General features: G+C 47.6%; 2 protein-coding genes across 4 annotated transcripts; one reads left to right on the top strand and one right to left on the bottom strand.

The window, feature by feature from the left end:
* Positions 1-7,312: 7,312 nt before the first annotated feature.
* Positions 7,313-10,631, top strand: LOC133342876 (ferritin, heavy subunit-like). The gene is made up of 4 exons (XM_061552239.1): positions 7,313-7,618; positions 9,379-9,525; positions 9,990-10,115; positions 10,264-10,631. Exons 1-4 carry the CDS (start codon positions 7,517-7,519, stop codon positions 10,414-10,416), a joined length of 528 nt encoding a protein of 175 aa, XP_061408223.1. The 5' UTR covers positions 7,313-7,516; the 3' UTR covers positions 10,417-10,631.
* A 1,408-nt stretch (positions 10,632-12,039) lies between these two features.
* On the bottom strand, positions 12,040-49,283 carry LOC133342303 (tubby-related protein 3-like). Of its 3 annotated transcripts, XR_009755117.1 has the most exons (12): positions 48,837-49,283; positions 36,401-36,455; positions 33,561-33,732; positions 30,088-30,261; positions 27,799-27,935; positions 27,352-27,567; positions 26,458-26,570; positions 24,953-25,067; positions 21,916-22,014; positions 20,200-20,371; positions 19,888-20,101; positions 17,962-18,099 (listed from the first exon to the last, which is right to left on the bottom strand). XR_009755117.1 is itself a non-coding variant. In XM_061551388.1 (11 exons), exons 1-11 carry the CDS (start codon positions 48,890-48,892, stop codon positions 17,966-17,968), a joined length of 1,443 nt encoding a protein of 480 aa, XP_061407372.1. In that variant the 5' UTR covers positions 48,893-49,283; the 3' UTR covers positions 12,040-17,965. The 3 variants fall into 3 exon arrangements, 2 of the variants coding, with proteins under 2 accessions (XP_061407372.1, XP_061407383.1); XM_061551388.1 differs by lacking the exon at positions 19,888-20,101 and having other exon boundaries at positions 12,040-18,099; XM_061551399.1 differs by lacking the exon at positions 19,888-20,101 and having other exon boundaries at positions 12,040-18,099; positions 30,088-30,258.
* Between the last annotated feature and the right edge of the window lie 2,803 nt (positions 49,284-52,086).

The following is a 52,086-nucleotide window of genomic DNA, read 5'->3' as shown; positions in this document are numbered from 1 at the left end:
TATATTTAAATTTTTTATCATTTTCCTTCTACGTGACTTTACCGAAAGAACCAAGAATATGAATCCCTGCAGTCACGAAAGCTTTAAATCGAAAAATTATTGAAAGCTGTCGAAAACTTCGCGGTTATGATCTTCTTGGACGAAGCTAACAACGCTTGAAAGCAAACGCAGAGAGACATTGGACAAATTGTTATTTTATTTCCAATCATGAATTGCAGCTGCTCATTCTCATACCTCACTTAAAAAAGGTACAGCCGAGTACACTTACTGGCAGTCAGTCACGTTGACATTGTTGGTTGTTTGACTTGCATCCCACTGGGATTTTTGCACACAGCGTTGGTGTACGGTGTTTTTTCTGCAATATGTTGCTGTCTTTAATCGGATTTTCTGTTTGCACTCAGTCACATATTCACTTTAAGATTTTTTTTGTTCATGTTTTTGTTTTTTGTTTGTTGCGGTTGCACCCGATTCAAGAGCCGAATGGCTCACAGGGCTATACCTAATAGATGAACTTGAACTTGAATAGAGAAAAAACAACAAAACTCCAAAAGCCCTTCTCGTGGCGAGCAGACCTCGACAATTGAGCATTTATCTCCTTAACACATTGGCATCATACGCAATCATAGAACCGTGAACAATGACGCTTTAATGTCTAATGATGTAGACGCTCACCTCGAGCCCTCATTACTTTGATAGTGGCATTGTCTTTGAGCTGTACGCCTTTTGGCGTCCTCTGGTCGAGCACCAATTGGGTCGAGGCTCAAAAGAAAGCTGTCTCTGGGGTGGACCAATCAGTTTCAAGCATAATGCATATATTATCATAGTGTGTTTATTGTTTGCATTCTGACTGCAAGTATTGTGGTTAATGCAGACGTGAATCCTTGTTAAAAGGTTTCAGTTTTGTTGCCAAAAGAAAAGGGAGAAAACCATATTATATTTTGGTACTGGCAAAGGAGGTCTAATGATGATGATGAAATGACGCTTTCGTTATGAATATCAAGTGTCCGAGCTACGGTGCAGACGTGTCAAGAGTCCACCAGACGGCGTGAGCTCGAGCGAAATAAAGAAAAGTGTGGCCCCTCTCTGACTTCGTCTGGTGGACTCTCTACTGTAGTTTTTTTTCTTTAGATGGCATTAATTCATCAATCGCTCATAGTTCAGCGAATGGACCGCTGCGCCCAACGTGTGACTTCCCGCGACAGCATTCGCATAAACTGCTCTTGCTGCCATACCAATGTCTCCAGTACGTCTCAGAAAGAGAGAAATTCAAGTCCCGAGTAAACAACGGTAAATAAATAAACATCAAACACAACGCTGGGCGCGGTCCATGGCAAGGCTTGTACCCCGTGGCAAAGTCCCCTGAGCGTGTTCTGATCTCCGGTGTTTGTACAAAACAAAGATTAATTATTGAGGGAACCTGCTCGAGCCGGTACAAGGCAGTTCTCGAGACGTTCCCGGAAGCTTTAGTGCACGTGGCAACCCAGCTATTTCTCGAAACTTCCAGAAGGCTGAGCCAGAATATGTATGACTGCATGACACATAAATAAATACATATTTCCAATCCCTCTGCTTCCTCATAAAATGCACAATTCTATTTTTCATAGACAACTTTGAAAAAAAAATCTCGAGTCTTCTCTTGAATTGATCCAACCTCATCAATGCAGTTAACAAATTGTCATGAAGGTCGTTTTATAACTTCAGTGCCATTTTGTCGCCAAGGCATACTCTCACTACACAATTCTGATGTTGGGGGTAATGAACTTAAACATTCCATACGCGTATGTAACGTGAACATCCCATTGATGACAACACTCCTCACAATGGCGTTCTTTTTCTTTGGGTCTTTCGGTGAAGTCACGTAGATAGGTTAAAAGAAAAGAACAAAAAATAACAAAAAACTTTGACGTTTCGATTGCAACACAAGCGTTCGTCTTCACGAATAAGTGGTTAGCTTCTCAAGGTAAACTGTTTATAAAAGTTTGACTTTACCGAACGACCCAAAGAATATGAATTCCTGCAGTCACGAAAGCTTTAAGTCAAGACTTAATGGCGTTCTTTCTTGATGCAAGATTTCACAACCGTTACCGTCATCACATGGCCTCTAACATCTGTTCTTAGCAGTTATCCCGACGTCTGACCTTTTGGTCTTTGGCATTGTGAGCATCCAGCAGTAGATTGACCAAGGCTTGGTTTACACACTGTACTTATAGTTCGAAGATCAAAGTACGCTCTGGTAATTATTTCAGTGCCGACTGAAGCTCTGAGACAAATAAAAAATGTGCCCACGGAATGCTGAATATCCTGCCATCCAAAAACAGGGCAATACAGTATTTTAATTATTAAAAGTGCATGATTAAGGCCAAAAATGTCAGTGGCAAAAAAACACACGTACTTAAGTGTAACATTCCACTAACTCCTATTTTATTCGGTATCAGTTAACAGAAATACGTTACTCAAGGTGTGTTTATGTAACTGGCCACGAGATAACGACATCGCTTTTGTCGGGTTTGGTTTCCTACGCCATTTCAGACACTAAATTATAGAGAGCCTTGTTGGTCGTGGCTTTTGATATTAAATGCAGTCAAATCGCTAGTACGTACAGAGGTAAAAGCAAATTGCAAGTTTAATTTCCCCTCTAGCAACAGTTACTTCTGCCAATTTATACTGGTAGGAACCACCTGGTTCCACCAGCCCACAGGGAATTATTGTGTCCGTCCGTCGTGCATCCAAAAATGGGAGGGGTGGGGCTGGGTGGAGAGGGGAGGGTGGGGAGGGGCTGGGTGGGGAGGGGAGGGTGGGGAGGGGCTGGGTGGGGTGGGGCTGGGTGGGGAGGGGAGGGTGGGGAGGGGCTGGGTGGGGAGGGGAGGGTGGGGGGTGGGAGGGGTGGGGCTGGGTGGGGAGGGGCTGGTCACCCCGTGGTGCCCTTATAAAACTCAACGTTTAACCTACTCACTCCGGCTTGTGCTCGCACTCACAGTCGGGGCATATTTGCGGAATACACCACGCCGCCGTTGACCCTGGCCATTGACCGAGCAACCCAAGGTTCCTACCAGCTCCCTCCGCAAGAATGTGTTTTTCTCTGGAACATTTATTTCAACGAGGACGTTATACAATTATTATTGAATGCTTCCTCCTGGGGGAGATACTACTTTACTTGTGGAGCTGCTGCCACATCGGTAGGCCACAATACGCCAAGTCACGGTTGTGACACATCAGCTCGCTAAACGTAACAGGGTGGTGCTTTTACGGTCTGTTGCAATGTTACATGACCATGGGTGTTTCTTGTCACATTTACAGATGTCGTTCGCGTTGCATTGACATTCTCGTCGTGTGCATTACTCGGCATATTAGATCAATATTAGGTTGTTTTGTTCAGATTCTTTATTTAGACTGGAGAGAATCCGATTAAGCTACGGGGGGCCCTGCCCCCCAAACCCCCCACAGACGGTCCAGTCGATGCAATAACGCCACCTCCAATTACGTACGGCGCGAAAGAAGTTCACGCGTTTTTACACAAAGGGGCCGTCCATAAATGACGTCACGCTGATTTTGGACGACTTTTGACCCCCCCCCCCTCGTCACACGGCGTCACAAAAAGTCAGACCCCCCCCCTCAAATATGACGTCACAAAGCTCTGCCCTCCCCCCCAACCATATTTCGATTTTGAAAATAAAACATGCTTCAAATCGCTTTAATCTATTTAATGTGGCGCTGCACTCTGATGTTGTAGGATAAAACATTTATAGAAAAGTCTATTTAATCAAGTAGAACGTGTTGTCTATATTTATTTAAATTTGCGCATTTTATGTGACGTCACATTTATCACCCCCCCCCCCCCACCTCGTGACACATCGTCACAAATGTCTGACCCCCCCCCTAGGTGCGTGACGTCATTTATGGACGGCCCCAAACTCCCTCGCCCTGTTGTTGTGACCTCACGCCGGATGCACGTGCACGTGCGGAAAAGTGCCGAGTCACCGTGAGGTTGCTGCTGGCAGGAGAGAGAGAAACACACGAGGGCACCACCTCCTTTGATTGGGGCGTGTGCCACAAAGACAAAGTCCCACACACCCCGTATAGCCTCAACAGACTGTTGGGGAAAGTGCTGTTAGCGAGTAGCACCTATGAAGGCAGGCACGGTACACGAGGGGGTGGGGTGGCCAGCATCACACGCCCGGACCGCCTTTGTCTCCCCAGTGGCGATGGGGTTTTTTTTGTCCCGCACCGCACCAGGTACTCGTGTGAGGCTGAGTCAACCTAGGGGAGGCCCAGTGGGAATCTAAACTCGGTGGTCAGGTTGGTAGCGCAGCGCACTAACCGCTACACTACCGCTTCTCGTGTATGTCTGTGTGTGTCACACACACCTCGTTCATTCAACAAGAGACTCCCTTTGCATTAAGCAAAAAACGACAGGCAAATCGACGAATTCGATTCGTGTAAAACAAAACATGTAATTTTTTTTTATCATACCATCCCTATGGGTTTCGTGGGAATAACGAGATGGAATGAAAGAATACTGAAGGCGGGCAGGAGAGACGAGCTATATGCAGTACCAAAGGAGTCAGGACCGACTATATACATAAACAGATTAGCCAGTAAATGTGCAACAACCTTGAGTACGTTGTTGCAGCATGTGGTTTGAACATTTGGACCAACGTTGACTCAACGTTCCGTGTTCACTGGGTATAGACATTAAAAAAAAGGAGACGGTCAATAACATACAAACCCAGACAGAAAGAAAGACCGCATAGTATAGGCGAGACCGAGGGACTGAATCAGTTACTACTGACAGGATAGACGGAACAGACACATTGCAGACAAGGCAGACAGCACAAATACGACAGGACAGACGAGATAGGACAAATAAGGAACGTGGTACAGACGTGACAGACACTATACCGCACATATAAACTATACGTACCACGACAGATACACCATCATAAGCGAAGTGGTGAAAGAGAATCGATTGCGCACTCGAGTTGGGTAAAGAGGGGACGTTTCCCCGATGCGAGCTGTTGCTTGTTTCCATGAGGTCACGTTGCTGACTCATCGCCTGGTGCTGAAAGGCGCGTGATGGTCCCCACAAGTGCATTGTCACGATTTCGCATCACGATGTAATCTTAATTTTGGAGCTTTCGTGACTGCAGGAATTATTCTTTGGTTCTTTCGGTTAAGTCACGTCTAAAGATAAAATAATAAATTAAATAATAGCATATTACGACGTTTATGCCTGATGATGATTGCTTGTGTTGCAATCGAAACGTCGTAATATGCTATTATTTAATTTATTATTTTATCTTTAGACGTGACTTAACCGTGATGTATTTTGTAACAGGATGATGATATGCAACAACCAAGGGGGGTTCGTGGGCAACCTGCGGGCTGCCGTTTTATTTTTTGTTAAACTTGCATCTCAAGTGTAATGTAACGTAAAGATATTTGGTTAAATGTGTCGGGGAATGGGTCACTGTGGGAATGTCTTGGTGACACCAGGATGTACCACGGTCAAACCGTATTGTTAAAGAATAATTAAGGGGGGAAATAACTACTTAGACGCAGTTTATTCCATCACCTGTTTTGTTTATTCGAGTCTAAATTTGTCATCTGCCGTATACCCACTGCTGTGTTTGTGAACAAGTAGCTCTGCTAGACATCTCGTAGCTAGCAAACCTCGACATTGACATTTAGCTCCCGAACATATTACCGTACGCAAGATTAGAATCCACGTACAAACGATATTTTAATTTACACAAGCCCAGTATTTCAGAAGCGTATGATGAATGCAAGCAAACTCCGATTTCGACATACATTGTCTCATCATGAGGGTCAGGTTACTTGAACGAATCAAGTATATCATCAGCCACAATATTGCCTTTTGTCTCGTTGAACAGGGCTGCTTACTTGAGAAGGAATATGCTCTTGGCAATAACATCTGGCAGCCTTTTTTAAAACAAACCTGACTTTGCTGATGAGACCAAGAATGTCAAAACCGGTCCAGAGTATGAATGCTTAAACAAATGTTGCTGATGGGAAATACCTGAATTGGTCTGGAAAGCCAGTATGCCGATAGAATAATACGTGATTTCAATATGTGGAGACATGGCACAACGTTCTGCTAATGTATGCCTTTATACAAATGAGACTTGCTTTAAATCAAAAGCCCTACTACACACGTGCCAATAATACTCACTTTAAAGGAAATAAATATGTATACTTTATGAATGTACGGTTGTGTACCACAGCCAACGCACTGCCACAATTTAACGCATCTGGTGGTGTTATTGCATTGGCAGGGGTGCACAGTGGACACAAACCTGAACACAATCATTAATAGCGCTGGCTTAAACGTCAAAACAAGGGTTAGGCGACGTTTGCCTATTATATAAGGTTTACCTTTAAGGAAGTGTTATTGGCGGATGTGTTTTTTTAATTCTAAGTTGGTCTCGTTTCTACAAAAGCATATCAGCAGAACTCTGTCTTGTGTGCCCACACACTGCACGAATATACATTAATATATCACAGTCATTCTCAAAGCGTCGGTCATGGGGTTGTTTTTTTGGGACCATACTTCACCACGCTGGTCATTTCTGGATGGTGAAAGGGGAGATGGCATAACCCCGTTCTGATATCACTTTCCACTCATCACTTCACTCATGGTTGAAGGCCACACACACACAATGTCAATCATGGAGATGGCATGACCGGTTCTGATCAAATCTGTACCGTCACTGAGTTTGTGTGTGTGGCTACCTGGTTTATTCCAGGATGTTTCTGTTGCGCGTCTTCGCTTTAAGATGTTCTCCGTTCATATTTTGTTTGTTGCGGTTGCACCCGATTTAAGAGCCGCATGGCTCACAGTGATATACCAAATAAATGAAAAATACATAAATTAAACTTGGTGCGGTGTGTTAACATCATCACTGGGGAGACAAAAGCGGCCGGGCGTGGTGCCTGGCCAGCCACCCCCCCTCTTGTGCCACAGTGCCAGCCATCACAGGTTTGCTACTCGCTAACAGCACTTGCCCCAGCAATCTGTCCCGGCTATACGGGGGGTGGGGGGGGGACAACCTTTGTCTTTGTTTTGTGTCACGCGCGTTTTTTGTGTGTGCGAGAGCCGCCCACCTCCTGGAATCGCGATTCCGTATTAGAATCGCCAACTCACCGCGAATCGCGATTCCGTTGTTAGGGATTCGCCCTCTGAGCAGGAATCGCGATTCCGTTATTGGAGTCGCGCGCTGAGTAAGCGAATCGCGATTCCGTAGCTCCTCCCCCACCTCCTCGCTGGGTATAAATAGAGGGAGCATCAGCTTCGTGCGCCACAGTCGAGCTGCGTTCCTGCTTCAACAGTGTTTGAACGGAACCACCACTTCGACTCTCGCCTCCTCAACGCTTCGTAAACGAGCAGACGTCAACAACTCTCTGTTCACAAGCCAACCCACCCCTTTGGGCCTGTTTGTTAAAGCAGTTTTTTGTTTATTTGTTACGCTCGCAAACGAGAGAAGCAAAGACGCGCACGATGACTTCCCAGGTTCGCCAGAATTACGCGCAGGATGTGGAGGCGGCCATCAACCGACAGATCAACATGGAGCTGTCTGCCTCCTACGTCTACCTCTCCATGGTAAAGCACACATAACCCAGCTGTCCACGTAGGAGGAAGAATATCTCTTAATCGCTTAGCGAACGTCAAGGGCGTGTGGTGAGGCAATGGCGGGCTTTGTTAGAGGGGACGGGCAAAGCGGTGTTCGCGTGTTACGGGCGACGGAATTAATTGGGGTTATCGAGGCGGGTTTCGTTTGTTTGTTTGGTTGAGGAGGGTTTCGTGCGTGGGTTTGTTTTTTTATTGGCGAGCAAATTTTCTGTGGCGGTGTTGGTGAAGATGAACTTTTAAGGGGAGGGAATAGGTTTTGGTGGGGTGGCAAGGGCTCGTTAACCGAGTCGTGTTACCATCTGGAACGAAGTTTGGTTTTTTGTTTCGAGGTGGATGAGGTGCGTTTACTGGTGGTGGTAATAATGATGAACGAGGGTGGTGGTGGTTGTTGTTGTGGGCGATGTGGAGACGACGCTGGGGTCGGTGGTGACCGAGGCGAGTGCGAAATGGCGGCCGTGGTAAATAAATAAATAACAGCTGATGCGCAGACGCGTTTGTTAAAATTTAATTTTAACAAAACTTAAAAACAAACACTCGTGAGTGGTAGCGCATTGAATCGTCTACCATTCTGCTTTGTATCGTCGTCTGTGAAATGTGAACGTTGTTTTGACGCGTTCCCGTCTTTTTTTGTTGTTAAATGTATTGCACATTCGTTAGCGTTGCGAACACGCAGTTAGCATTTTAAAAACATCTCTCCATCGTCTCTGCCCATCGACAGCAGCCGCTAAAGCTTTCGTTATTTCGGTAATTCCTCCCCCCTCCACCCACCCAAGCCACTCGTGCACATGAAGGACTAATCGTCGTCTCGCAAAGGGTTGCGACCGACCCCTCCGGTTAAACAAACTCTAATCCACTGCTGGATGAATCCACCACCACTGCATCTCGACGATGCATTGTCACCTTATTTGAAGGTCACGACTCGATTAAAATACATTTGGGGTTGTGGATGTAATTTAGGACAGTTGGGGGGGCCAGGGGGGCTAATTGGTAGACAACGAGCAGAAATTACCACGTGGAAAATAAAACATCTCTCGGTGGCCGGAGAGAAATATTTGCGAGCAGAGTAGTTTCTTCAATAAATGAAGCTTACCAATGTGGCTAATTAAGCAAGTGTTTGTAGTTGAACGAGAGTTGGAGATGCCTCTGGCCAGCTTGGCCTGGGAAGGTGGTTAGGGGGGCATTGAATGGGGCGAGATGGGCGTTGGCTTGCCACGGAGAAATGGTTCGCGTGGCAGGCAAAGAACACTTTGTTACTTGGGCAAACGTGAGTCAATAATAGGTGGCGTGTGGAAACGTGCTCGAAATGACCGCATAGGGGGGAGGGGATTTGGTGAGGGAGGGGAGAAGCTGTTTACGCCTCCAGTATGTAATAAAAAACCCATCGTCTAGCTGGCTTACAGCACAAATGGTTTTCTTTTATAGTCATTTGCTGGTTTTTTGGAGCAAATGCCCCTTAAGAGTAGGAAAGGGGGGTGAGGGCAGAGCGTTTTTGCCTTAAATAGTTGAGAGATTTGTCCATGGATACTTAATGCAAACATTCGTGTAATGTTTCGGCATGTAATTCCATGGGTAGCCACATGGGGGTGACTTGTGATTTTAGTCAAAGCACAGGGCGTTTGCTGTAGCGCTTGGCCCGCAGCATACACACCAAGGTGGCGTTGACAATAATAGAAGCTCGTACAATGACGGAGAGCGTCGTGAATAATCCTGTTGTTGCTTCGTATTTGCAGGCATACTACTTTGACCGTGACGACGTGGCGCTGAACAACTTCTTCAAGTTCTTCAAGGAACAGTCCCACGAGGAGCGCGAGCATGCCGAGAAGCTGATGGCCTACCAGAACAAACGTGGCGGGCGTGTTGTCCTCAAAGACGTGAAGGTATGATTCAAATATACTTTTTGACAGGGGTGCACATGAGAAAAAAATCTCCACATTTTTTGCGATTAAAATATTTGAATGGTTTCACATTTCTGGCAATGGGAGGCGCTGGTTACAATTATCACGTGAAAATAACTGCATGCCCTGAAAGCCAATTCATGTGCAGAGACCGATAAGTTAAGTTAAAACGTGGGTGAAGTCTCGCCTACACATTCTTAGGTTTTTTTCGGTAAAGTCACATCGGTAAAAAATTTAAATTATTAAAAATAAAATAAAAATCACGACGTTTCGGAGGCAACACAAGCCTCCGTCTTCAGGTGGGACCATCACAGCACGCTATTGACTTAACCCGCCTGCATGCATCACAGTAGAGTTAAAACCAATTTCACAAAGCGTGGGGGGGGGGGTTGTTGAAGGTGACGTAGAGACGTTTCACATTTCCCGTGTGTTGGGTGTGCGTGTAGAAACCTGAGCGTGACGAGTGGGGCAGTGGGCTCGAGGCCGTGCAGCTGGCGCTGCAGCTGGAGAAGAACGTGAATCAGTCGCTGCTGGATTTGCACGCCCTTGGCAGCAAGGAGAACGACCCTCAGGTACGCTGCTGGAGGGATAGTGGAACACATGTGCCTCTCAACCTTTCCCGTTTTGATGACGTACTTCGTTTTAAATCTGGTTTAATATATTGATTAGCATCTTTTAACAATGGTTTAACTATGTTTTGTGGTTTTTAATGTTCTGCAGCTCTGCGACTTCCTGGAGAGCCACTACCTCGAGGAGCAAGTGGAGGCCATCAAAAAGCTTGGGGATTTCGTCACCAACCTCAAGCGCCTTGGAGCATCGCAGTCTGGCATGGGAGAATATCTGTTCGACAAGCTCACCCTTGGCAGCAGCTAAATCTCCATCATAACGTTAACACATGACAACGCGTTAATGTTTAGTTGCTTTGCCAGGGTTGCTTCCTAACGTAGCAGGGAGTTAAATGTCGATTCTTCATCCAAAGTGCTTTTGTGATGGTTCTCCCCCCCCCCCCCACCATCTCTGCCAGTTGCTTTCGCTGCATGTCATGTGTAACATTCTAAGCAAAAATAAAAATTGACAAGCATGATAAATTGTGTTGTGTTTGTTTGACCAAGTATGCTTTAAGTATGGAAATTTAATTATGAACGTTGACTAATTTTGATTTTCTTATGAAATTTTAGTTGTCCTTTTGACTGTCCAGCATTGAAAGAGATACCTTTTGAATGGTGCCACACTAGATGTGCAGACATTTTGTGGGGCTACCTACAGCATTGCCACATCCCATTTGCAATGGGGGGGACTAAAAGGGTGGCCTTCAATGTGCTCCCCCCAACAATACTCAAATGTGAAAACACTCCTTACAAGGTGGTGGTGGACCTCACTGATGTCTTATTGCAAAAGTGGGGCCTCCCTCTGAAAATTAGTGAAGAACATGGCACTACATGCTTGGACAAGATGTTACCAGTCCAAATGTCACTGGCTTATCGTGGCAGACTGGTCCACAAATGGTGTGTGGCCCACGACCTTGTTGGTGAAATATTTCAGGGTAGGTGTGTAGTGCATCAAATATAATTGCATTGTTACGCTGATGTGCATCGGATCATTGCGATTCAGAAAATGGAGCACAATCCACCTCACCAACCAGAGTTGGCACCAAATTACTTCGTTTTTTTGGATTGAAGGGATTTTTAAGATTAGGCCAACCATTAAAAATTTAATTCGGTGACTTAGAAGCCATGCCCCCGAAAGAAGAGTACCAGAGATGCCTCGACAAAAGCCAGGACCGCTGGGATTTCTGCGTTCGGTCAGGACCAAAACTACTTTGAGGGTGTTAAATTTGATTTGGCATGTCCTTTAGTTTTTTCTCGATTAAAATAGCACCCGGTACTTTTTTTTTATCAACCCTCGTAAGGTGGAGCTTCTTTCGCAAGCCGTATACGTGGCCAATTGTGCTAATCGGCATACCCTTTCAACCCCGAGTGCCGACCTTATTACAGACCAATTCAGAACGCAGGAAAAATGTTAAGTGTGTCATGGCACTTTATATAGCACATCACTCCCATATGTTTCAATAAGCAAAAGGTGTCGGGCTGGACAATTAGTATTTTTTTCCCCCCCCAAAATGAATCTTCACATGTTGGACAGGCAAGGGATACGCAGCGTGCTGACATCTACAATATATCTGTTTTTGGGTTGTGGCTTCCTCTAAGTGTTAATCCCGCTGTCAAATCTCCATAGCTGTCAACTCCTTACCAGTGCCCTACATAAAGACCAATTCAGACCTCATTGGCCACCCTGTGCCCTTATAAATCTCAACTTTCATCCTACAAAATCCCATCGCAAGGGAGAAATACTCAAAAAAAGTTGCCCGTATTGCAACAGGTGTACGCCGTATGGACCTGAAAACTCAAAAGAATACGGGGTAAATCGTATGGGTTGACAGCTATGCAATCGGTGGTGTGGGGTTAACTCGTTAGCAACAAAAAAATACACGGTAACTAAAAGGAACAAGGCCGTGCGTTTTGGAGTTGTAAGCAAGCACGATTTATTCACAAAGTCACGTACATCTAGGAAGTGAACAACATAACGTACTGCTGGGGTCAATCCACCCAATTTAGTGGAATGTATACACAAGCGAGTGCCAATTTTAACCAATAAACCATCGCGACGATCGGCAAAATCACTGCCGTCGCATCGAGTGTCACCTAATCAACATCGTTAGGGTCACTGTGTCAGAAGCCACGCCAAGTAGACACGATCGCGTGAATTGGCCGTACTTCGAGCAATCACCACGAGCAACCTCGGCAGGTATAAAATGAAGCGTCGCACGCAAGCGGTGTGTATTAATTAATGCCACCGAACGCGTTGACACAGAACGTTTTGAATCACGTGCAAATCGTGGGGCACACAACGTGCTACTTTCCGACGAAGACCCAGAATGCCACGGGCAGCCACCACTCGTTACAAAAAAAACTCACAATTGTCGTCATTCCGTACGAAACGTACCGTTTGCACGGAACGGATGTTTGGCGCCTTGCAGTTACGGGTGGTTTTTTTTTTGCGAATGGACTTCTTTTGTTCAAACAGGTGTCGTTTGTTCAATGGAACGTCGCTTGGGAAAAATTGACAAGACGACTACAAATGCCGACGAGGTTTCCCTCGTTTTTCGCGACGAGGGACACGTTCCGGAAATGCTCATGAATAGCAAATTTGGCGGATAATGATAATGGCCAATGAAAACCTTTTAAACGAATTACCTTAAATAAATACATAACTAAGCTTTATCTTTCATCATTGCATCTTTTCATCACTTTAACTCGTCGCATTCTCATTACTTTATCTCATACCTTTATCTCATCACTTTATCTCATCACTTTATCTCATCACATTCTCTCTTATCGCTTTATCTCTCATCACTTTCGCTCTCTCTCGACGCAGTCGCGTAGCATTCCAGATGCGATTCGCGGATGGCCAACATCGCGGATGATAGACGGGTTCGCGAAAAACGAGGGAATGCAATCGGCCATTAAAAAGCGTATCCTACTCGCCGACGGAATGAAACAGCAACGCGTCATTTGTATTTTGTCGAAACAAAAAGCGTTTTAGGATGCAGCGAATGGGTTCAACGTCAGAAAATCAGCGAATCGTAGTGGATTCTACCCCACTTGCTGTCACGACTGGGACGCAACAGGAAAACAAAATAACAAATGCGTCGAGTACACACGTTGAGCCAGTACTGCAGTTGGCTGACGAAGAGAAACAATTAACATCTTTGTAAAACCATAAGTTATTCAACGTTTTTGTTGTTGTTTAAAGAAAACCCAGCACGACGCAATTCATTACCGCCGGGCACCATCGACGGATCACCCGTTACAACAACACCCATTTAGCGCACAGGTGAAACGAAACATGTGGCAACACGGACCACCACCCCGACACACGCCTCAACAACACTCCCACGGCGCCTTACAGGAATTTAGCTTTCTTGCTGGCCCCCCCACTGCGACGCCGAAGTGCGTTCGACGTTTCCGCGGACGTGGAACGGCGCTCGGAGCCACCGAGTTCGTTGGTAACTTGAAAGCCACCCGAGAGACCGTGGGGGCCTCTATAAAGTGTCACCTGCCTCAAAGTCGCTGTCGATTGAACGCTGCTGCTGCTGTAAATATAACGATGGCCTGTGTTCAAAACGGCGGGGGCACACCACACGGCAGAGGTCACAACCGGGTACCCGATACCCGTACCCTACCCGATACCCGGCTACCCGTACCCGGCCGGGTACGGGTACCCGTTTGCGACCCTGGTGCGGCCGGGTACGGGTAGGCCGTGAGTCACTGGTGAGTAACCGTTTGTCACTCATTTCCCAACGTCTTGTCTCTTCTCACGATTCAAGTTGCTAGAATCAACCCACCCGTGCCTTCAACATGGCTTCATCCCAGAGGTCGCAATCAGGTACCCAATACCCGTACCCTACCCGTACCCAGCCGGGTACGGGTAGGGTACGGGTACGGCCGGGTACGGGTATGGCCGGGTACGGGTACGGCCGGGTACGGGTACGGCCGGGTACAGGTACGGGTACCCGTTTGCGACCCTGGTGCGGCCAGGTACGGGTACGGGTAAGGAATCAAAACCCGTTTGCGACCTCTGCCACACGGAGAAGCCAAGCAAGGCAGTGAGACGACCCTGGCTTTGATACTATTTACGGTACCCTAGTTACTACAATGCTGCAGATTAATCAGCGGTTTTAACTCCAGCTGGACTGGCACCTCCGGGAGGAAGCAACACCGCTAACAACTTAGTCCCAGCGTTTCCATCCGTTGGACAATCGTGTGCCACCGGTGCAAAGTTGTGCAGCTGCGGGCAATGGAGTACAAAATTGTGCTTTGACTGTGCAGCCGTGGCCTAAGGGGGCATCGCCGGAACATCTAATTTTCGTGGCGCTAACGAGAGCAAAGCGAGGGCTCGCGTGCGAGATGTTTATCGCGCTGGGCGGCGGGGGGGGGCAGAGTGAAAGCCACGCCAATGATTGCTTGCTATTCATTCGCAAGAAGATGTACAACTTGGTTGCAATTAGAGATGTCCAGGCAATCACTTTTTGGGAATTACGTTTTAAAAAAAAGGATTTTTGGGAACGGCTTGGTGGCACGAATGATTGCTCGAGCATTGACCGGGCCTTCGACCGCCTTGCTCATTCCGCTGGCTTCGGAGTAATGTTTTAAACGAGTAAGAAGTCTTTTGATGGCGAAGTGCACGATACCGGTGTGGTCATTTGTATTTGCTCGTCTGTTAGGGGATTCATAAACGATTTGGCTTAGAGCTGTAGTTTGAATGGAAATGTCAGGCTTTCTCAGACGGATGGTCGTTTTGCTCAGGCATCGCGACGAGCAACTTGGGAACGTACAGACCTGGCTTCCCCACACTGTAGGTGTTGCTTTGACCATACTTCACCAGGCTGGTTAGTGCGGGCTGGTGCAGGGGGTGCCAGCTTCGAACCAATTGGAAATTCACTCGCCACTTATGTTAAGCCATGGCCGGGAATTTAACTTAGGTCGCTGAGTTAACCAGGGGGCTCTCTCCAACCGTCACTGGCTATTGGCTTAATAAACGTGGTTGTGCAGTTATGGGGAAATACTCTCCATACTGACCTTCATATTTATATATCTAATAAGCAGAACAAAAATATTACTCTTAATACAATGAACTTAAATACAACATCTGTCATTATGCGTTAACTACTGGCAGATGGCTGTGTGTCACGACTAATGTGGAAAGCTGGACAAACTTGAGTAATTACAGTAATGCTGAGTCTGGGGTCGGGCCAAAACCATAAGACGATGTAGTTTTGGCCGATAACACTCAATTAAAACCACGTCGCATCAGTGCAGGGATCACGTGGCTTGCCTGAGCCACAGGGCAAAGTAACTGTTGCAAGTTTATTTTCAAAAGAATAGCTCCATGTTTTTTTTTCGAAGTTTGGGGTGCACACCGTTTGTGTGTGCAAGGTTCTCGCTGATGCGTGACACAAATTCACAGCTTTGTCGCGTTTTGATCGTTTTTCCACCCCCCCCCCCCCCCCATCGCTCTGTTTGAAAAATATGCTTAAAATTCTGACAATGCCAGGAATTAAAGGAATTACAAAAATGAATCTTTCCTTTGGAAATCATCTCCGGTTTTTTTGTCATTTGCCCTGCTAATCCGAGCCTTTGAGAAAGTGAAAAAAACATCGGGATATTTAAATGTAATGATGTTAACTGTGAATGTGGCATTTTTACAACTGCTGATGAAAATATTTTTCGGTGAGGTACAAAATCTAACGCAGTTGGATATTAACACTATCGCTAGATAATTTACATCCGTAAAGCTGTTGTTCAACACTGGCGTCTATACCATGCTTGACATTTGCAAAGATTAATTGCTTGCAAAGATTTAATTGAGCTACGCTTGAAAAGTGTATGTGGATGTATAATTGCTTTTAGATTTGGACGAATTTACATTTCACGGTTTTCTTATTTTGACAATCTTCTGAAAAACATTCATCTAGCCGCACGGGAAAGTATTTCTTCTTCCGTTTAACACGTGGTAGGCTTACACGACCAATCTTAGCCGTAATTGTTAAGGTTTGTCACGTAAACAAAACGTACCAATTAGTTACTAGTTCAGCACACCGGTATGTCGGACAGTAAACCCACAACATTCACAATTCGACATTTCGCCGGCAATTACAACCAGCCTCGTCAGATGACAGCCATAATTGTGGAGAAATGCTTCTGTTTCTGTCTGTTTGGCCAATATTTCTACATTTGAAGCTTTACATCAGCAGCACCTGAACAACTCTTGGAACCTCCCATTTCAACCAGTCTACATAACAAAGGCTCATTCCTTGCAGCGTGTTTCAGCCGCACCGAACCTCACAATGGCTCCTCCCACCCTCAACCAGTATACATACAAGGACTGTTTTCTTGGAATTTCTCTTACTTGATGCAGCAGTCGTGCTATGACGGTTCCACCTGAAGACGGAAGCTTGTGTTGCCTCCGAAACATCGTGATTTTTATTTTATTTTTATTTTACTTTTATTAATTAAATTTTTTTTACCTAGGTGACTTTACCGAAAAAACCTAAGAATATGAATATTGGCCAATATTGTTCACGATGATTATATGACACAGAGGTTCAAGGTGGAGTGAGTTCATGGTCTCAGCTCGGTCACAAATGACTGCACAATAATAACCTCTGCACTTAATTTGCCTATAAATTTCCGGGATCTGAGAATTTCAAACAATGGTTTCACTGTCATGAAATGATCATCACTCTCAGCGGCCGGGCGGGTAAGTGCTACCCCCTACCGTGCTGACCAGAGGTCATTTTAAGGGATTTCAGAGGTAGCTATTATGTAACAAAAGAGTTGCCATATCAATTAAAACACAATTTGCTCAGTCAACAAGCGCTGGACTATAATTCTACGAGTGGCCCAAATTATTCTCATTGCGTCTCGAAAGTAAAAGCCAAGCTCAAAATGTGTTAAATATACTGGGGGAAATATAATAATACGATTCAGTTTTTTCCGTACGTAACCCGTGATCTGTTCAATTAATACCAAGGTCATTAAATTTGCCACAATCGATGATGTTGCCTTTTATAAAGTTACAAGTTAAGGGAAATGCAATGTTTTCACCTGTAATATCAATGTTTACTTTGGAAGAAAATAGGCGAAGAGCATTTTTAATATATTATTTTACATTTAAATTGTATTAATAACCTCGTTTTCCATCATGTTTTTGTCTATTTTAATGTATAGTTTTGTATAGATTAAATATAATCATTTAACTGTAAACATCGTGCTTTTAATATTTGTCATATAGGGTGGCTTTATTGCATTTATGTTACACAGTGGCTTTTTTTAAGGGTGCATATTAGCGATATTTTTTTACTTTTCAAATCTTTACTGTTTGCTTATTTCCCTCTAATGCTTGATCGCTGGCTTTTGTTTTCAACAAATAGCGTGGAGTCGCCACCTCCACGTGACGAGAAAACGAACTTGACCAGCGTGCGTTTTTGTTTTTTAATGATTTTTCATAAATTGCCATTGGACGTTCAGAAGAAGAAAAAAAACTCGTATTTATAAATGAGTGACTTTTTCAAAAAGGTTACTTTGGCCTGTGTCTTTCCAGCCCAATGTAAACGCCCTCACGGCGGCTTTACGACCCACGGGGGTTCCTAAAAAAAAACAACGAGTTTTTGTTGTTGTTGTTATTTTTCCCTCCCAACGCCTTTCGCTCACGTCGCACACAGGGAACCACACACCGAACGGGGGCCCAAACTTAGCCGCGAGCGTCGCGACCCCGAATCGGCGGTTACGCATACGTGCCGGGGTCCACGCTGCTCGACCGCCTCGTAGGCGACGTCTGGTCGAGTGGCCGTGGATGGCTTTCACTCGCAGGCCAGCTTGCCGTCGAAGCTCGAGAGGGCGATGGAGAACGCTTGCAGGGCGCACAACGGGTAGCTGTAGTCCATGGTGAAGATGTCCTCGGCGACGCGGCCAAACTGCATGATGATGTACTCCGCTGCACGTGCAAAAACAAAGACAGAGAATCCCCATGTGCCGTGTAGCCGTTTTAAACAGTTTGTTGTTGGGGCCGGGTGCTGTTCGCGGGTAGAACCTTTGAAGGCCGGCCGACACAGCGCATGGTGTGGGTGGGAGACAGGTGGCCAGCACCACGCTCGGCCACCTTTGCGGGCGAACAAAGACAAAGATCCCCGCGTACTTGCGTAGCCTTTTAACAGAATGCCTGGACGAGTGCTATTCGTGAGTAGCACCTATGAAGGCAGGCTGACCAGGGCAAACGTACGGTGGTGGGGGGAGCAGGGGGCGGGGGTGACCAGTATCTCGCCTGGACGCCTGTGCCGATGTTTACACACCGCACCGGGTGCTCATATAAAGCTGAGTCGAACGATGCAGGCCCGTTACTGGTTCAGATATTCGTCACTGATGATGGCCCTGAATGGGAATCGAACTCGGGTCGCCGTTGATCGAATTGATCTTGATCCCGACTTTGCAGCCTCCTCGACTGAGTTATTCTAACGTTTAACCGTGGTTAATTTCCGTAATTGACTGCATAATGACGACGCCATCAGCAAATATACGATGGCTGATGCTTTCTCCATCTGTATTTATGCCGTAAGTACCTGCATACATCGTTTAGCGTGGCATAATCGAGGCACATTGTTAATATTCTTAGGTTTTTTCGGTAAAGTCACTTAGGTAAGCGTGCTGTGACGGTTCCACCTGAAGACGGAAGCTTGTGTTGCCTCCGAAACGTCGTGATTTTTATTTTATTTTACTTTTATTAATTTTAATTTTAATTTTTTACCTACGTGACTTTACCGAAAAAACCTAAGAATATGAATCCTTGCAGTCACGAAAGCTTCAAATCTACACATTGTTAATCTTCCTTCAATAAAATGTATCCTGAAGTCGAATCTTAGCGCCAGATACAGCCACATTTGCCAGTGTCACTTTGAACTTTGAATCTCACCCATGTATTGAATGTGCAGTGTAATTGATGGACTGAGTGTTGTCTTGGTGTGGCCTGGGACTGTTGTTGTTGTTGTTGTTTTGCTGCCTTGTCCAAGCTTGCATTTGGTGTTGACAAATCGGCAGGAATTGTACGTACAGTACTTGTGTAATTTGTACTTCTAAACTTTTACGGATTTATTTTTAATGACTTTCCTTTATGATGGGACCTTTTTGGAAGCATCAAAGTATGAAAAATAAAAATAGGTTTTTTATATAGCTGCTCACTCTGAGCTATCAATGCTCTGATACGTGCATTGTGTTTGTACTGTCCACCTGTTGGCATTCTCTGGTCTGACACTGGTGAGACAAGGCCATGAAGAAGGCCGTCTCTGGTGTAGGCCAATGAGTTTAAAAGACAATGCCATAATATATTAACAGAGCATATTTGTTTGCATGTTCACCACAAGTACGTGTGGTTAATGCAGAGTTGATTCTTTGCAAAAGGTTTCTATTTGGTGTTTGAACATCTTAACACCTCCTGTTTTATTGTCAGAAAGGGTAAGACCTATTCCTATTTTTCATGTCTTGCTTACCTTTTCTCCATCTTGCACTCATATCGCTTTTTGCATTGTTTGTTGATGTAACTCGCCCTACTGGACATCTGTGAAAAAGAGCTTCATAGCTCATCGGATTTCTCCTGCAGTCTAAAGAAAGATTCTGATTCTGATACTCAAACCCAAACGGACCAAGATACAGGAGCCTGCTATTCTAATGAAGCAAAAAAACACACACTCATAACCCTACCCACGTGCTCGCGAATGTTCGGGGCTCTGACCTCTGACCCGCGGGGCTCATCATCGTCACCACCACGATCCATGAGCAGATTTGCCCCGTAGCTGTCCACTGCACATTTCGTCATTTGTTTCCACTTTCCTCTGTCTTGTTGCCAATACGCTCCAAGTAGTGGCCACATCTTTCCGGCACAAATCTCCTTACGTCGTCGTCGTCGTCAAGCCATTCTCTATTAGGCCTTCCTCTTTTTCCGATTCCTTACATTTTTCCGAACAACAACAACAACAACAAACACTTTTACACATCTACTACCGTCGTGGTGTACTTTGTATTTTAGCCAACGACGTGAGCTCACGGTCGTTGTAGTGCACGATCTGGAAGTTCTTGACGGAGGCCTGGGTGACGCGGCCGTGAAAGTTGAGCACGTAGGACTGCGTGTCGTCGTTCCACACGGGCGCCTTGTTGTGCAGCTCCACCGTGTGCTCCGTGTTCTTGTTGTGCCAGCGCGACACCAGGGTCTCGTGCTCCTGGGCGCCACACGCCACACAACGCACAGACAGGGGACGTCACACACGGTGGTGTTCTAAATTTCGATGTAAAGCTTTCGTGACTGCAGGGATTCATCTTCTTGGTTCTTTCGGTAAATTCACGTAGAAGGGAAAAAAAATACCTTGTAAGCCCATGTAACGCCCTCTCTCTGATCCCACTTGATTATACACACGCGCGCATTGTTGTCTTTGTAAGAGCCATAAGACAGAAAGTGAATGTATTATTTCTGCGTACACATTTGATGTACGTCTGTCATTCATTTGTTGACAGACTGGGCATATTTGATTTTGAATATTCCAACCTTCGATTTAAAGCTTTCGTGACTGCAGGGATTCATATTTTTGGTTCTTTCGGTAAACTCACGTAGAAGGGAAACGTCGTGATAATTTTATAATGTTTTATTTTTATTATTTTATTATTTCCCTTCTACGTGACTTTACCGAAAGAACCAAGAAGACGGCGGTGTTCTTTCTTGATTTGAAGCTTTCGTGACCGCAGGAATCCATACTCTTAAAGTCACGTAGGTATAAAAGAAAATACATCGCGACGTTTCGATCGCAACACAAGCGGTCGTCCTCAGGCGGAAAAAATATAATCCAACAGCGGTGGAACTGCTGGTGTTCTTGCTGTGCCAGCTTGACACCAGGGGTCCTGGGTGGCACACTTCAAACAAAGAACCCCACCTCCCGCCCGCATAGCCTTCAACAGACCTGTTGGGGCAAGTGCTGTTAGCCAGCAGCACCTATGAAAGGCAGGCACGGGCACAGGAGGGGATGGGTGGCCAACACCTCGCCCGGCCGCCTTTGTCTCCCGAGTGGCAATGTTTACACACCGCAACCAGGATGCTCATTTGAGGCTGAGTCAACTTAGGCTGTAGGCCCGGGACCGATTCCGATAATCGTCACTGGTGATGGCCGTGAGCGGGAATCGAACCCGTGTCGTCGGGTTCATAGCGCAGCGCGCAGACCGCTACACCACCGCTGTTTGCGAGCACCTATGAAGGCCGGCACGGCGCACGAGGGGGTGGGTGGCCAGCACCACTCCCCGTGGTCACGTGGATTTTTCTCCGGGTCCCCCTGTTTTTTCCCTCCACGTTTAGAATCAACATCACGCGTTTAGAGTACGCGGGTGCTCTACATTTCCACGTGATAAGCCACTTCGTTGAGCTATCATTTGTGATAGCAAGGTCGCTCCTGATGCAAAAGAGCTACATAGCACAGTGGGGCCTTAGCTGGTGAAATAAAAATATTTAAAAAGTGTAGAAGTCTTCTTGGTTCTTTCGGTAAAGTCACGTAGAAGGGAAGTAATAAAATAATAATAAAAACAGACCTTTTTCTTCACCTGAGGACGGCTGCTTGCGTTGTGGCCGAAACGTCGTGATAATTATTTGATCATGTTTTATTTTTATTATTTTATTACTTCCCTTCTATGTGACTTTACCGAAAGAACCAAGAAGATGAATCCCTGCAGTCACGGAAGCTTTACATCGAAATGTAAGTGTAGAAGTATTGAAGTTTCTCACGTTTCTGGGCTTGATTGGAACGCGCTCGTGACTCCGGTTCATTCCAGGGATGATCACCGTCATTTTCCTCGGTCCCTTGAATCCCAGTACATTGGTCTCCTAAACACCGGGCACAAACACACACATCAAAGCATCATCATCAACAGCAGCAGCAGCATCACAACAACGACACCAAATGTTGTGTTGACTACAACGAACTTAAGGGGCCGTCCATAAATGACGTCACGCGATTTTGGACGATTTTTTACCCCCCCCCCTCGTCACACATCGTCACAAATGTCTGACCCCCCCCCCCCCCCCACTAGGTGCGTGACGTCATTAATGGACGGCCCCTAAGCAACCTCACAGACATTTCACGATCATCCGAACGACGGGGTACGGTGGGGGGGGGGTGATGGCTTTTTTTGCGCCCTTGAGCTCACAAAAATGTTGGAGGTGATTGGTGCCCTCTAGAGGCACCTGCTGCGAGTTTTTAAAATTTTTACAAACGGAGGGCACCAGAAAAAAAAATACGTACTACAATGACAATAGTTTCAAGTGATTTGAAGCATGTTTTTTTTTTTTGGGGGGGGGGGGGGCAGAGCTTTGTGACGTCTTATTAGAGGGGGGGGGAGTTTGACTTTTTGTGACGCCGTGTGACTAGGGGGGGGGGTCAAAAATAGTCCAAAATCGTGTGACGTCATTTATGGACAGCCCCTAAGAACGAAACGGGAGGATTTCTCCACAAATCTGTCTGCCCGATGATGCTCGTTATAATTACTGGCGAAACGTCGTTCTCAGATGGTGTGCTGTCCTCGTAACAAATTGACACGTTCTGTTTACGTGACAAACCTTACTAATTGGCTGTGTCGGGTGGTGGCGGGTTTAACAACACATTTATATATTTACGCGATCTAACCCACAAACCTCGATTATGGATAATATTGGTTGTGAAAGCCTACGCATTAAACCCACTGATTTATAGTTTAATAAAGTGTGGCTTATTTTTGCTATTTGTCCATGATAATTGTTTTTTAACCCTTCTATCTGGCAACAAAACTGACACCTTTTTTACAAGGAGTCATGTTTGCATAGACCACAATACCTGCAGTCATAATGCAAAAAAATAAACATAACTCTGATAATGTATGCACTGTCCTTGAAGTTGATTGGTCCACACCCGAGACAGCTTTCCTTAGAGCCTAGTCTCACATGGGTTGGACTAGATGACGCCAAAAGGCGCACAACTCAAAGACAATGCACCATCAAAGTATGAGAGCTCAGGGCAAGCATTTACACCATTGGAACCTCATTTGCCAGTAAAAAAATTGATAATTGGTTTTTTACCCTTCTATCTGGCAACAAAACTGACACCTTTTTTACAAGGAGTCGTGTTTGCATAGACCACAATACCTGCAGTCATAATGCAAACAAAAACATAACTCTGTCAGTTTTGTTGCCAGATAGAAGGGTAAAAAAACAATTATCATATGTTTTACTGGCAAATGAGGTTCCAATGGTATTTGTCCATGGTTTAGCACACACACGAAACTGAATGTGCTCCACATTCCATTTTGTTGTGGATGATGAAGGTCAGATCGTCTGAGTAAGTCCGACACAGCGGTATTCTATGAGCACTTTTGTAAAGAATAACAATGACGCACTAAAAAAGATCAAATCACTGGGAGAGTAGTAAAAAAAAATCCATGGCAATACCGTTACACGCGCATTATAATAATGAACGCGTTCGTTTTTGCAGGCAATGTCTCCGATTCACAATTGACTTTTGGATCAGTTTCACGTAACGATCTGCCCAAAGTTGTGTCGTTAAGAACCCTCCACCACCCAACACAGCCCAACAAATGACATTGCCACATGTAACAGGCGTTTTAACAACGCGCTCCCCCTCCAGTGAGTTGAAGAACAATCGTCACCACCACATTTTTTGCAATCGGATACTACGTAATAATACTGCTCCGCTAAAAAACCCAATTACTCTATGAGAGTGAACGGTTACTTAGACAATAATAGCATAACCCATCACGCAAACTCCGGTCATGCTCGCAGAGGCTTTTGGCCAACCATCGAACAAAGATGGCGGTCACCGCATCGCGTGCTTTCAGATGCGCTTATGCGCCGTCTGGAACGTTTTTCCTTCCGATATTAGGAAGCCACGCACTTTAAAATCATCCAGTTTGAAAACTAATTTCTATAGAGCTGCTTTTTCTGTTTAGTATCTTGTCCTTCCCCCGCACCTCTGCTGCCACGGTTTGGGCCATGCACAGGTGCGAAAAAAGTTCAACATACATACGTACAGGTGACATTGCAGATATGTAATGTAGTATAGAAACTTGAGCCATCAACATACATACGTACGTAAAGAAGGCTGTCTGTGGTGTAGGCCAATCAGTTTCAAAGACAATGCGTTTATCAGAGCATGTTTGTTTGCATGTTCACCACAGGTATCGTGTGTGGTTAATGCCGAGATGATTCCTTGCAAAAAGTGTTCGATTTGTTGTTTGAACATCTTAACACCACCTGTTTTATTGCCAGAAAGGGTAAAACATAAAAAAAAAGATTTTCACACTTTGATACCGGTAAAAAACGGTCCCATGACTTGCATAATAACGTCACACAGGAAAAAAACGACTCCAATCGGAAAAAATTAACCCGTAAAAACAAAGTTTTTCACTATAAATCCTTTATATGCGTGGCGGGTAGAGTCCTCTCGTCCTCTGGCTTGAGATGGCTGCCACCTATGGGTCAGATGATTGCCTGCCACCATTAAGCAATTGGTAATTAAATATAAAAACAAATTCCTAAAAAGTGTAAAGTTATGGAAAAAAAATTTTCACGAAAATAAATTGTCACGCACAACGAGCCTGTGTGCAAAATGTCAGCTCGATTGGATCACGGGGAGTGGGTTAAAAAACGACCGAAAGATTTGCACGGTCGTAAGCGCGCAAGTAAGCAAGCAAGTTAACTTAATATAAAGGATTTAAAAACGCCGATGCCCGCGTGACAAAAGACACCCACGCCCGCAAACTTTGGCACTTACGTAGCATACGGCAGCAAGCTCTTGCCGCAGGTTGGATCCATCGCCGAGGATGCCAGTGCGGTCTGGCTTGATCCCGTTGTCGTAGACTGTGAACCTGGTGCCCATGACGTTGGACCTGCGCGTGCACACAGCGAACAAAAATGGGGGAAGCCCGACCCACCCACCCCAGCCAGAGGCGTAGCTAGGTTATTTTGCGCCCGGGGACGAACTATAAAATTGGCACCCCCCCCCCCCCCCCCCCCCCCCCCGTTTAATCACATTTTCCTATTACATCGAATAAGGAATAACAATTTAAATTTTAATGAAACATTGTATTTAAAGAAGCAAATTTATAGAAATTATATTACATGGCTCACTCAGTCACTGTCGTAGACTGGTTGACATTCTACAAAAGATTATTTTTTCGTGATTTCACGGTCGCAAACTGGTCAATCACGTAATCAAAATCTGTTTTTTCCAATTCTAGATTTGAAGATTCATATTCTTAGGTTTTTTCGGTAAAGTCACGTAGGTAAAACATTAAAATTACTTTTATTAATTTTAATGTTTTACCTAGGTGACTTTACCAAAAAAACCTAAGAATATGTTTTTTCCAATGTTTATCTTTCAACGCTAAGAAGAACAAGATCGCTGAGACGATCTTGTCCCATTGAAGCACGCAAATACGACAAAATAAGTTTCAATTTGCTGAACGACCGCTCACAGATTGCAATTAAAACTGCTATTGTTCATCAAATTTGCAGTGAAATTCGCAAATTCGGAAATATGTCGTCTCCATAAAACACAATAAAACCAAGAAGATCCAAAGGAGTTTCTGGTAGAACTTCATTCCGGTTACTGAGCAGCATTTTGCAATCTCCAATTTCTGTGAAAAGTTCGTGGCCATTGATGTCGGTGTCATAGAAATTTCCAAAATCTGTGCAATTTCGACGAATTGCATCGACATCTGTGTCGGATAGAAGAGTTTTGACGTCCAGCAGAAATCAAAATTTTGTGTTCAGGTCTTTTAGTCGTAAAAACCGTGTTGACATCTCATGTTGAAGTCGATAAAATACGCTCTTCATAACGCGCACAATTTCTTCTTCTGCTGAAAGTCCTCCATCTCTTGCCAGTTCTCCCGGCATCTTCCGACGTCGCCTAATTCTTCTGTCCACATCTATCCCCCAGGCTGTGCATCTTGTTTTTGCGTTTTCTAGTGGCATCTACATCTCTAAAACGTAAAGAACCAGTAGCATCTACATCTCTAAAACGTGAAAAACCAGTGGGACATGGAAATCAAACTCAGCTCCTTTTCCTTGAAAAAGCAAACGCCTAAAAAAGTCTCTTGGATAAACTGACCCCCCCAGCCATACAAAATGTGGAATTGTCACCACAAAGTTGCTCATTTGAGTAAAGAAGGCACTGGAATGACTTTGATTAAATGTTTATGGAAGATATCTGCCAAGTGGGATTTAATGAAGGGGGTGGGGGGTTTAGTCGTGCAGAGGGTGAGAACCTCAACTTACCTGAGCTTGCCGATGTAACTCTCCCCTTCGCGGGACAGATTGGTAGGGTCCGTGGACAGCAGATAATTAGAAGTTTTACTTTTTTTCCGCTTCCGACCAGCCAGCAAAAACACCTATGATATAAACAAAAACACATACACACACAACCACACAGTTATGGAACAACGTACACACATACTACAAACAGGAGTACACTCCAAATATACAACAGGCGTCAGGGTCGGGATCGAAAGCCACGCACTCCTCCTTTCCTGTATACCAGGCGGAGGTAGTAGCAGTAGTATCATGGGACCTTTCTTGCCAGTATCAAAATATAAGCATTGGTTTTACCCTTTTTGGCAATAAAACTGTTGTGTTAAGATGTTAAAATACCGAACAGAAACCTTTTGCAAGGAATCCTGCCTGCGTTAACCACGCATACTTTTGGTGAACATGCAAACAAAAAACATGCTCTGGTAATATATGCATTGTCTTTGAAACTGGTTGGTCCACACCAAAGAAAGGTGTCTCTAGTGTGGACCAATCGACCAGAGCATGTTTTTGTTTGCATGTTCACCACAAGTACTCTGTGTGGTTAACGCAGGCATGATTCCTTGCAAAAAGTTATTGATTTGCTGTTGCTGTTTGAACATCTTAACACCTGTTTTATTGCCAGAAAGGGTAAAACCAATCCTTATATGTCATAGTCGTTAACATCTCCTAGCCACCGCGACGTCGCGTGCACGTTGTCCTGACGTTTTTTTTGCGGCGATTGCCTGCCTGCGCTGAGAGCTTCTTTCGCATCGCATGGAGCCAACCGTGAGAATTCACCAGAGGGTGCGGGAAATGAGCAATCGACCCGCTGTGGGGGGGGGGGGGGGGGGGTGGTGGCAGCGGCGGTGTTTCGGCGCTCGCCTTTTTGCCGTCGTCGCGATCCATGTGCAGGAAGTAGGTGGGGAACATCCCGCGGTCCATGCCCTTCTTGTCGCGCGTGATGCGGCACTTGACGGGTCCACCCTGGGGCGCCGGGCGCAGAGCGAACGCCTCGAGGTCCCCCACCGCCAGCGGGGGCGAGAACCCCCCGCCGGGGCTCCCGTCGCCGCCGCGGACCCCGCAGGACGCCCCGTCCTCCTGTCACACGCGAGGAGAGAGAGAGGCAGGCACGCGCTCTAACCCCAAAAAAATCACCTGTATCATGGATTCATTTACTTAATTTCGTTCACGGCAATTTGCGATCACCGTTTGTCGGCGCATTATCATCAGGGTGGGGGTCCCTTCAGCTAACGCGTCGACCGGGGCGGCGGCCGGGGCGGTGGCCACGTGTGGCCGCGTGCGGCCGCGCGGTTACCGCCAGCAACGCGCCTTGCCGTCGCGCGCGACCCCTCCGTGCGCGTGGGACGACGTCGGCGGGGCGAGGAGACTCTCGGCCGGATCGTCGGCACTGCCCTCCTCCTCGAAGCCCTCCTGGCCCTCCTCGAAACTCAGGCTCCCCGTCAGGCCTGCTCGCCGTGCACGTGCGAGCGTGCGTGGTCAAAGGGTCGACGGAACAACAACAACAAACAACAAACAAACAATCGCCTTTTGCCACTTAAGTGGCGGTGATGTCACCACGGCGGCTTGTGCCAGGCGGGTCAAAGATTCACCACCACCACCAGCCATGCCAGAGAATCGGGTGAACGCTGATGTGTGGCTGTCCTGAGTAAACAGTTTGAGCTTTTGGTGTAGATGTCAATCCAGAACAATTGTTATATTCTTATTTATTATTATAGCGAAACTATTGACACCCTTTGCGCCCATCCACTGCTCCACAAAAGCCTGCCAAGCCGTGTCGGTCATGATCAAGTTTAAACATTAACTGCCATATCTCTAAAATAATAGAATCGTTTTGAATCCCTCGACCTATGGACATGTGCCCATTTTTGTGTATGACCTACAGTCGAATCGGCCACACAAGAGTGGGTTGCTCAATGATAGGCACGGGAAAAAAAATTGACGCGTAAGGATCGGAGCCTCAATAAGGATTGGAGCCTCCAAATGAAATCACGACTCGAACCATGACAACTGATGAGATCGTTGTGTGACAGGTCAGTAGTGGAACCCAGGCCATCCCACGCAAAACATGGCAACGTTGGGCATGTGATGGGAAACATTGACCTCAAGTTGGCCCAACGTTCCATAATTACTGGGCTGGCGCAAGGAATCAAATTGGAGCCACCAGTCCAACTCCTCCATCTCCTAGCCCAGGGGGTCGGCAACCTGCGGCTCCGGAGCCGAACGAAAAATGTTTCTTCTTGTTATTTTGGTTGCCGACTCCTGACCATGGAAGTCCAGTTCACTGTGGAAGTCCAGTTCACCATGGAAGTCCAGTTTACCGTGGATGTCCAGTTTACCATGGGAGTCCAGTTCACCATGGAAGTCCAGTTTACCGCGGGAGTCCAGTTCACCATGGAAGTCCAGTTTACCATGGGAGTCCAGTTCACCATGGATGTCCAGTTTACCGTGGAAGTCCAGTTTACCGTGGAAGTCCAGTTCACCGTGGGAGTCCAGTTTACCGTGGGAGTCCAGTTCGCCGTGGAAGTCCAGTTTACCGTGGAAGTCCAGTTCACCGTGGAAGTCCAGTTCACCACGGGAGTCCAGTTTACCGTGGGAGTCCAGTTCACCGTGAGAGTCCAGTTCACAGTGAAAGTCCAGTTCACCATGCGAGTCCAGTTCACTGTGGAAGTCCAGTTCACCATGGAAGTCCAGTTTACCGCGGGAGTCCAGTTCACCATGGAAGTCCAGTTTACCATGGGAGTCCAGTTCACCATGGATGTCCAGTTTACCGTGGAAGTCCAGTTTACCGTGGAAGTCCAGTTCACCGTGGGAGTCCAGTTTACCGTGGGAGTCCAGTTCACCGTGGAAGTCCAGTTTACCGTGGAAGTCCAGTTCACCGTGGAAGTCCAGTTCACCACGGGAGTCCAGTTTACCGTGGGAGTCCAGTTCACCGTGAGAGTCCAGTTCACAGTGAAAGTCCAGTTCACCATGCGAGTCCAGTTCACTGTGGAAGTCCAGTTCACCATGGGAGTCCAGTTTACCGTGGAAGTCCAGTTTACCGTGGGAATCCAGTTCACCATGGATGTCCAGTTTACCGTGGAAGTCCAGTTTACCATGGGAGTCCAGTTTACTGTGGATGTCCAGTTTACCGTGGGAGTCCAGTTTACCATGGAAGTCCAGTTCACCATGAGAGTCCAGTTCACCGTAGAAGTCCAGTTTACTGCGGGAGTCCAGTTTACCGTGGGATTCCAGTTCACCATGGGAGTCCAGTTTACCGTGGCAACCTGCAGCTCAAGAGCCGCATGTGGCTCATTCAGGACTCTTTCACGACGGTATTTATTAAGGGCCGTATTCACCACCACAATGCATCGCGGCTCTTGAAATATTGTGTGTGGGGGGAGGGGTGGGGTTAACCGAATTCGAAAAAAAAATGACTCTTCCTGCTGTTTCGGTTGCCGACCCCTGCCCTAGCCTACTCGGTATTCCCGGTGCAGCTGCACCGCCTGCACACTTGCTAGCTACGCCGCTAAGGCATTTGATGTGCGGGGTGGGGGAGGTAGTGGGGGAGGTGGTGGGGGGGGGTGGGGTGGGTGCCCGGGTGACCGCAGCGAACTGCACCGCGATGCGCGAGGGCGTCCCGCAGCTCCGGGTTGTGATGCGGGGAGCGCACGTCGCTCTGCGAGCCGGGCTCCAGGACGGACCCCAGCGCCGGACACTCCCGCAGGGTCAGCACCTGCACACGGCTGGTCAGTGGCGCCGCCTCCTCCTCTCCACACGAGGGGATGCCTCCTGCTACCCTCCCCGCAGAGACAAAAGATCCCCCGTGTAGCCTTGACAGACTTTTGGGGCAAGCGCTGTGTTAGCGAGTAGCACCTATGATGAAGGGCGGCACGGGCACACGAGGGGGTGGGTGGCCAGCATCACGCCCGCATGCACACACACACAGAGACGAAGAGCCCCCATATAGCCATGACAGACTTTTGGGGCAAGTGCTGTGTTAGCAAGTAGCAGCTATGATGAAGGCCGGCACGGGCACACGAGGGTATGGGTGGCCAGCACCACGCCCAGCCACTTTTGTCTCCCTCTGTAGTGGCGATGTTAACACCACCGCACCAGATACTCATTGGAGGCTGGGTCGACCAAGGAGAGACCCATAAGTGGGTCGGATAATCGTCTCTGGTATTAGTCGTGAGCGGGAATCGAACTCGGGTTGTCGGGTTCGTAGCGCAGCGCGCTAACCACTGCGCCACCGCTACACACACGTGTGCATATCCTCTTAACGGCGCGAGCATTGCGATGTTTTTCATATGGGTCCACGTGTTCGCAGACGCTGTGGTGAGATTCGGCTATAAGCAGTGGTTCTTATGAACATTTTTTTTAAGGTAAATCATTGAAAACACAAATCAAGCACGGAGCACGTAAGTTGCAACTTACTTACTTTGTTTCACCAAACCCGATGTCTTTATCAACGTTATTCATTTTCTTTACGATTGATAACCAAAGGGGTGCAAGGCTGCAACAAAGGTTAAGATAGCACTCGGCGAGACGGACTCTGTCTCCGCCTTGCATTCAGAGCTTAGTCTTGACCCTCCATAAGGAAATCTGGTCTCATCTGGAGGAAATCTCATTCTCATCAGATTGTTCCCGTTGCAATCTGCCAATGTCTCAACTACTAAGAATGGGGCAGAGTACTGCTATTACGTGTAAGAGGGTTTCGACAGACCTGTTCTCCACCTGAGGACGGCTGCTTGCGTTGTGGCCGAAACGTCGTGAGAATTATTAAATTATGTTTAATTTAATTATTTTATTATTTCCATTCTACGTGACTTTACCGAAAGAACCAAGAAGATGAATCCCAGCAGTCACGAAAGCTTTAAATGGAAATTTGTTCATTCAGACTCTGTCTTTCCGACAGACCTGTTCTTCACCTGAGGACGGCTGCTTGCGTTGTGGCCGGAACGTCGTGAGAATTATTTTATTATGTTTTATTTTTATTATTTTTTTTATTTCCATTCTACGTGACTTTACCGAAAGAACCAAGAAGGTGAATCCCAGCAGTCACGAAAGAAGCTTTAAATCGAGGGTTTCCCTCGTTATTCGCGACGAGGGACGCGTTCCGGAGATGCTTGTGAAGAGCAAATTTCGCGGATAATCAAATTTTCCTCCCAAAACCTACCTTTTTCATGAATGACCTTAAATAATACGTAAAAAAGCTTTATCTCGCATCACTTTATCTCATTACTTTATCTCTCAGCATCTCTCATCACTTTATCTCTTAGCACTTACCTCATCACAGGTGGGGTTTTTTTTTTGTTGTTGACGAGATTCTGTGCAAGGGCGGCCGTACACACAAGACGTGGGTTGAAATTCTTTCGTTTGAAACTAAACTGCTAAAACTAAACTTAAAACAATGTCACCAGGTCATGCCCACTGAGCTGCTACAGAGCTCTCTTTCACGGAAGCAACCTTGCCACAAATGATAGCTCAACGAATTGGCTTATCATGTGGAAGTTCATAGCAGCCAAATAGGCTCTAAGCGATGGTAACACATACTCTTAGTTTTTTCGGTAAAGTCACGTAGGTAAAAAATGAAATTAAAATTAATAAAAATAAAATAATAAAAAATCACGACGTTTCGGAGGCAGGGATTCCAAGATGCAAGTTCTTAAATACAAGTTAACTTGTATTTAAGAACTCACATTTTGGAATCCCTGCCTCACTTGATACAGCAAATCTGGCTGTGACGGTCCCACCTGATGACGGAGACTTGTGTTGCCTCCGAAACGTCGTGATTTTTCATTATTTTATTTCTATTAATTTTAATTTCATTTTTTTACCTACATGGTGACTTTACCGAAAAAACTAAGAGTATGAATCCTTGCAGTCACGAAAGCTTCAAATCTAGATGGTAACACAGTTGGATATTTACGGTGCGAAAGAAGTTCAACATACATAAATGAGAGAGAGAGAGAGAGAGTTCGTGTGGAATGGCTATTTCTCCTCCTCCTACTCCGTTGAAGGAGAGCACGCTATACGGGTCCGTAGTCCTGGATGCATGGCCACAATCGCACTGCTGCGGCTTGCACATTTAGTGTACACGCCGCACAACAGAGGTCGCAACCGGATACCCGATACCCGTACCCTACCCGATACCCGGCTACCCTGGTGCGGCCGGGTACGGGTACGGGTAGGCCGTGAGTCACTGGTGAGCAACCGTTTGTCACTCATTTCGGGTAGGGTACGGGTACGGGTAGGGAATGGGTACCCGTACCCGGCCGGGTATGGGTACGGGTACTCATTTGCGACCCTGGTGCGGCCGGGTACGGGTAAGGAAACAAAACCCGTTTGCGACCTCTGCTGCACAACACGTTTGAAATCGACAGGAGTAAAGCTTCGACTTACGAACAAATCGACTTACGAACAGACCTCTAGGAACATAACTAGTTCGTAAGTACACACACAGACACACACCGCACGTATGTACGCACGCACGCGGCTTGCCACCGGTGCAGCCTGAAAGTGGCGACAAAGGGCAAATCCTACTCTTAGGTTTTTTCGGTAAAGTCACGTAGGTAAAAAATTAAATTAAAAGTTAATTAAAAGTAATAATGAGAATAAAATAAAATAAAAATCACGACGTTTCGGAGGCAACACAAGCTTCCGTCTTCAGGTGGTACCGTCACAGCCACGACAGCTGTATCAAGTAAATGAGAGATTGCAGGAGCTACCACTCCGTTTACCTACGTGACTTTACTGAAAAAAAACCTAAGAATATGAATCATTGCAGTCACGAAAGCTTCAAATCTAGAATTTATTATTTTATTCCCATTATTACTTTCATTAACTTTTAATTTTATTTTTCACCCACGTGACTTTACCGAAAAACCCAATAATATGAATTCTTGCAGTCATGAAAGCTTCAAATCTAGAATTTATAATTTTATTCCCATTATTACTTTCATTAACTTTCAATTAAATTTTTCACCCACGTGACTTTACCGAAAAAAACCTAAGGGGTATCAATCCTTGCAGTCACGAAAGCTTCAAATCTAAAGGGAAAATCGCCGCCGCGCACACTCGGGGCGTCGTACCGGCCGGCTGGCTCACGATGTCGACGAGCGGTGCCTGCTCCTCGGGGTGCTGCGGCCGACGGGCGCCCCTCGCGACGCCGCGACTCCCGCCGGGTGCCTTGGCGTCGGCCGTCGATTGCACCGTGACCATGTCGTGACGACGCCTGCGCTGGGCATGCTCGAGCAGAGCGCGCTGCGCACGAGACACGAGGGCAAGGCCAAGATCCCAACCAACCACCAACCACCCGTGTTGCGTTCGTCAGGCTGATGCGGGGCAAGTGCTGTTAGTGAGTAGCACCCACGAAGGCCAGTACAAAACAAAGACAATATCCCCCATGTAGCCTTCATCAGGCTGTTGAGAGGCAAGTGCTGTTAGTGAGTAGCACCCACGAAGGCCAGTACAAAACAAAGACAAATATCCCCCGTAGCCTTCATCAGGCTAGGCAAGGCATCCCCCGTGTTGCCTTCATCATGCTGTTGAGAGGCAAGTGCTGTTAGCGAGTAGCACCCACGAAGAGCAGTACAAAACAAAGACAAATATCACCCATGTAGCCTTCATCAGGCTGTTGAGAGGCAAGTGCTGTTAGCGAGTAGCACCCACGAAGAGCAGTACAAAACAAAGACAAATATCCCCCGTGTTGCCTTCATCAGGCTGTTGAGAGGCAAGTGCTGTTAGCGAGTAGCACCCACGAAGAGCAGTACAAAACAAAGACAAATATCACCCATGTAGCCTTCATCAGGCTGTTGAGAGGCAAGTGCTGTTAGCGAGTAGCACCCACGAAGAGCAGTACAAAACAAAGACAAATATCACCCATGTAGCCTTCATCAGGCTGTTGAGAGGCAAGTGCTGTTAGCGAGTAGCACCCACGAAGGCCAGTACAAAACAAAGACAAATATCCCCCATGTAGCCTTCATCAGGCTGTTGAGAGGCAAGTGCTGTTAGTGAGTAGCACCCACGAAGGCCAGTACAAAACAAAGACAATATCCCCCATGTAGCCTTCATCAGGCTGTTGAGAGGCAAGTGCTGTTAGCGAGTAGCACCCACGAAGGCCAGTACACACACACACTTGAATTTAAATGTGAGTTCGATCCAGACTCCGACGCCTGCTGCATATATTTGGAGTTTGCGTGTCTTTCTCTCTCTCTGTGATCGCGTGGATTTTTCTCCGGGTTCCCCTCCACATCTAGAATCGACATCACGCGTTTAGAGTGTTTGGCTGCTCTATCTTCCACGTGACGATGATAAGCCACCACTTCGTTGGGGAAAAGGATGCCGGGATGGAAGTCTCCAAGAGCGAACGAAGAGGGTACGGCTCAAGATGAGCAGCAGGGAGAAGAAAAAAGGAACGCTGCACAGAAGGGGGGAAATTACTTTTAAAATATATTTTACCAGGTAAGGCCCACTGAGCTATATAGTAGCTCTTTTTCAGAAGCGACCTGACCACAAATGATAGCTCAACGAAGTGACTCATCACGTGGAAATTTATGTCAGCCAAATACTCTAAACGCTAAATTTCGATTTAAAGCTTTCGTGACTGCAGGGATTCATCTCCTTGGTACTTTCGGTAAAGTCACGTAGAAGGGAAGTAATAAAATAATAAAAATAAAACATAATGAAATAATTCTCACGACGTTTCGGCCACAACGCAAGCAGCCGTCCTCAGGTGAAGACCAGGTCTGTCGGGGAGACAGCGTCTGAATGATACTCTAAACGCGTGTTTCCAAATGTGGAGAGGGAAACCGGAGAGACACGCAAACTCGAACCCACGACATCCTGGATACCAGGCGAGGTAGTTAACATCTCACAACCATGGCGAGAAAGATGTCATGGACGATGAGAGGGAGCAGCGTCTGTTTTCGCAGGGGGAGGTTTTCAGAGTGGGCGTAGCCACACAAATCACGTGATTTTCGGGAGGTCAGAGATGATTTTATACTCTTTGGTTTAACACGAAGGCTTTCGCGACCAATATCCATAATAAAGGTTTTTTTTAAGTTACACACGTACACACACACGCGCACGTACACAATATAAACGTAATTATAGAGATTATGTTATCATACAGGGTGCTTCAAACACTTACATGGGACTATCGTTTTTAATGGAAAAGAACGGATAATACACTGTAACATGAAAACAAATGTGATGTTAATCGTTTCAAAAAGTCAAAGAGTCTCAACTTGTTCGCCATCATTGTCAACGCGTGGCCTGGAATCTTCTCCAGGTGGTCTCCAGAGCCCGGAGGGCACATTTATCGTGGCGTTGTTGCAAATTCTCAGAAGTGTTCACATTTTTTCTAAGCACCCTGTATTTATACAGTAAGGATTTGATATGTTGTGTACCCTGTACGCCTGTGCAGTGTGATGAGCTCGTAAATAAAGCGAATTGGATGTGGACAATTTAGACTTTAAACTGTCGTCACTGCAGGAATCCGTGTTCTTGGTTCTTTCGGTAAAGTCACGTGGATAGAAAAATAAAATGAAAATAAAAAATTATAAAATAACATTAAAACAATAAATTTCAAATAATTAAGCAAAAAAACCCACGACGTTTCGATCGCAACACAAGCAGGTCTTCATCAGGCGGCGAGAAAAGAGGTGGCTTTACCGAAAGAACCAAGAATACGAATTGGACGTGGCCAGATGCCAAAGTGATTCCCGACGGATTTTAAACAGTGGAATTCTCAACGACCGCTTGAAGATGGAGCGATGGTAACAGCTCTGTTCCAAGGTGTTCGATATTATGGATCGTAGCATTGCGGGATCCCGTGTGATAGTTGATGGCTTTGGGAGGTGTGTGCATCCAGCAGCGGATCGATCACGGGCGATGACGTTCACGCTGCTGCTGATGATGTAAACCTCACCTTCTTGTCGAGACGCTGAGATTGTACACTGGTGGTACTGTCGTCGTCTATGACGCTGCACACACACACACGTACACACACACACAAGCACACGTACACACACACACACACACGTACACGCGCGCACACGCACGCACAATCACACGCGTACACACACGCACACACACGTAAACACACACACACACACAAGCACACGTACACACACACACACGTACACACAAGCACACACGTACACGTACACACACACGTGCACACACGCACACACACGTAAACACACGTACACGCACACACACACGCGCACACACACGTACACACACACGCGTGCACACACGCACACAGGCGCACGCATGTCAAATTGAGTAAATTACGAATGAAAGTAACGTTTGTTGAAATTAATGACGTTTAAATTGGCACTTGTACACGAATCACGACTTTAAATACAAGCAAGTCTTGCAATCAGTGAAAATAATTAAACGTGCAGAAACCCATGAATAGTATTAACTCTGTGTAAAGACCTGGTAATAAATATAACTAAACGGCTGATTAACGGCATATATTTTCAACATCACAGATTCTCTAATATGACTACTCAACGCTTTCATCTCCGTCCACATCGCTCCATTTTTAAATCCTTTATATTAAGTTCGCTTGCTTGCGTGCTTGATTGCTTGCTTACGACCGTGCAAACCTTTCGGTCGTTTTTTAACCCACTTCCCGTGATCCAATCGAGCTGGCATTTTGCACACAGACTCGTTGTGCGAGACAAATAATGTTCGTGAAAATGTTTTCCAAAATTTTACACTGTTTAGGGAAAACAAATTAAATGTTTAATTACCAATTGCTTAATGGTGGCAGACAATCATCTGACCCATAGGTGGCAGCCATCTCGAGCCAGAGGACGAGAGGACTCAAACCGCCACGCATATAAAGGATTTATAGTGAAAAACTTTGTTTTTACGGGTTATACTTATTATCTCTCTCTCTCTCTCCGTCTTCCTCTAAACTCGACTATAGCCTCACTCCTCCGTCTCTTGCCAAACTCTCCCCCACCCCAGCACGCCACACGACAAATCGTTAGCCATGTATGTTACCGTATGTTGAACTTCTTTCGCACCGTTACGGAGCCAGCCATGCTAATCGTAGGTGCTGTATATCCCGTAGTCGTACGTGCAAAATGCCCCCGACTGGACATGTGTGGCTGGGTGGGGGGACAAAAGCTGTATAGCTCATCTGATTCCTCCGGTATAAATAAATATTCTGATGACTCTGCTTCATCAATCGCCAGGGAGCCACAGACACAAAGGTTTGGACGGCAGCAGGGCAGGCGGTCGGCCGGCGCCAGCACCAGCGATTGCCCAACATCTGCAGTCCTCTACATATGAAGATGGTTTGTACACACGTGGGAGGAAGCCACACCGAAGCGTGCGAGGGGACAACACTCGATCCCATAAAAAACACATTATATTAGTCCGCAATTTACTGTCCTACATTCTCCTGGCAAGCCAGCTACATTGATGAGACACACATCCATCTGCTCTTTGGAAAGAAGGACATCTGTGAGAGATGAACAAACAATGAGCTTCGCAGCTCATCGGATTTACTCCCGCCACCACCCCCCCCGCCCCCCCAAAGTCTAAACAAACATTTTGATCCCATTGGAACCTCATTTACCGGTAAAAAATATGATAATTGGTTTTTTACCCTTCTACCTGGCAACAAAACTGACACCTTTTTTACAAGAAGTCATGTTGGCATAGACCACAATACCTGCAGCCATAATGCAAACAAAAAACATAACTCTGATAATATATGCACTGTCCTTGAAGTTGATTGGTCCACACCCGAGACAGCTTTCCTTAGTCTCACATGGGTTGGATCAGATGACGCCAAAAGGCGCACAACTCATATTTTTTTACTGGCAAATGAGGTTCTAATGGTGTAAATGCTTACCCGAGCTCTCATACTCTGATGGTGCATTGTCTTTGAGTTGTGCGCCTTTTGGCATTATCTGGTCCAACACCATGTGAGACTAGGCTCTAAAAAAAGCTGTCTCGGGTGTGGACCAATCAACTTCAAGGACAGTGCATACATTATCAGAGTTATGTTTTTTGTTTGCATTATGGCTGCAGGTATTGTGGTCTATTCAAACATGACTCCTTGTAAACAAAGGTGTCAGTTTTGTTGCCAGATAGAAGGGTTAAAAAAAACAATTATCAAACATTTTGATCTTGATTTGAAGCTTTCGTGACTGCAGGGATCCCATACTCTTTTGTTCTTTCGGTAAAGTCACGTGGGTAGAAAATAAAATACATTTCGATTCCGTTGCAAATGGCTGCGCTCCCGTGCCCTGTTGCGGTCGGGCTGGGAGTTGGCTTCTGGGCAGGCGACACGGGCAGATTGATTTCGACAGCACGCACGAACGCAGTAAGCTGCTGAAAATGACAGACCTCGACGTTGTTATTGATGGTGAAGGGGGAACTACTTCATACAGCAGTCGAGGCCATCACGCGTGGGCTGTGTGTGCCCCCCCCCCCGCCCGCCTCTCTCAAGCAAAAGGAGGGCCCCAGTGGATGCGTTTTGCCGTTTCTGTTTACCAACCTCCCGGCTACACCCACCAACCTCTCTCTCGGCGCCCCCCCACCCCCACCACCCCTTTCGCCAGCCTTACCCGAGCCCCCCGTTTCGAGGACGCGCGATTTCACCGCTGCTGCCCCCGCTGCTGTTGCTGCTACATTTTGACACCTTCGGATGTTTTGTGACGAATTCCGTAAAAAATAAAAACCTCAATATTTCAAGAGCCCCCAATGCACTGTGTGGTGAATGCGAGACTGTGGTGGGTCCTGAATAAGTAACGGTCACGGCCACACCGCACGCGGTTCCGGAGCCGCAGGCTGCCGACCCCCGGTCCCCCGGTCTATCCACTACTGGATGAGGGCTGCTTCCCCACACTGTGCAAGGTTTGTTGGGGCTGATTGGCCGTATTGGACTACGCTAGGTCATTGCGGGTTGGTGACTGTGGCGAGCACAGGCGCAAGGTGCGTGGAAGTAGAGTACAACTACAGGAACACCTCTACTTCGAATATTCCACTTACGAACTTTCAGAGATACGAACAAACCCGTCCGTATGTCGAGTTGCCTGTTCGGACCGAGAGTCGTCTCGCAATACATGGTGGTGGTGGCATCTACATATGCAGAACGTGAAGAACCAGTGACATCTACATCTGCAGAACATGAAGAACCAGTGGCATCTACATCTGCAGAACGTGAAGAACCAGTGGCATCTATATCTGCAGAACGTGAAGAACCAGTGGCATCTACAGAACGTGAAGAAGCAGTGGCATCTGCAGAACTTGAAGAACCAGTGGCATCTACATCTGCAGAACGTGAAGAACCAGTGGCATCTACATTTGCAGAACATGAAGAACCAGTGGCATCTACATTTACAGGAGTTTATACAACTTCTGAAGCCACTCCTCGTGTTTAATGTACATGGCGTACAGCATGTTTGGAATCGACAGTAGGAAAATTGGACTTACGAACAAATCGAATTACGAACAGACCTCTGGAACCTAACTCGTTCGTAAGTAGAGGAGGCCCTGTATTAATATGGCACCTCATCGACTACGCCCACGGGATGAGAGTTTCGCAACATTCACGCGGTGACCCACCATACAGCCACCACCGCTTCTTCGTCGTGAAAATGCCCCACCATTTCAGACACCGTGTGTCTGAAATATAAAAATTAAAACGCGTGTGAAGGGTACCCGTGGGATGAGTGTGTGGGAGTGTGGAGCCATTACGCGGGGTGGGAGAGCGTGGGTTGCCAACCCTATTCATCGTTGCGCGTTTGTGAAATTGGTTTAAAACGTGAGGCATCGATCGACGGCGCGGTTTCGTGCCTCCCGCGTCCCCTCGCTTTCGATGCCTTTCATGCAGGCAAGCGAAGCTGCCAAACCCCGCCGGGTGGTCAGGACAGAGGAGCACAGCGGATGGGTTTGTGAGTTAATTTGGCGTGGACTTTGTCGTGTTTTTTTATTTTTACGATCAGTGGAAACAAGAAGATGCTCGGTGTATTCGGCACTTTGCTTCGTTCATTATTTCGTAAAAAATTTTTTTTACATTTTTTAACTTAGCTTTATGTAAAACCCTCACCTCTCGCTCACTCTCTCGCTCACTCTCTCGATCACTCTCTCGCTCACTCTCTCGCTCTCTCTCGTTCTGCACGCAGCCCTTCTCGTCGTGTTGTCCCCCTCGTGTGGCCTTGTCTCTGGTGACCCAGGATTCGTGAAGGCCGGCAGCCGTGACGGAGCAGCGTAACAGCAATCGAAGTTTGCTGCACTGCCACCTACCTTTTCGATTTAAAGCTTTCGTGACTGCAGGGATTCATATTCTTGGTTCTTTCGGTAAAGTCACGTAGAAGGGAAATAATAAAATAGTAAAAATAACACATAATAAAATTAAATTCTCACGACGTGTCTTTCCGACAGCTCCGTCCTTCACCTGAGGACGGCTGCTTGCGTTGTGGCCGAAACGTCGTGAGAATTTTATTGTTTAATTTTTTTTTCCCTTCTACGTGACTTTACCGAAAGAACCAAGAATACGCCACTTACCTGCTCACCACATACAAGCCCCTGTGGCAACCCCTCCGCACGCGTTGACCTACCCATCCGAGCACCTGGTATCGTTGTTTGATGTTGTTGCTGTTGTTGTAACTCGCCGACCCCCCCCCCCCCCATACTGGACATATGTGGAAAAAGAGCTTCATAGCTCATCGGATTCTGCCTCCTGCAGTCGTCACACAGGCTCAACGCCTGCTTAGCTTTTGATATCTGATGGAGATCGTTAGCATCCCCGGTTATTTTTTAATCCTTTATATTAAGTTCGCTTACTTGCTTAGGACCGTGCAAATCTTTCGGTCGTTTTTTAACCCACTTCCCGTGATCCAATCGAGCTGACATTTTGCACACAGACTCGTTGTGCGTGGCAATGTATTTTTGTGAAAAAAATTCCAAAATTTTACACTGTTTAGGGAAAAAATTTCAATATTTAATTACCAATTGTTTAATGCTGCCAGACAATCATCTGACCCATAGGTGGCAGCCATCTCAAGCCAGAGGACGAGAGGACTCTAGCCGCCCCGATGCCACGCATATAAAGGATTTATAGTGAAAAACTTTGTTTTTACGGGTTTACTTGTTTCCCCCATAGCCTATATGAATAAGATTTCCAGAAACCATAAAAACTGCACTTAAATCCCAGCCCTACCCCACCTCCCCCCTCCCCAAAAAAATCGAAAAGGTATCCAATGCCCGCGTCACGCGATCTTACCCCTAATCACACTCTGGGGGGGGGCTGAATGGATTCAATTGAACATTCCGGCACGGGTTTTTTTTTCACAGCTCCACACACGTGGGACAAATATCCTCGATGCGTGTCATCCGCAGCGATTTCGATGACGGAGATAGCCGTGCGCTTGTGCCGCGATAATGTGTGATAAGTTGCGTTATGCTCACTAGGAGGGGGGGGGACGGAGATGGAGGGAGAGAGATGAGTGGTTGTTGGCATGGTAACCACCCATAGCTACGGCCAGTCGCCATGGTAACAATTTACTACGGATGGATACGAGCCAACGCGTCGTTCAGTGTACCTGTGCTGGTGTTCGTGCGTGTGCATCGTGGGGAGCGGTGGTGCTACGGTTAGCACGCTGTGCTACGAACCCAGCCACCAGAGTTCAATTCCCGTTCAGTGACGATTATCCGGATCGATCCTGGACCTCCCCTAGGTTGACTCGGCCTCAAATGAGTACCTGTTGCGGTGTGTAAACGTCGCCGCTAGAGAGACAAAGACGGCGGGGCGAGGTGCTGGCCCCCCATCCCCTCGTGTTCCATTCCGGCCTTCATAGGTGCTCACTAACAGCACTGGCTCCATCTGTCTGTGAAGGCTTATAGGGGGTGGGGGATGTGCATCGTGGGTGCGGGTTAAATGTGCATCTGCTTAAGGCAGTGTGGAAGCTACCTGGCCTATCACTCCATACGAAGCTCCAGGTGTTCTCGGCCACGGTGAGGTCCCCCCCCCCCCCTTCTCCGTGCTTTTGCGAAAACGTGTGCCCCTTTGCAGGAACATCCTACATCGGCCCTGCCTGCGATCCATCCTGGGTGTAACCAGACCGGATTGCATGAGGAACTCACATATCTTCTTGGTTCTTTCGGTAAAGTCACGTAGAATGGAAAAAAATAATAATAATTCTCACGACGTTTCGGCCACAACGCAAGCAGCCGTCCTCAGGTGGAGAACAGGTCTGTCGAGAAGACAAAGTCCGAATGAGGTGTGGGGTGTGTCATTCGGACTCTGTCTTCTCGACAGACCTGTTCTCCACCTGAGGACGGCTGCTTGCGTTGTGGCCGAAACGTCGTGAGAATTATTTTATTATGTTTTATTTTTATTATTTTATTATTTCCATTCTACGTGACTTTACCGAAAGAATCAAGAAGATGAATCCCTGCAGTCACGAAAGCTTTAAATCGGAACTCACATATCCTTGAACGATCTGGACACAGTCCCTCCAGCGAGTTCCTCTGGCAGGCCAGCCAACACCATATGCTTAAGCGGCACAGAACAGGCGAAAAAAAATAGGTGGCTTGATGTGTTACGTGAGATTTGGAGCTGAGTGGACTTGCCGATGACAGGCGGCAGAGGTGTTAAGTTCGACCTCTGTGGAGGAGGCTCGTGAAGGACGCTACTGGGCAGTTGGAAGCAGTCACCCTCCAGCAACAACGGAGGGTAGAGGAGCGACGCTCACAACAACGAGCGGAGCGCTGGGCGGCTAAAAACACAACAATGTGGTACAGTGGGGAGCGCAGGTGGTGCATTTTCCATTCATCTCGGTCACTTAAACCCAATAACACCTTGGTTCGTTCCATTTCCTCGCTTTTTCAATATATGCCTGGATTTAAATCGGAAGAGCAAAGCAACGAATTCTGAAATAAAAACAGCACAATTTGAAATATTTCCAAAAGAGATGCAATGTACATCATACGATGTTTACATTTTACAGGCCTCATGAGAGGCCAGGAGAAAGGACACACCGCGCGGCAGATCAAGAGTGAGCTGCGTAGATAAAAAGCCACAGACACCTCTGGCTCGGTCACCATAGTTCACTTGCAATGGCTGTGGCAAGGATTGCCACTCAAGAACTGGGACGAAGTCATTCTCGGCGCTTGCAAACCCCACAGCGGACCACGCAAGGCGCAAAATAATTATCTCCCGAGACGCACAGGCCTCATCACATTTTACACGCACGGCTGAATGAGGGATTTCCCCACAGTCGAGCTGGTCGTTGGGGACTATTTGACCATATTTGACCTCGCTGGTCAGTGGGGGGGGGGGGGTGTTAATGAAGACGGTAAGCACAGACGTTCTTCAACTTCACTGCAGCCTCGTACCCCTTTGGTTCTCAATCGTAAAACCATGTGTAATGTTAATAACTACAGGTATTGTGGTCTGTGCAAACATGACTCCTTGTAAAAAGGTGTCAGTTTTGTTGCCAGATAGAAGGGTAAAAAACCAATGATCATATTTTTTACTGGCAAATGAGTTCCAATGGTGTAAATGCTTACCCCGAGCTCTCATACTCTGATGGTGCATTGTCTTTGAGTTGTGCGCCTTTTGGCGTCATCTGGTCCAACCCATGTGAGACTAGGCTCTAAGGAAAGCTGTCTCGGGTGTGGACCAATCAACTTCAAGGACAGTGCATACATTATCCGAGTTATGTTTTTTGTTTGCATTATGACTGCAGGTATTGTGGTCTATGCAAACATGACTCCTTGTAAAAAGGTGTCAGTTTTGTTGCCTAGATGGAAAGGTAAAAAAACAATTATCAACTACAAAGGGGTTTGATGAAACAAAGTAAGTTGTACTTACGTGCCCGTGTTTAATTTGTACTTTCGATGATTCACATCCTAACAAAAAAACTATCTGGCCCATGTCTCGCACACCCCCAGAAGAGGGGTCATCTCGCTGCGTTAGAGCACAGCACAGTTACAACGTTTGTCTATTCTGCTGTACCCTCGGCCGACAACATCGGCCCCTCCAGCAGCCTCCACAGCAGTCGTTTGATTCGTGCATTTGGACGGCAGCTCATCCGAGCGCAATCCAGGCTCAGAGCGTGCCTAGCCTCTGAGATGTGCCGAGATCGGGGGAGCAGCATTGTCGGGTGGTTTTGCAATTATAGGCGATGTTCAGACGATACAACGATCTATACAACAGCAACAACAACAACAAAACCCCAATTCAGCAGCTCCTGAAGAGCCTGCGTACATTCCAGTCCTTGAGTCGCCACCAGCAGCGTATTTTTTGCAATAATGTACTCGGGCTGAATGCCTACACCATATTTTTCCGGTGTAAACTATAAACTATGCACTCTTTGGTTCTTTCGGTAAAGAAAGAACCAAAGAGTAATTACTGCAGTCACGAAAGCTCCAAATTAAGATTGAACCACTTCTACGGGGAAGTTTCAAGTTTATCTTTTTCTCTCTCTCTCTGGGTTTTTTGTTTTCTCTCTCTCTGCCTGTGTATTTAGTGTACTTTTTCTGTCTCCACTCGTTTTTTGTCGTTCTTATGTTCTGCTCTGTCTGTGTGTCTCCGTTCCTCTTGTTTTATGTTTTGTCTCTCTTTGGAATTTTCACACTTAAATTCTAACTTAGCAATCTTTGAAATACGTAATCGACCAGGCTACGCGACGTGACTTTACCGAAAGAACCAAAGAGTAATTCCTGCAGTCACGAAAGCTCCAAATTAAGATAATAATTATGTTTTTATTTTACCAGGCAAGGCCCACTCGAAACGCGTGTTTCTAAATGTGGAGGGAAAAAACGGAAGGCCCGGAAAAAAAATTCACGCGACCACGGGGAGAGAGAGAGAAGGACACGAAAACTCCAAATATACAACAGGTGTCAGGGTTGGAATCCCACGACCTCCGATACACCAGGCGAGGGAGTTAACATCTCGCCATGATGAGTTGTCCCTCATTAACAGGACCCTGCGGGGTGGGCTGGTAGGAATAATACTTAGTACCGGTACAGAGATATCGACCGGGTATAGAGGAGTTAAAGAAAAAATTACTGTATTCTATTGTAACGTTAATTAAAAGTGTTTGTTTTGACAAGAAACGCTGTGAGATTTAAAGACTCGTAGTCTTTCATTTCCAACACCACCCTCAACACCACCCACGCACGCTGCTACACACGCACCCTGCAGCACCCACGCACGCTGCTGCACCCACGCACGCTGCTGCACTCACACACACGCTACCCTGCTACACCGACCCATCCTGCTGCACACACGCTACCCTGCTACACAGTCGCATCCAGCTGCACCCACGCACGCTGCTGCACGCACGCTGCTGCTGCACTCACACACTCGCACCCTGCTACACAGTCGCATCCTGCTGCACACACGCTACCCTGCTACACAGCCGCATCCTGCTGCACACACGCACGCTGCTGCACCCACGCACGCTGCTGTTGCACTCACACGCTACTCTGCTACACTGACCCATCCTGCTGCACGCACGCGCGCTGTAGCACACACGCATCCTGCTGCACCCACGCACGCTGCTGATGCACTCACACACACGATACTCTGCTACACTGTCGCATCCTGTTGCACCCACGCACGCTGCTGCACGCACGCACGCTGCTGCACCCACGCACGCTGCTGCTGCACTCACACACACGCTACCCTGCTGCACAGACCCATCCTGCTGCACACACGCTACCCTGCTGCACACACGCTACCCCGCTACACAGACGCATCCTGCTGCACACACGCACGCTGCTACACACGCACCCTGCCCCATCCACGCACGCTGCTGCACCCACGCACGCTGCTGCACTCACACACACGCTACCCTGCTGCACTCACGCTACCCTGCTACACCGCCGCACCCTGCTGCACCCACGCGCACGCTGCTGCTGCACTCACACACACGCTACACGCGCATCCAGCTGCACACACCCACGCACGCTGCTGCACACACGCGCACAAGTGCGGGGGAAGGAGGGGAGGGGGTTGCAGGCCGTGGTGGTTGCAGCGCCTTCGCTTGGGCGATGTGCAAAGCATTGCACCTCGCGGGGATGACGTCACCGCGGATTTCTCAGTCGCTGTTGGTGCGGCCCGACCGCGAATTTACACCGTGGGGGTGATGGTGGTGGGGTGGTGGTGGTGGGGGTGGTGGTGGGGGTGATGGTGGTGGCAGTGTGGGTGGTGGTGGGGGTGATGGTGGTGATAGTGGTAATGATGGTGGTGGGGGTGATGGTGGTGGTGATGGTGGTGGGAGTGGTGGTGGGTGATGGTGGTGGGGGTGGTGGGGGTGATGGTGGTGGTGGTGGGGGTGATGGTGGTGGGGGTGGTGGTAGGGGTGGTGATGGTGGTGGGAGTAGTGGTGGTGGGGTGGTGGTGGTGATGGTGGTGGGGGTTGTGCTGGTGCTGGGGGTGGTGGTGGTGGTGGGGGTGATGGTGGTGGGGGTGGTGGTAGTGGTGATGGTGGTGGGGGTGGTGCTGGTGGTGGGGGTGGTGGTGGTGGTGGGGGTGATGGTGGTGGTGGTGGGGGTGGTGGTGGTGGGGGTGGTGGTAGTGGTGGTAGTGGCGATGGTGGTGGGGGTGATGGTGGTGGTGATGGTGGTGGGGGTGATTGTGGTGGGGGTGATGGTGGCGGTGGGTGTGATGGTGGTGGGGGTGATGGTGGTGGGGGTGGTGGTGGTGGTGGGGGTGGTGGTGGTGGGGGTGGTGGTGGTGGTGGTGATGGTGGTGGGGATGGTGATGGTGGTGGGGGTGGTGATGGTGGTGGTGGGGTGATGATGATGGTGGTGGTGGGGGTGATGGTGGTAGTGGTGATGGTGGTGGTGGTGGGGGTGATGGTGGTGGGGGTGATGGTGGTGGGGGTGGTGGTAGTGGTGGTGGGGGTGATGGTGGTGGTGGTGATGGTGGTGGTGGTGGGGGTGGTGGGGGTGGTGGTGGTGGGGGTGATGGTGGTGATGATGGTGGTGGGGGTGGTGGTGGTGGGGGTGATGGTGGTGGGGGTGGTGGTAGTGGTGGTGGGGGTGATGGTGGTGATGGTGGGGGTGGTAGTGGTGATGGTGGTGGTGGGGGTGATGGTGGTGGTGGTGCTGGTGGTGGTGGTGGTGATGGTGGTGGGGGTGGTGGTGGTGGTGGTGGGTGATGGTGGTGGTGGGGGTGATGGTGGTGGGGGTGATGGTGGTGGGGGTGGTGGTGGGAATGATGGTGGTGGGGGGGGTGGTGGGGGTGATGGTGGTGGGGGTGGTGGTGGTGGGTGATAGTTGGTGGGGGTGATGGTGGGGGGGTGATGGTGGTGGTGGGGGTGATAGTGGTGGTGGTGATGATGGTGGTGGGGGTGATGGGGGTGATGATGATGGTGGTGGTGGTGGGTGATGGTGGTGGGGGTGATGGTGGGGGGGTGATGGTGGTGGTGGGGGTGATAGTGGTGGTGATGATGGTGGTGGGGGTGATGGGGGTGATGATGATGGTGGTGGTGGGGGTGATGATGATGGTGATGGGGGTGATGGTGGGGGTGGTGGTGGTGCCGGTGAGCCGGGCCGCGTCAAACACCGCTCACTCGGATCAGTCAATCGTGGGTCGCACAGATGGCGGTGAACGTTCTGACGGTGACGACGGCGGCGGTGGTGATGATGATGATCATCATAGGTGCTGCTCGCTAACGGCACTTGCCCCAGATGTGTCTGTTAAGGCTATACGGGGGACCTTTGTCTCTGTGGTGATGATGATGATGGTGGTGGGTGGTGAGGATGGGTAGAGTGGTCGCGGTTAGAGCGCCAGTCCGCTACGAAACCCGGCGAACCGAGTTCGATTCTCGCTCAACCGGCACCAGTGACGATTATATGAACCGGTCCTGGGCCTAAACCCTAGGTCGACTCAGCCTCAAATGAATACCTGGTGCGGTGTGTAAACAAAAAAAAATCGCCACTAGGGAGACAAAGGCGGCCGGGCGTGATGCTGGCCATCCACCCCCTCGTGTACCGTGCCAGCCTTCATAGGTGCTCGCTAACAGCACTTGTCCCAACAGTCTGGTACAGACTATAGGGGAGATCTTTGTCTTTGTTGTTGGTGATGATGATGGTGGTGGCGAGCCTATGAAGTTGGCGACTAATCATTGACACCAACTGTGAATCGGACGATCATTAAACGCACGCCACGACAGTTTAGACACATTTAGGCGCCCATACGCGTCCGCTTGCTCTGAATCTAACAGCATCTCACCGCGGGGCAGACTCCACGTGCCAAAATCCTGCAAACGGTGCCCCGCGCGCCGTGCGTTGGACGCACGGCGCGCACGAATCTTCAATTAATTCGCCGGCAATTCTAGGGCAACACGGGCAAGCGTGTGTGGCACGATGCTTACCTGTTGTAGGTCCACCGACTGTAGGCCAGATTGCGTCCGGCCCCAAGGCTGTCCATTTGCCCGATGAATGAATTCGCGACGAATTAAAAATTATAATTGGCTCTTCACGTATCGTTTCAATTTAAACAAGCAAAAATAATAGCTGTACCCGAAGGAATGAAGCGAACCATTTTGTGCACGGTCACAGATTGCACCCGCGTCCTTCTCGCGTACGAGGGCGCATTGTAAAGGACACGAAGCCGAGCGTCGTCTCACCCCCGGTAAAATAAATTTGGCCCCCGAATGAATTTCACGTAGCTGCACAATTGATGGACGGTACCATTATCTCGCGAGCAGAGCGGGTGACGGGGACCGCAGGAAAAAAAAGAACCACCGCTCCCCCCACCGCTTCCTACCATCCCTTGCTCCCCCCCCCTCTCCACGTTGGCTGAGGATCTTGTTGGTACAATCCGGCCAGCTTACCCCGTGCGTTCACAAAATAACGTGCGCGCTGTTATTTCAGGTGGGCACGTGGCACGCGTGCACGTGAACGTCCCAAATGGAGGGTTGGGAGTGTTCGCTTGTTGATCCGCATCATCCAACGAGGGGTCGTTCACACGGTTAACGCCATTGCATACATTTCACTTCACTGTATGGGTGAGCAATATTGGCAAATAAACATATTGGAGTGTAAAACATAATGATTTCTGATTATGTAGCGTCATTCATGCTAACTGCATCACACTATGCTGTAGATTAATTATGGGGGTCACGGTGGAAAGATGTGAACTACCTCGCCTGGTATACAGGAGATCGTAAGTTCAATTCCCGACCCTGACGACTGTATATTTGTAGTTAACATGTCTCTGTCTCTCCCCGTGGTCGCGTGGATTTTTCTCTGGGTCCTCCGGTCTTATCGTTCCACATTTAGAACACACGTTTACCGTATTTGGCTGCTTTACATTTCCACATGATGGACCACTTCGTTGAGCTATCATTTTTGGCGAGGTCGCTTCTGAATGAAAGAGCTCAATGGACCTTACCTGGTAAAAATTAACCCGTAAAAACAAAGTTTTTCACTATAAATCTTTTATATGCGTGGCGGCTAGAGTCCTCTCGTCCTCTGGCTTGAGATGGCTGCCACCTATGGGTCAGATGATTGCCTGCCACCATTAAGCAATTGGTAATTAAATATAAAAAAACATTTCCTAAAAAGTGTAAAGTTATGGAAATTGTTTTTCACGAAAATAAATTGTCACGCACAACGAGTCTGTGTGCAAAATGTCAGCTCGATTGGATCACGGGAAGTGGGTTAAAAAACGACCGAAATATTTGCACGGTCGTAAGCACGCAAGCACGCAAGCAAGCACGCTAGTGAACTTAATATAAAGGATTTAAAAACAAAATGAAACTGTAGTAATTTAAGCATTAGTATAACAACCAGACTTTTGGCCCTCCAGAGACGGGTGTATTGCAGTAAATCTGAAACTTGCAAGCAAAAATCAGACCGCGACGTGATATATTCATTGCATTAATTCGTGTGCAGTTTGTAAGGGCGCGGTGGCACAGTCCTATTTCATTTAAACGTTATAATCCCTTGTTCATCATGACGTCATTGCTACTTCTACGTCTCAACAGCGTCACGGAGATGGTGTGACGTGAGGGTTCTGCCTTTGTAGTGAGGGTTGTGAGTTGACGCCGAGGAGGGGGGAGGAGGCGCCTCGCCCCCCCCCCATGTTGAGTGACGTCAGCCGCTAATTATTATGAATGGAGGGGGGGGGGTGTGTCCATTTGGAGGACGTCACCTGTTCATGATTATTAATGAGGGGGGCTGTTCGATGTGGAGTAACGTCACCTGCTCATGATTATTAATGAGGGCGGGAGGTCCATGTGGAGGACGTCACCTGTTCATGATTATTAATGAGGGGGGCTGGTCAACATGTAGTGACGTCACGAGCGTTGCACACAGACACACTTGGCTCATGATAGTAGATAATAATAATGGAGGGGGGTGTCCATTTGGAGGACGTCACCTGCTCATGAATATTAATGAGGGAGGGGCTATTCAATGTAAAGTGACGTCACTTGCGCATGATTATTAATGAGGGGGGGGGGCTGGTCAATGTGGAGTGACGTCACAAGCGTTAAGGACAGATTTTCCTGGGTGATTATAGGAGGTGTAACTCTGCCTCCGCCTGCGAGTTGAGAAGCAAGCGGCACGATAGTTTGCTGCTAAGACCCCGGATGATGCCACGTTCCCACAAAGACAAAAGATCCCCCGCATGGTCTGAACAAAGTGTTGAGACAAGTGCTGTTAGCGAGCACCTATGAAGGCTGGCACGGTACACGATGGGGTGGGTGACCAGCACCACGCGATGTGGCGATGCTTTTTTGTTTTTACACCGCACCAGGTACTCGTTTGAGGCTCAGTTGACCTAAGGCTAGACCTAGGACCGGTTCAGATACTCGTAGTACCTATGAAGGCCGGAACACCACATGAAGTGGGGGGGAGAGTTGGTGGCCAGCGACCACGTACGACCGCTTTTGTCCCCACGACCACTTTAAATCGTGCGGGCTCGAATTGCCGGATGCCCATCAACAACCCAACGTGAATCGCTCTTCAAATGGGGAGGAAGGGGCTGTAGCAAGAGCAGCAGCAGCAGCAGCACGGTTTTTAGTCCACAGGTTTATTTTGTGTGTGCTTTGTTCGTAGCAGAATGCCACGCTGGGTGCCCCCAAGGCCTATTGATTGGCGACAGGCGCTGTTGTGGAGAACCTCTTTTTGCGTGAGACCCGAAGAGACCCCGGGCCACCCATCTCTCCCGCAACGTTGGGCAACGTCGTAACACCACGACGGTTAAATCTTGACCGCTTGTGTTGCAATCGAAACGTCGTGGGTTTTTTGCTTTTATTATTTTCAGTTTATTTGAAATGTAATGTAATTTTACTATGATAATTTTTTATTTCGGGTTTTTTTTCATTATTTTAAATTAATATTTTATTTTATTATTTTTTATCTACGTGACTTTACCAATACAGTACTATGAATTCCTGCAGTCACGAAAGTTTTAAGTCAAAATTTCACGTAGATAGGTTCTTTTCTTTGAACCTATCTACGTGACTTTACCGAAAGACCCAAATAATACCACAGCAGTTGTAAGCGACTTCAGCCCGACGAGCTCCGACCACGTGCCAACGTTGGCTCGACGTTGCCTTGGCTTTTGTTTCTCTTTCGGAGGGCAGTGAGCAACCGTGCAACAGGGCGTTACCT

Source organism: Lethenteron reissneri, chromosome 2 (assembly GCF_015708825.2).
Source record: "Lethenteron reissneri isolate LAM-NWPU_2019-01 chromosome 2, ASM1570882v1, whole genome shotgun sequence".
Taxonomy (NCBI): Eukaryota; Metazoa; Chordata; class Hyperoartia; order Petromyzontiformes; family Petromyzontidae; genus Lethenteron; species Lethenteron reissneri.
Note: the sequence above shows the minus strand (reverse complement) of the source record. Positions and strands in the feature narration are given on the sequence as shown.

Excerpts from the sequence above, each read along its gene's own strand:
- LOC133342876 (XM_061552239.1), top strand. The coding sequence starts at position 7,517 with ATGACTTCCCAGGTTCGCCAGAATTACGCGCAGGATGTGGAGGCGGCC. Across the intron at positions 7,619-9,378 it reads CCTACGTCTACCTCTCCATG|GCATACTACTTTGACCGTGA; the intron begins GTAAAGCACACA and ends TCGTATTTGCAG. Across the intron at positions 9,526-9,989 it reads TTGTCCTCAAAGACGTGAAG|AAACCTGAGCGTGACGAGTG; the intron begins GTATGATTCAAA and ends GTGTGCGTGTAG.
- LOC133342303 (XM_061551388.1), bottom strand. The coding sequence starts at position 48,892 with ATGGACAGCCTTGGGGCCGGACGCAATCTGGCCTACAGTCGGTGGACC. Across the intron at positions 36,456-48,836 it reads AGTCGGTGGACCTACAACAG|CGTCATAGACGACGACAGTA; the intron begins GTAAGCATCGTG and ends GTGTGTGTGCAG. Across the intron at positions 33,733-36,400 it reads CTCAGCGTCTCGACAAGAAG|CGCGCTCTGCTCGAGCATGC; the intron begins GTGAGGTTTACA and ends TCTCGTGCGCAG.